Consider the following 72,089-nt stretch of genomic DNA (forward strand, 5'->3'; position numbering starts at 1 on the left):
CATTCCATTCGTTTTGATTGCATTCCATTCCATTCCATTACATTCGGGTTGATTCCATTCCATTCAATGGCATTCCACTCCATTCCATTCCATTCGATTCCATTCTCGTTGATTCCATTCCATTCCACTCCATTCCATTCGGGTTATTTCCATTCCATTCCATTCAATTTCACTTGGGTTGATTCCATTATATTCCATTCGTGTTGATTCCAATCCATTCCATTCCATTCCATTGGGGTTGATTCAATTCCATTCCATTCCATTCCATTCCATTCCATTCCATTCCATTCGGATTGATTCCATTCCATACCATTCCATTCCATTCCATTCCATTCCATTCCATTCCGTTCCATTCCTTTCGGGTTGACTGCATTCAATTCCATTCGATTCCATTCCATTCCATTCCATTCGGGTTGACTCCATTCCATTCCATTCCATTCCATTCCATTCCATTCGTGTTGATTCCATTCCATTCTATTCCATTCCATTCCATTTGGGTTGATTCCATTCCATTCCATTCCATTTCATTCCATTCCATTTCATTCCATGCCATTCCATTTCATTCTATTGCATTTGGTTTGATTCCATTCCATTCCATTCCATTCCATTCCATTCCATTCCATTACATATGACTTGAATCCATTCCATTCCATTCCATTCAATTACATTCCATTCCATTCGCGTTGACTCCATTCCATTTCATTCCATTCCATTCGGGTTGTTTCCATTCCATTCCATTCCATTCCATTCCTTTCTGGTTGATTCTGTTCCATTCCATTTCATTTCATTGCATTCCATTCCATTACATTCGCTTTGATTCCATTACATTCCATTCCATTCCATTCAATTCCTTTTCATTCCGGTTGATTCCACTCCATTCAAATCCATTCCATTGCATTGCATCCCATTCCATTCGTGTTGATTCCATTCCATTCCAATCCTTTCCATTCCATTCCATTCAATTCGATTCCATTCGTGTTGATTCCATTCCATTCCTTTCCATTTCATGCCACTGCATTCCATTCGGGTTGATTTCATTCCATTCCATTCCATTCCATTCCTTTCCATTCCATTGCATTCCTTTCCATTCGGGTTGATTCCATTCCATTCCATTACATTCTATTCGGGTTGATTCCATTCAAATCCTTTCCGTTGAATTCCACTCCATTCCATTCCATTCTGTTCGGGTTGATTCCATTCCAATCCATTCCATTCCATTCCATTCCATTGCATTCCATACCATTCCATTCCATTCGGGTTGATTCCATTCCATTCCATTCCATTGAATTCCATTCCATTTAATTCCGGTTGATTTCATTGCATTCCACTCAGTTCCATTCCATTCCATTGCATCCCATTCCATTCGTGCTGATTCCACTCCGTTCCATTCCATTCCAATCCATTCCATTCCATTCCATTCCATTCCATTCCATTCGGGTTCATTAGATTACGTTCCTTTCCATTTGATGCCATTCCATTCCATTCGGGTTGATTCCATTCCATTCCATTTCATTCCTTTCCATTCGGGTTGATTCCATTCCATTTCATTGCATTCCATTCGGGGTGAATCCATTCCATTCCATTCCATTACATTCCATTCGGGTTCATTAGATTCCATTCTTTCCATTTCATGCCATTCCATTCCATTCGGGTTTATTCCACTCCATTCCATTCCATTCCTTTCCATTCGGGTTGATTCCATTCCATTTCATGACATTACATTCGGGATGATTCCATTCCATTCCATTCCATTCCATTCCATTCCATTCCATACTATTCCATTCGGGTTGAATCCACTCCATTCAATTCCATTCCATTCCATTCAATTGCAATTGGGTTCATTCCATTCCATTCCATTCCATTCCGTTCAATTCCAATCCATTCGGGTTGATTCCATTCCATTCCATTACATTCATTTCGGGTTTATCCTATTCTATTCCATTCCATTCCATTCCATTGCATTCCGTTCCATTCGGGTTGATTCCATTCCATTCCATTCCATTCTATTCCATTCCATTTCATTCCATGCCATTCCATTTCATTCTATTGCATTTGGGTTGATTCCATTCCATTCCATTCCATTCCATTCCACTGGAGTTGATTCAATTTCATTCCATTCCATTCCATTCCATTCCATTCCATTCGGATTGATTCCATTCCACACCATTCCATTCCATTCCATTCCATTCCATTCCATTCCGTTCCATTCCTTTCGGGTTGACTGCATTCCATTCCATTCCATTCCATTCCATGCCATTCCATTCCATTTCATTCCATGCCATTCCATTTCATTCTATTGAATTTGGGTTGATTCCATTCCATTCCATTCCATTCCATTCCATTCCATTCCATTCCATTACATATGACTTGAATCCATTCCATTCCATTCCATTCAATTACATTCCATTCCATTCGCGTTGACTCCATTCCATTCCATTCCATTCCATTCGTGTCGTTTCCATTCCATTCCATTCCATTCCATTCCTTTCTGGTTGATTCTTTTCCATTCCATTCCATTCCATTGCATTCCATTCCATTACATTCGCTTTGATTCCATTCCATTCCATTCCATTCCATTCAATTCCTTTTCATTCCGGTTGATTCCACTCCATTCAAATCCATTCCATTGCATTGCATCCCATTCCATTCGTGTTGATTCCATTCCATTCCATTCCTTTCCATTCCATTCCATTCAATTCGATTCCATTCGTGTTGATTTCATTCCATTCCTTTCCATTTCATGCCACTGCATTCCATTCGGGTTGATTCCATTCCATTCCATTCCATTCCATTCCATTACATTACATATGACTTGAATCCATTCCATTCCATTCCATTCAATTACATTCCATTCCATTCGCGTTGACTCCATTCCATTCCATTCCATTCCATTCGGGTTGTTTCCATTCCATTCCATTACATTCCATTCCTTTCTGGTTGATTCTGTTCCATTCCATTCCATTCCATTGCATTCCATTCCATTACATTCGCTTTGATTCCATTCCATTCCATTCCATTCCATTCAATTCCTTTTCATTCCGGTTGATTCCACTCCATTCAAATCCACTCCATTGCATTGCATCCCATTCCATTCGTGTTGATTCCATTCCATTCCATTCCTTTCCATTCCATTCCATTCAATTCGATTCCATTCGTGTTGATTCCATTCCATTCCTTTCCATTTCATGCCACTGCATTCCATTCGGGTTGATTCCATTCCATTCCATTCCATTCCATTCCTTTCCATTCCATTGCATTCCTTTCCATTCGGGTTGATTCCATTCCATTCCATTCCATTCTATTCGGGTTGATTCCATTCAAATCCTTTCCGTTGAATTCCACTCCATTCCATTCCATTCTGTTCGGGTTGATTCCATTCCAATCCATTCCATTCCATTCCATTCCATTGCATTCCATACCATTCCATTCCATTCGGGTTGATTCCATTCCATTCCATTCCATTGAATTCCATTCCATTTAATTCCGGTTGATTCCATTGCATTCCACTCAGTTCCATTCCATTCCATTGCATCCCATTACATTCGTGCTGATTCCACTCCGTTCCATTCCATTCCATTCCATTCCATTCCATTCCATTCCATTCGGGTTCATTAGATTACGTTCCTTTCCATTTGATGCCATTCCATTCCATTCGGGTTGATTCCATTCCATTCCATTTCATTCCTTTCCATTCGGGTTGATTCCATTCCATTTCATTCCATTCCATTCGGGATGAATACATTCCATTCCATTCCATTCGGGTTCATTAGATTCCATTCTTTCCATTTCATGCCATTCCATTCCATTCGGGTTTATTCCACTCCATTCCATTCCATTCCTTTCCATTCGGGTTGATTCCATTCCATTTCATGACATTACATTCGGGATGATTCCATTCCATTCCATTCCATTCCATTCCATTCCATTCCATACTATTCCATTCGGGTTGAATCCACTCCATTCAATTCCATTCCATTCCATTCAATTGCAATTGGGTTCATTCCATTCCATTCCATTCCATTCCGTTCAATTCCAATCCATTCGGGTTGATTCCATTACATTCCATTACATTCATTTCGGGTTTATCCTATTCTATTCCATTCCATTCCATTCCATTGCATTCCGTTCCATTCGGGTTGATTCCATTCCATTCCATTCCATTCTATTCGGGTTGATTCCATTCAAATCCTTTCCGTTGAATTCCACTCCATTCCATTCCATTCTGTTCGGGTTGATTCCATTCCAATCCATTCCATTCCATTCCATTCCATTGCATTCCATTCCATTCCATTTCATTCGGGTTGATTCCATTCCATTCAATGCCATTCCACTCCATTCCATTCCATTCGATTCCATTCTCGTTGATTCCATTCCATTCCACTCCATTCCATTCGGGTTATTTCCATTCCATTCCATTCAATTTCACTTGGGTTGATTCCATTATATTCCATTCGTGTTGATTCCAATCCATTCCATTCCATTCCATTGGGGTTGATTCAGTTCCATTCCATTCCATTCCATTCCATTCCATTCCATTCGGAGTGATTCCATTCCATTCCATTCCATTCCATTCCATTCCATTCCATTCCATTCCATTCCGTTCCATTCCTTTCGGGTTGACTGCATTCAATTCCATTCCATTCCATTCCATTCCATTCCATTCGGGTTGACTCCATTCCATTCCATTCCATTCCATTCCATTCCATTCCATTCCATTCGTGTTGATTCCATTCCATTCCATTCCATTTGTGTTGATTCCATTCCATTCCATTCCATTCCGTTTCATTCCATGCCATTCCATTTCATTCTATTGCATTTGGGTTGATTCCATTCCATTCCATTCCATTCCATTACATTACATTACATATGACTTGAATCCATTCCATTCCATTCCATTCAATTACATTCCATTCCATTCGCGTTGACTCCATTCCATTCCATTCCATTCTGTTCGGGTTGATTCCATTCCAATCCATTCCATTCCATTCCATTCCATTGCATTCCATTCCATTCCATTCCATTCGGGTTGATTCCATTCCATTCCATTCCATTGAATTCCATTCCATTTAATTCCGGTTGATTCCATTGCATTCCACTCAGTTCCATTCCATTCCATTGGATCCCATTCCATTCGTGCTGATTACACTGCGTTCCATTCCATTCCATTCCATTCCATTCCATTCCATTCCATTCCATTCCATTCCATTCGGGTTCATTAGATTACGTTCCTTTCCATTTGATGCCATTCCATTCCATTCGGGTTGATTCCATTCCATTCCATTTCATTCCTTTCCATTCGGGTTGATTCCATTCCATTTCATTCCATTCCATTCGGGATGAATCCATTCCATTCCATTCCATTCCACTCCATTCGGGTTCATTAGATTCCATTCTTTCCATTTCATGCCATTCCATTCCATTCGGGTTTATTCCACTCCATTCCATTCCATTCCTTTCCATTCGGGTTGATTCCATTCCATTCCATTCCATTACATTCGGGATGATTCCATTCCATTCCATTCCATTCCATACTATTCCATTCGGGTTGAATCCACTCCATTCAATTCCATTCCATTCCATTCAATTGCAATTGGGTTCATTCCATTCCATTCCATTCCATTCCGTTCAATTCCAATCCATTCGGGTTGATTCCATTCCATTCCATTACATTCATTTCGGGTTTATCCTATTCTATTCCATTCCATTCCATTCCATTGCATTCCGTTCCATTTGGGTTGATTCCATTCCATTCCATTCCATTCTATTCGGGTTGATTCCATTCAAATCCTTTCCGTTGAATTCCACTCCATTCCATTCCATTCTGTTCGGGTTGATTCCATTCCAATCCATTCCATTCCATTCCATTCCATTGCATTCCATTCCATTCCATTCCATTCGGGTTGATTCCATTCCATTCCATTCCATTGAATTCCATTCCATTTAATTCCGGTTGATTCCATTGCATTCCACTCAGTTCCATTCCATTCCATTGGATCCCATTCCATTCGTGCTGATTCCACTGCGTTCCATTCCATTCCATTCCATTCCATTCCATTCCATTCCATTCCATTCCATTCCATTCGATTCCATTCCATTCCATTCGGGTTCATTAGATTACGTTCCTTTCCATTTGATGCCATTCCATTCCATTCGGGTTGATTCCATTCCATTCCATTTCATTGCTTTCCATTCGGGTTGATTCCATTCCATTTCATTCCATTCCATTCGGGATGAATCCATTCCATTCCATTCCATTCCACTCCATTCGGGTTCATTAGATTACATTCTTTCCATTTCATGCCATTCCATTCCATTCGGGTTTATTCCACTCCATTCCATTCCATTCCTTTCCATTCGGGTTGATTCCATTCCATTCCATTACATTACATTCGGGATGATTCCATTCCATTCCATTCCATTCCATACTATTCCATTCGGGTTGAATCCACTCCATTCAATTCCATTTCATTCCATTCAATTGTAATTGGGATCATTCCACTCCATTCCATTCCATTCCGTTCAATTCCAATCCATTCGGGTTGATTCCATTCCATTCCATTACATTCCTTTCTGGTTTATCCCATTCAATTCCATTCCATTCCATTCCATTGCATTCCGTTCCATTCCATTCGGGTTGATTCCATTCCATTCAATTCCATTCCATTCCATTCGCGTTCACTCCATTCCATTCCATTCCATTCCATTCGGGTTGATTCCATTCCATTCCATTCCATTCCATTCCTTTCCATTCCATTCCTTTCGGGGTGATTCTGTTCCATTCCATTCCATTCCATTGCATTCCATTCCATTATATTCGGTTTGATTCGATTCCATTCCATTCCATTCCATTCCATTCCGGTTGATTCCATTCCATTCCATTCCACTCCATGCCATTCCATTCCATTCTATTCCATTCGGTTTTATTCCAGTCCACTCCATTCAATTCCATTACTTTCCATTCCATTCGGGTTGATTCGATTCCATTCCATTCCATTCCATTCCATTCCACTCCATTCCATGCCATTCCATTCCATTCTATTCCATTCAGGTTGATTCCATTCCATTCCATTCCATTCCATTCCATTCCATTCCATTCCATTCGGGTTGACTCCATTCCATTCCATTCCATTCCATTCCATTCGTGTTGATTCCATTCCATTCCATTCCATTCCATTCCATTCCATTTGGGTTGATTCCATTCCATTCCATTCCATTCCATTCCATTCCAATTCATTCCATGCCATTCCATTTCATTCTATTGCATTTGGGTGGATTCCATTCCATTCCATTCCATTCCATTTCATTACATTCCATTACATATGCCTTGAATCCATTCCATTCCATTCCATTCAATTACATTCCATTCCATTCGCGTTGACTCCATTCCATTCCATTCCATTCCATTCGGGTTGTTTCCATTCCATTCCATTCCATTCCATTCCTTTCTGGTTGATTCTGTTCCATTCCATTCCATTCCATTGCATTCCATTCCATTACATTCGCTTTGATTCCATTCCATTCCATTCCATTCCATTCAATTCCTTTTCATTCCGGTTGACTCCACTCCATTCAAATCCATTCCATTGCATTGCATCCCATTCCATTCGTGTTGATTCCATTCCATTCCATTCCTTTCCATTCCATTCCATTCAATTCGATTCCATTCGTGTTGATTCCATTCCATTCCTTTCCATTTCATGCCACTGCATTCCATTCGGGTTGATTCCATTCCATTCCATTCCATTCCATTCCTTTCCATTCCATTGCTTTCCTTTCCATTCGGGTTGATTCCATTCCATTCCATTCCATTCTATTCGGGTTGATTCCATTCAAATCCTTTCCGTTGAATTCCACTCCATTCCATTCCATTCTGTTCGGGTTGATTCCATTCCAATCCATTCCATTCCATTCCATTCCATTGCATTCCATACCATTCCATTCCATTCGGGTTGATTCCATTCCATTCCATTCCATTGAATTCCATTCCATTTAATTCCGGTTGATTCCATTGCATTCCACTCAGTTCCATTCCATTCCATTGCATCCCATTACATTCGTGCTGATTCCACTCCGTTTCATTCCATTCCATTCCATTCCATTCCATTCCATTCCATTCGGGTTCGTTAGATTACGTTCCTTTCCATTTGATGCCATTCCATTCCATTCGGGTTGATTCCATTCCATTCCATTTCATTCCTTTCCATTCGGGTTGATTCCATTCCATTTCATTCCATTCCATTCGGGATGAATACATTCCATTCCATTCCATTCGGGTTCATTAGATTCCATTCTTTCCATTTCATGCCATTCCATTCCATTCGGGTTTATTCCACTCCATTCCATTCCATTCCTTTCCATTCGGGTTGATTCCATTCCATTTCATGACATTACATTCGGGATGATTCCATTCCATTCCATTCCATTCCATTCCATTCCATTCCATACTATTCCATTCGGGTTGAATCCACTCCATTCAATTCCATTCCATTCCATTCAATTGCAATTGGGTTCATTCCATTCCATTCCATTCCATTCCGTTCAATTCCAATCCATTCGGGTTGATTCCATTACATTCCATTACATTCATTTCGGGTTTATCCTATTCTATTCCATTCCATTCCATTCCATTGCATTCCGTTCCATTCGGGTTGATTCCATTCCATTCCATTCCATTCTATTCGGGTTGATTCCATTCAAATCCTTTCCGTTGAATTCCACTCCATTCCATTCCATTCTGTTCGGGTTGATTCCATTCCAATCCATTCCATTCCATTCCATTCCATTGCATTCCATTCCATTCCATTCCATTCGGGTTGATTCCATTCCATTCAATGCCATTCCACTCCATTCCATTCCATTCGATTCCATTCTCGTTGATTCCATTCCATTCCACTCCATTCCATTCGGGTTATTTCCATTCCATTCCATTCAATTTCACTTGGGTTGATTCCATTATATTCCATTCGTGTTGATTCCAATTCATTCCATTCCATTCCATTGGGGTTGATTCAATTCCATTCCATTCCATTCCATTCCATTCCATTCCATTCCATTCGGAGTGATTCCATTCCATTCCATTCCATTCCATTCCATTCCATTCCGTTCCATTCCTTTCGGGTTGACTGCATTCAATTCCATTCCATTCCATTCCATTCCATTCCATTCGGGTTCACTCCATTCCATTCCATTCCATTCCATTCCATTCCATTCCATTCCATTCGTGTTGATTCCATTCCATTCCATTCCATTTGGGTTGATTCCATTCCATTCCATTCCATTCCATTTCATTCCATGCCATTCCATTTCATTCTATTGCATTTGGGTTGATTCCATTCCATTCCATTCCATTCCATTCCATTACATTACATATGACTTGAATCCATTCCATTCCATTCCATTCAATTACATTCCATTCCATTCGCGTTGACTCCATTCCATTCCATTCCATTCCATTCGGGTTGTTTCCATTCCATTCCATTACATTCCATTCCTTTCTGGTTGATTCTGTTCCATTCCATTCCATTCCATTGCATTCCATTCCATTACATTCGCTTTGATTCCATTCCATTCCATTCCATTCCATTAAATTCCTTTTCATTCCGGTTGATTCCACTCCATTCAAATCCACTCCATTGCATTGCATCCCATTCCATTCGTGTTGATTCCATTCCATTCCATTCCTTTCCATTCCATTCCATTCAATTCGATTCCATTCGTGTTGATTCCATTCCATTCCTTTCCATTTCATGCCACTGCATTCCATTCGGGTTGATTCCATTCCATTCCATTCCATTCCATTCCTTTCCATTCCATTGCAATCCTTTCCATTCGGGTTGATTCCATTCCATTCCATTCCATTCTATTCGGGTTGATTCCACTCAAATCCTTTCCGTTGAATTCCACTCCATTCCATTCCATTCTGTTCGGGTTGATTCCATTCCAATCCATTCCATTCCATTCCATTCCATTGCATTCCATACCATTCCATTCCATTCGGGTTGATTCCATTCCATTCCATTCCATTGAATTCCATTCCATTTAATTCCGGTTGATTCCATTGATTCCACTCAGTTCCATTCCATTCCATTGCATCCCATTACATTCGTGCTGATTCCACTCCGTTCCATTCCATTCCATTCCATTCCATTCCATTCCATTCCATTCCATTCCATTCGGGTTCATTAGATTACGTTCCTTTCCATTTGATGCCATTCCATTCCATTCGGGTTGATTCCATTCCATTCCATTTCATTCCTTTCCATTCGGGTTGATTCCATTCCATTTCATTCCATTCCATTCGGGATGAATACATTCCATTCCATTCCATTCCATTCCATTCGGGTTCATTAGATTCCATTCTTTCCATTTCATGCCATTCCATTCCATTCGGGTTTATTCCACTCCATTCCATTCCATTCCTTTCCATTCGGGTTGATTCCATTCCATTTCATGACATTACATTCGGGATGATTCCATTCCATTCCATTCCATTCCATTCCATTCCATACTATTCCATTCGGGTTGAATCCACTCCATTCAATTCCATTCCATTCCATTCAATTGCAATTGGGTTCATTCCATTCCATTCCATTCCATTCCGTTCAATTCCAATCCATTCGGGTTGATTCCATTCCATTACATTACATTCATTTCGGGTTTATCCTATTCTATTCCATTCCATTCCATTCCATTGCATTCCGTTCCATTCGGGTTGATTCCATTCCATTCCATTCCATTCTATTCGGGTTGATTCCATTCAAATCCTTTCCGTTGAATTCCACTCCATTCCATTCCATTCTGTTCGGGTTGATTCCATTCCAATCCATTCCATTCCATTCCATTCCATTGCATTCCATTCCATTCCATTCCATTCGGGTTGATTCCATTCCATTCCATTCCATTGAATTCCATTCCATTTAATTCCGGTTGATTCCATTGCATTCCACTCAGTTCCATTCCATTCCATTGGATCCCATTCCATTCGTGCTGATTCCACTGCGTTCCATTCCATTCCATTCCATTCCATTCCATTCCATTCCATTCGGGTTCATTAGATTACGTTCCTTTCCATTTGATGCCATTCCATTCCATTCGGGTTGATTCCATTCCATTCCATTTCATTCCTTTCCATTCGGGTTGATTCCATTCCATTTCATTCCATTCCATTCGGGATGAATCCATTCCATTCCATTCCATTCCACTCCATTCGGGTTCATTAGATTCCATTCTTTCCATTTCATGCCATTCCATTCCATTCGGGTTTATTCCACTCCATTCCATTCCATTCCTTTCCATTCGGGTTGATTCCATTCCATTCCATTACATTACATTCGGGATGATTCCATTCCATTCCATTCCATTCCATACTATTCCATTCGGGTTGAATCCACTCCATTCAATTCCATTTCATTCCATTCAATTGTAATTGGGATCATTCCACTCCATTCCATTCCATTCCGTTCAATTCCAATCCATTCGGGTTGATTCCATTCCATTCCATTACATTCCTTTCTGGTTTATCCCATTCAATTCCATTCCATTCCATTCCATTGCATTCCGTTCCATTCCATTCGGGTTGATTCCATTCCATTCAATTCCATTCCATTCCATTCGCGTTCACTCCATTCCATTCCATTCCATTCCATTCGGGTTGATTCCATTCCATTCCATTCCATTCCATTCCATTCCATTCCATTCCATTCCATTCCATTCCTTTCGGGGTGATTCTGTTCCATTCCATTCCATTCCATTGCATTCCATTCCATTATATTCGGTTTGATTCGATTCCATTCCATTCCATTCCATTCCATTCCGGTTGATTCCAATCCATTCCATTCCACTCCATGCCATTCCATTCCATTCTATTCCATTCGGTTTTATTCCAGTCCACTCCATTCAATTCCATTACTTTCCATTCCATTCGGGTTGATTCGATTCCATTCCATTCCATTCCATTCCATTCCACTCCATTCCATGCCATTCCATTCCATTCTATTCCATTCAGGTTGATTCCATTCCATTCCATTCCATTCCATTCCATTCCATTCCATTCTGGTTGACTCCATTCCATTCCATTCCATTCCATTCCATTCGTGTTGATTCCATTCCATTCCATTCCATTCCATTCCATTCCATTTGGGTTGATTCCATTCCATTCCATTCCATTCCATTCCATTCCATTTCATTCCATGCCATTCCATTTCATTCTATTGCATTTGGGTGGATTCCATTCCATTCCTTTCCATTCCATTTCATTACATTCCATTACATATGACTTGAATCCATTCCATTCCATTCCATTCAATTACATTCCATTCCATTCGCGTTGACTCCATTCCATTCCATTCCATTCCATTCGGGTTGTTTCCATTCCATTCCATTACATTCCATTCCTTTCTGGTTGATTCTGTTCCATTCCATTCCATTCCATTGCATTCCATTCCATTACATTCGCTTTGATTCCATTCCATTCCATTCCATTCCATTCAATTCCTTTTCATTCCGGTTGATTCCACTCCATTCAAATCCATTCCATTGCATTGCATCCCATTCCATTCGTGTTGATTCCATTCCATTCCATTCCTTTCCATTCCATTCCATTCAATTCGATTCCATTCGTGTTGATTCCATTCCATTCCTTTCCATTTCATGCCACTGCATTCCATTCGGGTTGATTCCATTCCATTCCATTCCATTCCATTCCTTTCCATTCCATTGCTTTCCTTTCCATTCGGGTTGATTCCATTCCATTCCATTCCATTCTATTCGGGTTGATTCCATTCAAATCCTTTCCGTTGAATTCCACTCCATTCCATTCCATTCTGTTCAGGTTGATTCCATTCGAATCCATTCCATTCCATTCCATTCCATTGCATTCCATACCATTCCATTCCATTCGGGTTGATTCCATTCCATTCCATTCCATTGAATTCCATTCCATTTAATTCCGGTTGATTCCATTGCATTCCACTCAGTTCCATTCCATTCCATTGCATCCCATTACATTCGTGCTGATTCCACTCCGTTCCATTCCACTCCATTCCATTCCATTCCATTCCATTCCATTCGGGTTCATTAGATTACGTTCCTTCCCATTTGATGCCATTCCATTCCATTCGGGTTGATTCCATTCCATTCCATTTCATTCCTTTCCATTCGGGTTGATTCCATTCCATTTCATTCCATTCCATTCGGGATGAATACATTCCATTCCATTCCATTCGGGTTCATTAGATTCCATTCTTTCCATTTCATGCCATTCCATTCCATTCGGGTTTATTCCACTCCATTCCATTCCATTCCTTTCCATTCGGGTTGATTCCATTCCATTTCATGACATTACATTCGGGATGATTCCATTCCATTCCATTCCATTCCATTCCATTCCATTCCATACTATTCCATTCGGGTTGAATCCACTCCATTCAATTCCATTCCATTCCATTCAATTGCAATTGGGTTCATTCCATTCAATTCCATTCCATTCCGTTCAATTCCAATCCATTCGGGTTGATTCCATTACATTCCATTACATTCATTTCGGGTTTATCCTATTCTATTCCATTCCATTCCATTCCATTGCATTCCGTTCCATTCGGGTTGATTCCATTCCATTCCATTCCATTCTATTCGGGTTGATTCCATTCAAATCCTTTCCGTTGAATTCCACTCCATTCCATTCCATTCTGTTCGGGTTGATTCCATTCCAATCCATTCCATTCCATTCCATTCCATTGCATTCCATTCCATTCCATTCCATTCGGGTTGATTCCATTCCATTCCATTCCATTGAATTCCATTCCATTTAATTCCGGTTGATTCCATTGCATTCCACTCAGTTCCATTCCATTCCATTGGATCCCATTCCATTCGTGCTGATTCCACTGCGTTCCATTCCATTCCATTCCATTCCATTCAATTCCATTCCATTCCATTCCATTCCATTCCATTCGGGTTCATTAGATTACGTTCCTTTCCATTTGATGCCATTCCATTCCATTCGGGTTGATTCCATTCCATTCCATTTCATCCCTTTCCATTCGGGTTGATTCCATTCCATTTCATTCCATTCCATTCGGGATGAATCCATTCCATTCCATTCCATTCCACTCCATTCGGGTTCATTAGATTCCATTCTTTCCATTTCATGCCATTCCATTCCATTCGGGTTTATTCCACTCCATTCCATTCCATTCCTTTCCATTCGGGTTGATTCCATTCCATTTCATGACATTACATTCGGGATGATTCCATTCCATTCCATTCCATTCCATACTATTCCATTCGGGTTGAATCCACTCCATTCAATTCCGTTTCATTCCATTCAATTGTAATTGGGATCATTCCACTCCATTCCATTCCATTCCGTTCAATTCCAATCCATTCGTGTTGATTCCATTCCATTCCATTACATTCCTTTCTGGTTTATCCTATTCCATTCCATTCCATTCCATTCCATTGCATTCCGTTCCATTCCATTCGGGTTGATTCCATTCCATTCAATTCCATTCCATTCCATTCGCGTTCACTCCATTCCATTCCATTCCATTCCATTCGGGTTGATTCCATTCCATTCCATTCCATTCCATTCCATTCCATTCCATTCCATTCCATTCCATTCCTTTCCTTTCGGGGTGATTTTGTTCCATTCCATTCCATTCCATTGCATTCCATTCCATTATATTCGGTTTGATTCGATTCCATTCCATTCCATTCCATTCCATTCCGGTTGATTCCATTCCATTCCTTTCCACTCCATGCCATTCCATTCCATTCTATTCCATTCGGTTTTATTCCAGTCCACTCCATTCAATTCCATTACTTTCCATTCCATTCGGGTTGATTCGATTCCATTCCATTCCATTCCATTCCATTCCATTCCACTCCATTCCATGCCATTCCATTCCATTCTATTCCATTCAAGTTGAATCCATTCCATTCCATTCCATTACATTCCATTCCATTCCATTCGGGTTGATTCCAAGTCATCCCATTCCATTCCATTCCTATCCATTCTACTCCACTCTGTTCCTTTCGGGGTGATTAGATTCCATGCCATTTCATTCCATTCCATTCCATTCCATTCCATTCGGGTAGATTCCATTGCATTATGTTCCATTCCATTCCGTTCCATTCCATTTGGGTTAACTCCATTCCATTCCATTCCTTTCCATTCCATTCCATTCCATTCCAATCGGGTTGATTCCATTCTTTTCCATTCCATTCCATTCCATTCCATTCCATTCGATTTGATTCCATTCCATTCCATTGCATTCCATTCCATTCGTGTTGTTTCCATTCCTTTCCATTCCATTCCATTCAATTCGATTCCATTCGTGTTGATTCCATTCCATTCCTTTCCATTTCATGCCACTGCATTCCATTCGGGTTGATTCCATTCCATTCCATTCCATTCCATTCCATTCCTTTCCATTCCATTGCAATCCTTTCCATTCGGGTTGATTCCATTCCATTCCATTCCATTCTATTCGGGTTGATTCCATTCAAATCCTTTCCGTTGAATTCCACTCCATTCCATTCCATTCTGTTCGGGTTGATTCCATTCCAATCCATTCCATTCCATTCCATTCCATTCCATTGCATTCCATACCATTCCATTCCATTCGGGTTGATTCCATTCCATTCCATTCCATTGAATTCCATTCCATTTAATTCCGGTTGATTCCATTGCGTTCCACTCAGTTCCATTCCATTCCATTGCATCCCATTCCATTCGTGCTGATTCCACTCCGTTCCATTCCATTCCATTCCATTCCATTCCATTCCATTCGGGTTCATTAGATTACGTTCCTTTCCATTTGATGCCATTCCATTCCATTCGGGTTGATTCCATTCCATTCCATTTCATTCCTTTCCATTCGGGTTGATTCCATTCCATTTCATTCCATTCCATTCGGGATGAATCCATTCCATTCCATTCCATTCCATTCCATTCGGTTTCATTAGATTCCATTCTTTCCATTTCATGCCATTCCATTCCATTCGGGTTTATTCCACTCCATTCCATTCCATTCCTTTCCATTCGGGTTGATTCCATTCCATTTCATGACATTACATTCGGGATGATTCCATTCCATTCCATTCCATTCCATTCCATTCCATTCCATACTATTCCATTCGGGTTGAATCCACTCCATTCAATTCCATTCCATTCCATTCAATTGCAATTGGGTTCATTCCATTCCATTCCATTCCATTCCGTTCAATTCCAATCCATTCGGGTTGATTCCATTCCATTCCATTACATTCATTTCGCGTTTATCCTATTCTATTCCATTCCATTCCATTCCATTGCATTCTGTTCCATTCGGGTTGATTCCATTCCATTCCATTCCATTCTATTCCATTCCATTTCATTCCATGCCATTCCATTTCATTCTATTGCATCTGGGTTGATTCCATTCCATTCCATTCCATTCCATTCCATTCCTTTGGGGTTGATTCAATTCCATTCCATTCCATTCCATTCCATTCCATTCGGATTGATTCCATTCCATTCCATTCCATTCCATTCCATTCCGTTCCATTCCTTTCGGGTTGACTGCATTCCATTCCATTCCATTCCATTCCATTCCATTCCATTCGGGTTGACTCCATTCCATTCCATTCCATTCCATTCCATTCCATTCCATTCCATTCCATTCCATTCCATTCGTGTTGATTCCATTCCATTCCATTCCATTCCATTCCATTTGGGTTGATTCCATTCCATTCCATTCCATTCCATTCCATTCCATTTCACTCCATGCCATTCCATTTCATTCTATTGCATTTGGGTTGATTCCATTCCATTCCATTCCATTCCATTCCATTCCATTCCATTACATATGACTTGAATCCATTCCATTCCATTCCATTCAATTACATTCCATTCCATTCGCGTTGACTCCATTCCATTCCATTCCATTCCATTCGGGTTGTTTCCATTCCATTCCATTCCATTCCATTCCATTCCTTTCTGGTTGATTCTGTTCCATTCCATTCCATTCCATTGCATTCCATTCCATTACATTCGCTTTGATTCCATTGCATTCCATTCCATTCCATTCAATTCCTTTTCATTCCGGTTGATTCCACTCCATTCAAATCCATTCCATTGCATTGCATCCCATTCCATTCTTGTTGATTCTATTCCATTCCATTCCTTTCCATTCCATTCCATTCAATTCGATTCCATTCGTGTTGATTCCATTCCGTTCCCTTCCATTTCATGCCACTGCATTCCATTCGGGTTGATTCCATTCCATTCCATTCCATTCCATTCCTTTCCATTCCATTGCAATCCTTTCCATTCTGGTTGATTCCATTCCATTCCATTCCATTCTATTCGGGTTGATTCCATTCAAATCCTTTCCGTTGAATTCCACTCCATTCCATTCCATTCTGTTCGGGTTGATTCCATTCCAATCCATTCCATTCCATTCCATTCCATTGCATTCCATACCATTCCATTCCATTCGGGTTGATTCCATTCCATTCCCTTCCATTGAATTCCATTCCATTTAATTCCGGTTGATTCCATTGCATTCCACTCAGTTCCATTCCATTCCATTGCATCCCATTCCATTCGTGCTGATTCCACTCCGTTCCGTTCCATTCCATTCCATTCCATTCCATTCCATTCCATTCCATTCCATTCAATTCCATTCCATTCGGGTTCATTAGATTACGTTCCTTTCCATTTGATGCCATTCCATTCCATTCGGGTTGATTCCATTCCATTCCATTTCATTCCTTTCCATTCGGGTTGATTCCATTCCATTTCATTCCATTCCATTCGGGATGAATACATTCCATTCCATTCCATTCGGGTTCATTAGATTCCATTCTTTCCATTTCATGCCATTCCATTCCATTCGGGTTTATTCCACTCCATTCCATTCCATTCCTTTCCATTCGGGTTGATTCCATTCCATTTCATGACATTACATTCGGGATGATTCCATTCCATTCCATTCCATTCCATTCCATTCCATTCCATACTATTCCATTCGGGTTGAATCCACTCCATTCAATTCCATTCCATTCCATTCAATTGCAATTGGGTTCATTCCATTCCATTCCATTCCATTCCGTTCAATTCCAATCCATTCGGGTTGATTCCATTCCATTCCATTACATTCATTTCGGGTTTATCCTATTCTATTCCATTCCATTCCATTCCATTGAATTCCGTTCCATTCGGGTTGATTCCATTCCATTCCATTCCATTCTATTCGGGTTGATTCCATTCAAATCCTTTCCGTTGAATTCCACTCCATTCCATTCCATTCCGTTCGGGTTGATTCCATTCCAATCCATTCCATTCCATTCCATTCCATTGCATTCCATTCCATTCCATTCCATTCGGGTTGATTCCATTCCATTCCATTCCATTGAATTCCATTCCATTTAATTCCGGTTGATTCCATTGCATTCCACTCAGTTCCATTCCATTCCATTGGATCCCATTCCATTCGTGCTGATTCCACTGCGTTCCATTCCATTCCATTGCATTCCATTCCATTCCATTCCATTCCATTCGATTCCATTCCATTCCATTCGGGTTCATTAGATTACGTTCCTTTCCATTTGATGCCATTCCATTCCATTCGGGTTGATTCCATTCCATTCCATTTCATTCCTTTCCATTCGGGTTGATTCCATTCCATTTCATTCCATTCCATTCGGGATGAATCCATTCCATTCCATTCCATTCCACTCCATTCGGGTTCATTAGATTCCATTCTTTCCATTTCATGCCATTCCATTCCATTCGGGTTTATTCCACTCCATTCCATTCCATTCCCTTCCATTCGGGTTGATTCCATTCCATTCTATTACATTACATTCGGGATGATTCCATTCCATTCCATTCCATTCCATACTATTCCATTCGGGTTGAATCCACTCCATTCAATTCCATTTCATTCCATTAAATTGTAATTGGGATCATTCCACTCCATTCCATTCCATTCCGTTCAATTCCAATCCATTCGGGTTGATTCCATTCCATTCCATTACATTCCTTTCTGGTTTATCCCATTCCATTCCATTCCATTCCATTCCATTGCATTCCGTTCCATTCCATTCGGGTTGATTCCATTCCATTCAATTCCATTCCATTCCATTCGCGTTCACTCCATTCCATTCCATTCCATTCCATTCGGGTTGATTCCATTCCATTCCATTCCATTCCATTCCATTCCATTCCATTCCTTTCGGGGTGATTCTGTTCCATTCCATTCCATTCCATTGCATTCCATTCCATTATATTCGGTTTGATTGGATTCCATTCCATTCCATTCCATTCCATTCCGGTTGATTCCATTCCATTCCATTCCACTCCATGCCATTCCATTCCATTCTATTCCATTCGGTTTTATTCCAGTCCACTCCATTCAATTCCATTACTTTCCATTCAATTCGGGTTGATTCGATTCCATTCCATTCCATTCCATTCCATTCCACTCCATTCCATGCCATTCCATTCCATTCTATTCCATTCAGGTTGATTCCATTCCATTCCATTCCATTCCATTCCATTCCATTCGGGTTGACTCCATTCCATTCCATTCCATTCCATTCCATTCGTGTTGATTCCATTCCATTCCATTCCATTCCATTCCATTTGGGTTGATTCCATTCCATTCCATTCCATTCCATTCCATTCCATTCCATTCCATTCCATTTCATTCCATGCCATTCCATTTCATTCTATTGCATTTGGGTTGATTCCATTCCATTCCATTCCATTCCATTTCATTCCATTCCATTACATATGACTTGAATCCATTCCATTCCATTCCATTCAATTACATTCCATTCCATTCGCGTTGACTCCATTCCATTCCATTCCATTCCATTCGGGTTGTTTCCATTCCATTCCATTCCATTCCATTCCTTTCTGGTTGATTCTGTTCCATTCCATTCCATTCCATTGCATTCCATTCCATTACATTCGCTTTGATTCCATTCCATTCCATTCCATTCCATTCAATTCCTTTTCATTCCGGTTGATTCCACTCCATTCAAATCCATTCCATTGCATTGCATCCCATTCCATTCGTGTTGATTCCATTTCATTCCATTCCTTTCCATTCCATTCCATTCAATTCGATTCCATTCGTGTTGATTCCATTCCATTCCTTTCCATTTCATGCCACTGCATTCCATTCGGGTTGATTCCATTCCATTCCATTCCATTCCATTCCATTCCATTGCATTCCTTTCCATTCGGGTTGATTCCATTCCATTCCATTCCATTCTATTCGGGTTGATTCCATTCAAATCCTTTCCGTTGAATTCCACTCCATTCCATTCCATTCTGTTCAGGTTGATTCCATTCCAATCCATTCCATTCCATTCCATTCCATTGCATTCCATACCATTCCATTCCATTCGGGTTGATTCCATTCCATTCCATTCCATTGAATTCCATTCCATTTAATTCCGGTTGATTCCATTGCATTCCACTCAGTTCCATTCCATTCCATTGCATCCCATTCCATTCGTGCTGATTCCACTCCATTCCATTCCATTCCATTCCATTCCATTCCATTCCATTCGGGTTCATTAGATTACGTTCCTTTCCATTTGATGCCATTCCATTCCATTCGGGTTGATTCCATTCCATTCCATTTCATTCCTTTCCATTCGGGTTGATTCCATTCCATTTCATTCCATTCCATTCGGGATGAATACATTCCATTCCATTCCATTCCATTCCATTCGGGTTCATTAGATTCCATTCTTTCCATTTCATGCCATTCCATTCCATTCGGGTTTATTCCACTCCATTCCATTCCATTCCTTTCCATTCGGGTTGATTCCATTCCATTTCATGACATTACATTCGGGATGATTCCATTCCATTCCATTCCATTCCATTCCATACTATTCCATTCGTGTTGAATCCACTCCATTCAATTCCATTCCATTCCATTCAATTGCAATTGGGTTCATTCCATTCCATTCCATTCCATTCCGTTCAATTCCAATCCATTCGGGTTGATTCCATTCCATTCCATTACATTCATTTCGGGTTTATCCTATTCTATTCCATTCCATTCCATTCCATTGCATTCCGTTCCATTCGGGTTGATTCCATTCCATTCCATTCCATTCTATTCGGGTTGATTCCATTCAAATCCTTTCCGTTGAATTCCACTCCATTCCATTCCATTCTGTTCGGGTTGATTCCATTGCAATCCATTCCATTCCATTCCATTCCATTGCATTCCATTCCATTCCATTCCATTCGGGTTGATTCCATTCCATTCCATTCCATTGAATTCCATTCCATTTAATTCCGGTTGATTCCATTGCATTCCACTCAGTTCCATTCCATTCCATTGGATCCCATTCCATTCGTGCTGATTCCACTGCGTTCCATTCCATTCCATTCCATTCCATTCCATTCCATTCCATTCAATTCCATTCCATTCCATTCGGGTTCATTAGATTACGTTCCTTTCCATTTGATGCCATTCCATTCCATTCGGGTTGATTCCATTCCATTCCATTTCATTCCTTTCCATTCGGGTTGATTCCATTCCATTTCATTCCATTCCATTCGGGATGAATCCATTCCATTCCATTCCATTCCACTCCATTCGGGTTCATTAGATTCCATTCTTTCCATTTCATGCCATTCCATTCCATTCGGGTTTATTCCACTCCATTCCATTCCATTCCTTTCCATTCGGGTTGATTCCATTCCATTCCATTACATTACATTCGGGATGATTCCATTCCATTCCATTCCATTCCATACTATTCCATTCGGGTTGAATCCACTCCATTCAATTCCATTTCATTCCATTCAATTGTAATTGGGATCATTCCACTCCATTCCATTCCATTCCGTTCAATTCCAATCCATTCGGGTTGATTCCATTCCATTCCATTACATTCCTTTCTGGTTTATCCTATTCAATTCCATTCCATTCCATTCCATTGCATTCCGTTCCATTCCATTCGGGTTGATTCCATTCCATTCAATTCCATTCCATTCCATTCGCGTTCACTCCATTCCATTCCATTCCATTCCATTCGGGTTCATTCCATTCCATTCCATTCCATTCCATTCCTTTCGGGGTGATTCTGTTCCATTCCATTCCATTCCATTGCATTCCATTCCATTATATTCGGTTTGATTCGATTCCATTCCATTCCATTCCATTCCATTCCGGTTGATTCCATTCCATTCCATTCCACTCCATGCCATTCCATTCCATTCTATTCCATTCGGTTTTATTCCAGTCCACTCCATTCAATTCCATTACTTTCCATTCCATTCGGGTTGATTCGATTCCATTCCATTCCATTCCATTCCATTCCATTCCACTCCATTCCATGCCATTCCATTCCATTCTATTCCATTCAGGTTGAATCCATTCCATTCCATTCCATTCCATTCCATTCCATTCCATTCCTTTCCATTCGTGTTGATTCCAATTCATCCCATTCCATTCCATTCGGATCCATTCTACTCCACTCTGTTCCTTTCGGGGTGATTCTATTCCATGCCATTTCATTCCATTCCATTCCATTCCATTCCATTCGGGTACATTCCATTCCATTATGTTCCATTCCATTCCGTTCCATTCCATTTGGGTTAACTCCATTGCATTCCATTCCTTTCCATTCCATTCCATTCCATTCCAATCGGGTTGATTCCATTCTTTTCCATTCCATTCCATTCGATTCCATTCCATTCGATTTGATTCCATTCCATTGAATTGCATTCCATTCCATTCGTGTTGTTTCCATTCCATTCCATTCCATTCCATTCCATTCCATTCCATTCCATTTGGGTTGATTCCATTCCATTCCATTCCATTCCATTCCATTCCATGCCATTCCATTCCATGCGGGTTGTTTCCATTCCATTCCATTCCATTCCATTCCATTCCATTCCATTCCATTCCATTCCTTTCGGGGTGATTCTATTCCATTCTATTCCATTTCATTCTATTTCATTCCATTCCATTCGGGTTGATTCCATTCCTTTCCATTCCATTCCATTCCATTACATATGACTTGATTCCATTCCATTCCATTCCATTCCATTCCATTCCATTCCATTCCATTCCATTCCATTCCCGTTGACTCCATTCCATTCCATTCCATTCCATTCTAGTTGTTTCCATTCCATTCCATTCCATTCCATTGTTTTCTGGTTGATTCTGTTCCATTCCATTCCATTCCATTCCATTCAATTTGATTCCATTCCATTCCATTCGGGATGATTCCATTCCGTTGTATTTCATTCGGCTTGATTCCATTCCATTCCTTTCCATTCCATTCCATTCCATTCGTTTTGATTGCATTCCATTCCATTCCATTACATTCGGGTTGATTCCATTCCATTCAATGCCATTCCACTCCATTCCATTCCATTCGATTCCATTCTCGTTGATTCCATTCCATTCCATTCCATTCCATTCGGGTTATTTCCATTCCATTCCATTCAATTTCACTTGGGTTGATTCCATTATATTCCATTCGGGTTGATTCAAATCCATTCCATTCCATTCCATTGGGGTTGACTCAATTCCATTCCATTCCATTCCATTCCATTCCATTCGGATTGATTCCATTCCATTCCATTCCATTCCATTCCGTTCCATTCCTTTCGGGTTGACTGCATTCCATTCCATTCCATTCCATTTCATTCCATTCCATTCGGGTTGACTCCATTCCATTCCATTCCATTCCATTCCATTCCATTCCATTCGTTTTGATTCCATTCCATTCCATTCCATTCCATTCCATTTGGGTTGATTCCATTCCATTCCATTCCATTCCATTCCATTCCATTCCATTCCATTCCATTCCATTCCATTCCATTCCATTTCATTCCATGCCATTCCATTCCATTCTATTGCATTTGGGTTGATTCCATTCCATTCCATTCCATTCCATTCCATTCCATTCCATTACATATGACTTGATTCAATTCCATTCCATTCCATTCAATTACATTCCATTCCATTCGCGTTGAGTCCATTCCATTCCATTCCATTCCATTCGGGTTGTTTCCATTCCATTCCATTCCATTCCATTCCTTTCTGGTTGATTCTGTTCCATTCCATTCCATTCCATTGCATTCCATTCCATTCCATTCGCTTTGATTCCATTCCATTCCATTCCATTCAATTCCATTTCATTCCGGTGTATTCCACTCCATTCAAATCCATTCCATTGCATTGCATCCCATTCCATTCGTGTTGATTCCATTCCATTCCATTCCTTTCCATTCCATTCCATTCAATTCGATTCCATTCGTGTTGCTTCCATTCCATTCCTTTCCATTTCATGCCACTGCATTCCATTCGGGTTGATTCCATTCCATTCCATTCCATTCAATTCCTTTCCATTCCATTTCATTCCTTTCCATTCGGGTTAATTCCATTCCATTTCATTCCATTCCATTCGGGATGAATCCATTCCATTCCATTCCATTCCATTCCATTCGGGTTCATTAGATTCCATTCTTTCCATTTCATGCCATTCCATTCCATTCGGGTTTATTCCACTCCATTCCATTCCATTCCTTTCCATTCGGGTTGATTCCATTCCATTTCATGACATTACATTCGGGATGATTCCATTCCATTCCATTCCATTCCATTCCATTCCATACTATTCCATTCGGGTTGAATCCACTCCATTCAATTCCATTTCATTCCATTCAATTGTAATTGGGTTCATTCCACTCCATTCCATTCCATTCCGTTCAATTCCAGTCCATTCGGGTTGATTCCATTCCATTCCATTACATTCCTTTCTGGTTTATCCTATTCTATTCCATTCCATTCCATTCCATTGCATTCCGTTCCATTCCATTCGGGTAGATTCCATTCCATTCCATTCCATTCCATTCCATTCGCGTTCACTCCATTCCATTCCATTCCATTCCATTCGGGTTGATTCCATTCCATTCCATTCCATTCCATTCCATTCCATTCCATTCCATTCCATTCAATTCGTTTCGGGGTGATTCTGTTCCATTCCATTCCATTCCATTGCATTCCATTCCATTATATTCGGTTTGATTCGATTCGATTCCATTCCATTCCATTCCATTCCATTCCGGTTGATTCCATTCCATTCCATTCCACTCCATGCCATTCCATTCCATTCTATTCCATTCGGTTTTATTCCAGTCCACTCCATTCAATTCCATTACTTTCCATTCCATTCGGGTTGATTCGATTCCATTCCATTCCATTCCATTCCATTCCACTCCATTCCATGCCATTCCATTCCATTCTATTCCATTCAGGTTGAATTCATTCCATTCCATTCCATTCCATTCCATTCGGGTTGATTCCAAGTCATCCCATTCCATTCCATTCCGATCCATTCTACTCCACTCTGTTCCTTTCGGGGTGATTCTATTCCATGCCATTTCATTCCATTCCATTCCATTCCATTCCATTCGGGTTGATTCCATTCCATTATGTTCCATTCCATTCCGTTCCATTCCATTTGTGTTAACTCCATTCCATTGCATTCCTTTCCATTCCATTCCGTTCCATTCCAATCGGGTTGATTCCATTCTTTTCCATTCCATTCCATTCCATTCCATTCCATTCGATTTTATTCCATTCCATTCCATTGCATTCCATTCCATTCGTGTTGTTTCCATTCCATTCCATTCCATTCCATTCCATTCCATTCCATTCCATTTGGGTTGATTCCATTCCATTCCATTCCATTCCATTCCATTCCATGCCATTCCATTCCATGCGGGTTGTTTCCATTCCATTCCATTCCATTCCATTCCATTCCATTCCATTCCATTCCTTTCGGGGTGATTCTATTCCATTCTATTCCATTTCATTCTATTTCATTCCATTCCATTCGGGTTGATTCCATTCCTTTCCATTCCATTCCATTCCATTACATATGACTTGATTCCATTCCATTCCATTCCATTCCATTCCATTCCATTCCATTCGCGTTGACTCCGTTCCATTCCATTCCATTCCATTCTAGTTGTTTCCATTCCATTCCATTGCTTTCTGGTTGATTCTGTTCCATTCCATTCCATTCCATTCCATTCAATTTGATTCCATTCCATTCCATTCGGGATGATTCCATTCCATTGTATTCCATTCGGCTTGATTCCATTCCATTCCTTTCCATTCCATTCCATTCCATTCGTTTTGATTGCATTCCATTCCATTCCATTACATTCGGGTTGATTCCATTCCATTCAATGCCATTCCACTCCATTCCATTCCATTCGATTCCATTCTCGTTGATTCCATTCCATTCCACTCCATTCCATTCGGGTTATTTCCATTCCATTCCATTCAATTTCACTTGGGTTGATTCCATTATATTCCATTCGTGTTGATTCCAATCCATTCCATTCCATTCCATTGGGGTTGATTCAATTCCATTCCATTCCATTCCATTCCATTCCATTCGGATTGATTCCATTCCATTCCATTCCATTCCATTCCATTCCATTCCATTCCGTTCCATTCCTTTCGGGTTGACTGCATTCCATTCCATTCCATTCCATTCCATTCCATTCCTTTCCATTCGGGTTGACTCCATTCCATTCCATTCCATTCCATTCCATTCCATTCCATTCGTGTTGATTCCATTCCATTCCATTCCATTCCATTCCATTTGGGTTGATTCCATTCCATTCCATTCCATTCCATTCCATTCCATTCCATTCCATTTCATTCCATGACATTCCATTCCATTCTATTGCATTTGTGTTGATTCCATTCCATTCCATTCCATTCCATTCCATTCCATTCCATTCCATTCCATTACATATGACTTGATTCCATTCCATTCCATTCCATTCAATTACATTCCATTCCATTGGCGTTGACTCCATTCCATTCCATTCCATTCCATTCGGGTTTTTTCCATTCCATTCCATTCCATTCCATTCCTTTCTGGTTGATTCTGTTCCATTCCATTCCATTCCATTGCATTCAATTCCATTACATTCGCTTTGATTCCATTCCATTCCTTTCCATTCCATTCAATTCCTTTTCATTCCGGTTGATTCCACTCCATTCAAATCCATTCCATTGCATTGCATCCCATTCCATTCGTGTTGATTCCATTCCATTCCATTCGTTTGCATTCCATTCCATTCAATTCGATTCCATTCGTGTTGATTCCATTCCATTCCTTTCCATTTCATGCCACTGCATTCCATTCGGGTTGATTCCATTCCATTCCTTTCCATTCCATTCCATTCCTTTCCATTCCATTGCATTCCTTTCCATTCGGGTTGATTCCATTCCATTCCATTCCATTCTATTCGGGTTGATTCCATTCAAATCCTTTCCGTTGAATTCCACTCCATTCCATTCCATTCTGTTCGGGTTGATTCCATTCCAATCCATTCCATTCCATTCCATTCCATTGCATTCCATACCATTCCATTCCATTCGGGTTGATTCCATTCCATTCCATTCCATTGAATTCCATTCCATTTAATTCCGGTTGATTCCATTGCATTCCACTCAGTTCCATTCCATTCCATTGCATCCCATTCCATTCGTGCTGATTCCACTCCGTTCCATCCCATTCCATTCCATTCCATTCCATTCCATTCGGGTTCATTAGATTACGTTCCTTTCCATTTTATGCCATTCCATTCCATTCGGGTTGATTCCATTCCATTCCATTTCATTCCTTTCCATTCGGGTTGATTCCATTCCATTTCATTCCATTCCATTCGGGATGAATCCATTCCATTCCATTCCATTCCATTCCATTCGGGTTCATTAGATTCCATTCTTTCCATTTCATGCCATTCCATTCCATTCGGGTTTATTCCACTCCATTCCATTCCATTCCTTTCCATTCGGGTTTATTCCATTCAATTTCATGACATTACATTCGGGATGATTCCATTCCATTCCATTCCATTCCATTCCATTCCATTCCATACTATTCCATTCAGGTTGAATCCACTCCATTCAATTCCATTCCATTCCATTCAATTGCAATTGGGTTCATTCCATTCCATTCCATTCCATTCCGTTCAATTCCAATCCATTCGGGTTGATTCCATTCCATTCCATTACATTCATTTCGGGTTTATCCTATTCTATTCCATTCCATTCCATTCCATTGCATTCCGTTCCATTCGGGTTGATTCCATTCCATTCCATTCCATTCTATTCGGGTTGATTCCATTCAAATCCTTTCCGTTGAATTCCACTCCATTCCATTCCATTCTGTTCGGGTTGATTCCATTCCAATCCATTCCATTCCATTCCATTCCATTGCATTCCATTCCATTCCATTCCATTCGGGTTGATTCCATTCCATTCCATTCCATTGAATTCCATTCCATTTAATTCCGGTTGATTCCATTGCATTCCACTCAGTTCCATTCCATTCCATTGGATCCCATTCCATTCGTGCTGATTCCACTGCGTTCCATTCCATTCCATTCCATTCCATTCCATTCCATTCCATTCGATTCCATTCCATTCCATTCGGGTTCATTAGATTACGTTCCTTTCCATTTGATGCCATTCCATTCCATTCGGGTTGATTCCATTCCATTCCATTTCATTCCTTTCCATTCGGGTTGATTCCATTCCATTTCATTCCATTCCATTCGGGATGAATCCATTCCATTCCATTCCATTCCACTCCATTCGGGTTCATTAGATTCCATTCTTTCCATTTCATGCCATTCCATTCCATTCGGGTTTATTTCACTCCAATTCATTCCATTCCATTGTAATTGGGTTCATTCCACTCCATTCCATTCCATTCCGTTCAATTCCAATCCATTCGGGTTGATTCCATTCCATTCCATTACATTCCTTTCTGGTTTATCCTATTCTATTCCATTCCATTCCATTCCATTGCATTCCGTTCCATTCCATTCGGGTTGATTCCATTCCATTCAATTCCATTCCATTCCATTCGCGTTCACTCCACTCCATTCCATTCCATTCCATTCGGGTTGATTCCATTCCATTCCATTCCATTCCATTCCATTCCATTCCATTCCATTCCATTCCTTTCGGGGTGATTCTGTTCCATTCCATTCCATTCCATTGCATTCCATTCCATTATATTCGGTTTGATTTGATTCCATTCCATTCCATTCCATTCCATTCCGGTTGATTCCATTCCATTCCATTCCACTCCATGCCATTCCATTCCATTCTATTCCATTCGGTTTTATTCCAGTCCACTCCATTCAATTCCATTACTTTCCATTCCATTCGGGTTGATTCGATTCCATTCCATTCCATTGCACTCCATTCCATGCCATTCCATTCCATTCTATTCCATTCAGGTTGAATCCATTCCATTCCATTCCATTCCATTCCATTCCATTCGGGTTGATTCCAAGTCATCCCATTCCATTCCATTCCGATCCATTCTACTCCACTCTGTTCCTTTCGGGGTGATTCTATTCCATGCAATTTCATTCCATTCCATTCCATTCCATTCCATTCGGGTTGATTCCATTCCATTATGTTCCATTCCATTCCGTTCCATTCCATTTGAGTTAACTCCATTCCATTACATTCCTTTCAATTCCATTCCATTCCATTCCATTCGATTTGATTCCATTCCATTCCATTGCATTCCATTCCATTCGTGTTGTTTCCATTCCATTCCATTCCATTCCATTCCATTCCATTCCATTCCATTCCATTTGGATTGATTCCATTCCATTCCATTCCATTCCATGCCATTCCCTTCCATGCGGGTTGTTTCCATTCCATTCCATTCCATTCCATTCCATTCCATTCCATTCCTTTCGGGGTGATTCTATTCCATTCTATTCCATTTCATTCTATTTCATTCCATTCCATTCGGGTTGATTCCATTCCTTTCCATTCCATTCCATTCCATTACATATGACTTGATTCCATTCCATTCCATTCCATTCCATTCCATTCCATTCCATTCCATTCCATTCGCGTTGACTCCATTCCATTCCATTCCATTCCATTCTAGTTGTTTCCATTCCATTCCATTCCATTCCATTGCTTTCTGGTTGATTCTGTTCCATTCCATTCCATTCCATTCCATTCAATTTTATTCCATTCCATTCCATTCGGGATGATTCCATTCCATTGTATTCCATTCGGCTTGATTCCATTCCATTCCTTTCCATTCCATTCCATTCCATTCGTTTTGATTGCATTCCATTCCATTCCATTACATTCGGGTTGATTCCATTCCATTCAATGCCATTCCACTCCATTCCATTCCATTCGATTCCATTCTCGTTGATTCCATTCCATTCCATTCCATTCCATTCGGGTTATTTCCATTCCATTCCATTCAATTTCACTTGGGTTGATTCCATTATATTCCATTCGGTTTGATTACAATCCATTCCATTCCATTCCATTGGGGTTGATTCAATTCCATTCCATTCCATTCCATTCCATTGCATTCCATTCGGATTGATTCCATTCCATTCCATTCCATTCCATTCCGTTCCATTCCTTTCGGGTTGACTGCATTCCATTCCATTCCATTCCATTCCATTCGGGTTGACTCCATTCCATTCCATTCCATTCGTGTTGATTCCATTCCATTCCATTCCATTCCATTTGGGTTGATTCCATTCCAATCCATTCCTTTCCATTCCATTCCATTCCATTTCATTCCATGCCATTCCATTCCATTCTATTGCATTTGGGTTGATTCCATTCCATTCCATTCCATTCCATTCCATATGACTTGATTCCATTCCATTCCATTCCATTCAATTACATTCCATTCCATTCGCGTTGACTCCATTCCATTCCATTCCATTCCATTCGGGTTGTTTCCATTCCATTCCATTCCATTCCATTCCTTTCTGGTTGATTCTGTTCCATTCCATTCCATTCCATTGCATTCCATTCCATTACATTCGCTTTGATTCCATTCCATTCCATTCCATTCCATTCAATTCCATTGCATTCCGGTTGATTCCACTCCATTCAAATCCAATCCATTGCATTGCATCCCATTCCATTCGTGTTGATTCGATTCCATTCCATTCCTTTCCATTGCATTCCATTCAATTCGATTCCATTCGTGTTGATTCCATTCCATTCCTTTCCATTTCATGCCACTGCATTCCATTCGGGTTGATTCCATTCCATTCCATTCCATTCCATTCCATTCCTTTCCATTCCATTGCATTCCTTTCCATTCGGGTTGATTCCATTCCATTCCATTCCATTCTATTCGGGTTCATTCCATTCAAATCCTTTCCGTTGAATTCCACTCCATTCCATTCCATTCTGTTCGGGTTGATTCCATTCCAATCCATTCCATTCTATTCCATTCCATTGCATTCCATACCATTCCATTCCATTCGGGTTGATTCCATTCCATTCCATTCCATTGAATTCCATTCCATTTAATTCCGGTTATTTCCATTGCATTCCACTCAGTTCCATTCCATTCCATTGCATCCCATTTCATTCGTGCTGATTCCACTCCGGTCCATTCCATTCCATTCCATTCCATTCCATTCCATTCCATTCCATTCCACTCGGGTTCATTAGATTACGTTCCTTTCCATTTGATGCCATTCCATTCCATTCGGGTTGATTCCATTCCAAACCATTTCATTCCTTTCCATTCGGGTTGATTCCATTCCATTTCATTCCATTCCATTCGGGATGAATCCATTCCATTCCATTCCATTCCATTCCATTCGGGTTCATTAGATTCCATTCTTTCCATTTTATGCCATTCCATTCCATTCGGGTTTATTCCACTCCATTCCATTCCATTCCTTTCCATTCGGGTTGATTCCATTCCATTTCATGACATTACATTCGGGATGATTCCATTCCATTGCATTCCATTCCATTCCATTCCATACTATTCCATTCAGGTTGAATCCACTCCATTCAATTCCATTCCATTCCATTCAATTGCAATTGGGTTCATTCCATTCCATTCCATTCCATTCCGTTCAATTCCAATCCATTCGGGTTGATTCCATTCCATTCCATTACATTCATTTCGGGTTTATCCTATTCTATTCCATTCCATTCCATTCCATTGCATTCCGTTCCATTCGGGTTGATTCCATTCCATTCCATTCCATTCTATTCGGGTTGATTCCATTCAAATCCTTTCCGTTGAATTCCACTCCATTCCATTCCATTCTGTTCGGGTTGATTCCATTCCAATCCATTCCATTCCATTCCATTCCATTGCATTCCATTCCATTCCATTCCATTCGGGTTGATTCCATTCCATTCCATTCCATTGAATTCCATTCCATTTAATTCCGGTTGATTCCATTGCATTCCACTCAGTTCCATTCCATTCCATTGGATCCCATTCCATTCGTGCTGATTCCACTGCGTTCCATTCCATTCCATTCCATTCCATTCCATTCCATTCCATTCGGGTTCATTAGATTACGTTCCTTTCCATTTGATGCCATTCCATTCCATTCGGGTTGATTCCATTCCATTCCATTTCATTCCTTTCCATTCGGGTTGATTCCATTCCATTTCATTCCATTCCATTCGGGATGAATCCATTCCATTCCATTCAATTCCACTCCATTCGAGTTCATTAGATTCCATTCTTTCCATTTCATGCCATTCCATTCCATTCGGGTTTATTCCACTCCATTCCATTCCATTCCTTTCCATTCGGGTTGATTCCATTCCATTCCATTACATTACATTCGGGATGATTCCATTCCATTCCATTCCATTCCATACTATTCCATTCGGGTTGAATCCACTCCATTCAATTCCATTTCATTCCATTCAATTGTAATTGGGTTCATTCCACTCCATTCCATTCCATTCCGTTCAATTCCAATCCATTCGGGTTGATTCCATTCCATTCCACTACATTCCCTTCTGGTTTATCCTATTCTATTCCATTCCATTCCATTCCATTGCATTCCGTTCCATTCCATTCGGGTTGATTCCATTCCATTCAATTCCATTCCATTCCATTCGCGTTCACTCCACTCCATTCCATTCCATTCCATTCGGGTTGATTCCATTCCATTCCATTCCATTCCATTCCATTCCATTCCATTCCATTCCTTTCGGGGTGATTCTGTTCCATTCCATTCCATTCCATTGCACTCCATTCCATTATATTCGGTTTGAATTGATTCCATTCCATTCCATTCCATTCCATTCCGGTTGATTCCATTCCATTCCATTCCACTCCATGCCATTCCATTCCATTCTATTCCATTCGGTTTTATTCCAGTCCACTCCATTCAATTCCATTACTTTCCATTCCATTCGGGTTGATTCGATTCCATTCCATTCCATTCCACTCCATTCCATGCCATTCCATTCCATTCTATTCCATTCAGGTTGAATCCATTCCATTCCATTCCATTCCATTCCATTCCATTCCATTCCATTCGGGTTGATTCCAAGTCATCCCATTCCATTCCATTCCGATCCATTCTACTCCACTCTGTTCCTTTCGGGGTGATTCTATTCCATGCCATTTCATTCCATTCCATTCCATTCCATTCCATTCGGGTTGATTCCATTCCATTATGTTCCATTCCATTCCGTTCCATTCCATTTGGCTTAACTCCATTCCATTACATTCCTTTCCATTCCATACCATTCCATTCCAATCGGGTTGATTCCATTCTTTTCCATTCCATTCCATTCCATTCGATTTGATTCCATTCCATTCCATTGCATTCCATTCCATTCGTGTTGTTTCCATTCCATTCCATTCCATTCCATTCCATTCCATTCCATTCCATTCCATTTGGGTTGATTCCATTCCATTCCATTCCATTCCATTCCATTCCATGCCATTCCATTCCATGCGGGTTGTTTCCATTCCATTCCATTCCATTCCATTCCATTCCATTCCATTCCATTCCTTTCGGGGTGATTCTATTCCATTCTATTCCATTTCATTCTATTTCATTCCATTCCATTCGGGTTGATTCCATTCCTTTCCATTCCATTCCATTCCATTACATATGACTTGATTCCATTCCATTCCATTCCATTCCATTCCATTCCATTCCATTCGCGTTGACTCCATTCCATTCCATTCCATTCCATTCTAGTTGTTTCCATTCCATTCCATTCCATTCCATTGCTTTCTGGTTGATTCTGTTCCATTCCATTCCATTCCATTCCATTAAATTTGATTCCATTCCATTCCATTCGGGATGATTCCATTCCATTGTATTCCATTCGGCTTGATTCCATTCCATTCCTTTCCATTCCATTCCATTCCATTCGTTTTGATTGCATTCCATTCCATTCCATTACACTCGGGTTGATTCCATTCCATTCAATGCCATTCCACTCCATTCCATTCCATTCGACTCCATTCTCGTTGATTCCATTCCATTCCATTCCATTCCATTCGGGTTATTTCCATTCCATTCCATTCAATTTCACTTGGGTTGGTTCCATTATATTCCATTCGGGTTGATTACAATCCATTCCATTCCATTCCATTGGGGTTGATTCAATTCCATTCCATTCCATTCCATTCCATTCCATTCGGATTGATTCCATTCCATTCCATTCCATTCCATTCCGTTCCATTCCTTTCGGGTTGACTGCATTCCATTCCATTCCATTCCATTCCATTCGGGTTGACTCCATTCCATTCCATTCCATTCGTGTTGATTCCATTCCATTCCATTCCATTCCATTTGGGTTGATTCCATTCCAATCCATTCCTTTCCATTCCATTCCATTTCATTCCATGCCATTCCATTCCATTCTATTGCATTTGGGTTGATTCCATTCCATTCCATTCCATTCCATTCCATTACATATGACTTGATTCCATTCCATTCCATTCCATTCAATTACATTCCATTCCATTCGCGTTGACTCCATTCCATTCCATTCCATTCCATTCGGGTTGTTTCCATTCCATTCCATTCCATTCCATTCCTTTCTGGTTGATTCTGTTCCATTCCATTCCATTCCATTGCATTCCATTCCATTACATTCGCTTTGATTCCATTCCATTCCATTCCATTCCATTCAATTCCATTTCATTCCGGTTGATTCCACTCCATTCAAATCCAATCCATTGCATTGCATCCCATTCCATTCGTGTTGATTCCATTCCATTCCATTCCTTTCCATTGCATTCCATTCAATTCGATTCCATTCGTGTTGATTCCATTCCATTCCTTTCCATTTCATGCCACTGCATTCCATTCGGGTTGATTCCATTCCATTCCATTCCATTCCATTCCATTCCTTTCCATTCCATTGCATTCCTTTCCATTCGGGTTGATTCCATTCCATTCCATTACATTCTATTCGGGTTGATTCCATTCAAATCCTTTCCGTTGAATTCCACTCCATTCCATTCCATTCTGTTCGGGTTGATTCCATTCCAATCCATTCCATTCTATTCCATTCCATTGCATTCCATACCATTCCATTCCATTCGGGTAGATTCCATTCCATTCCATTCCATTGAATTCCATTCCATTGAATTCCGGTTGATTCCATTGCATTCCACTCAGTTCCATTCCATTCCATTGCATCCCATTCCATTCGTGCTGATTCCACTCCATTTCATTCCATTCCATTCCATTCCATTCCATTCCATTCCATTCCATTCCATTCGTGTTCATTAGATTACGTTCCTTTCCATTTGATGCCATTCCATTCCATTCGGGTTGATTCCATTCCAATCCATTTCATTCCTTTCCATTCGGGTTGATTCCATTCCATTTCATTTCATTCCATTCGGGATGAATCCATTCCATTCCATTCCATTCCATTCCATTCGGGTTCATTAGATTCCATTCTTTCCATTTCATGCCATTCCATTCCATTCGGGTTTATTCCACTCCATTCCATTCCATTCCTTTCCATTCGGGTTGATTCCATTCCATTTCATGACATTACATTCGGGATGATTCCATTCCATTGCATTCCATTCCATTCCATTCCATACTATTCCATTCGGGTTGAATCCACTCCATTCAATTCCATTCCATTCCATTCAATTGCAATTGGGTTCATTCCATTCCATTCCATTCCATTCCGTTCAATTCCAATCCATTCGGGTTGATTCCATTCCATTCCATTACATTCATTTCGGGTTTATCCTATTCTATTCCATTCCATTCCATTCCATTGCATTCCGTTCCATTCGGGTTGATTCCATTCCATTCCATTCCATTCTATTCGGGTTGATTCCATTCAAATCCTTTCCGTTGAATTCCACTCCATTCCATTCCATTCTGTTCGGGTTGATTCCATTCCAATCCATTCCATTCCATTCCATTCCATTGCATTCCATACCATTCCATTCCATTCGGGTTGATTCCATTCCATTCCATTCCATTGAATTCCATTCCATTTAATTCCGGTTGATTCCATTGCATTCCACTCAGTTCCATTCCATTCCATTGGATCCCATTCCATTCGTGCTGATTCCACTGCGTTCCATTCCATTCCATTCCATTCCATTCCATTCCATTCCATTCGATTCCATTCCACTCCATTCGGGTTCATTAGATTCCATTCTTTCCATTTCATGCCATTCCATTCCATTCGGGTTTATTCCACTCCATTCCATTCCATTCCTTTCCATTCGGGTTGATTCCATTCCATTCCATTACATTACATTCGGGATGATTCCATTCCATTCCATTCCATTCCATTCCATTCCATACTATTCCATTCGGGTTGAATCCACTCCATTCAATTCCATTTCATTCCATTCAATTGTAATTGGGTTCATTCCACTCCATTCCATTCCATTCCGTTCAATTCCAATCCATTCGGGTTGATTCCATTCCATTCCATTACATTCCTTTCTGGTTTATCCTATTCTATTCCATTCCATTCCATTCCATTGCATTCCGTTCCATTCCATTCGGGTTGATTCCATTCCATTCAATTCCATTCCATTCCATTCGCGTTCACTCCATTCCATTCCATTCCATTCCATTCGGGTTGATTCCATTCCATTCCATTCCATTCCATTCCTTTCCATTCCATTCCATTCCATTCCTTTCGGGGTGATTCTGTTCCATTCCATTCCATTCCATTGCATTCCATTCCATTATATTCGGTTTGATTCGATTCCATTCCATTCCATTCCGGTTGATTCCATTCCATTCCATTCCACTCCATGCCATTCCATTCCATTCTATTCCATTGGGTTTTATTCCAGTCCACTCCATTCAATTCCATTACTTTCCATTCCATTCGGGTTGATTCGATTCCATTCCATTCCATTCCATTCCATTCCATTCCATTCCACTCCATTCCATGCCATTCCATTCCATTCTATTCCATTCAGGTTGAATCCATTTCATTCCATTCCATTCCATTCCATTCCAATAGGGTTGATTCAAAGTCATCCCATTCCATTCCATTCCGATCCATTCTACTCCACTCTGTTCCTTTCGGGGTGATTCTATTCCATGCCATTTCATTCCATTCCATTCCATTCCATTCCATTCGGGTTGATTCCATTCCATTATGTTCCATTCCATTTTGTTCCATTCCTTTTGGGTTAACTCCATTCCATTCCATTCCTTTCCATTCCATTCCATTCCATTCCAGTCGGGTTGAATCCATTCTTTTCCATTCCATTCCATTCCATTCCATTCCATTCGATTTGATTCCTTTCCATTCCATTGCATTCCATTCCATTCGTGTTGTTTCCATTCCATTCCATTCCATTCCATTCCATTCCATTCCATTCCATTTGGGTTGATTCCATTCCATTCCATTCCATTCCATTCCATTCCATTCCATGCCATTCCATTCCATGCGGGTTGTTTCCATTCCATTCCATTCCATTCCATTCCATTCCATTCCATTCCTTTCGGGGTGATTCTATTCCATTCTATTCCATTTCATTCTATTTCATTCCATTCCATTCGGGTTGATTCCATTCCTTTCCATTCCATTCCATTCCATTACATATGACTTGATTCCATTCCATTCCATTCCATTCCATTCCATTCGCGTTGACTCCATTCCATTCCATTCCATTCCATTCCATTCCATTCTAGTTGTTTCCATTCCATTCCATTCCATTCCATTGCTTTCTGGTTGATTCTGTTCCATTCCATTCCATTCCATTCCATTCAATTTGATTCCATTCCATTCCATTCGAGATGATTCCATTCCATTGTATTCCATTCGGCTTGATTCCATTCCATTCCTTTCCATTCCATTCCATTCCATTCGTTTTGATTGCATTCCATTCCATTCCATTACATTTGGGTTGATTCCATTCCATTCAATGCCATTCCACTCCATTCCATTCCATTCGATTCCATTCTCGTTGATTCCATTCCATTCCATTCCATTCCATTCGGGTTATTTCCATTCCATTCCATTCAATTTCACTTGGGTTGATTCCATTATATTCCATTCGGGTTGATTCCAATCCATTCCATTCCATTCCATTGGGGTTGATTCAATTCCATTCCATTCCATTCCATTCTATTCCTTTCGGATTGATTCCATTCCATTCCATTCCATTCCATTCCATTCCATTCCATTCCATTCCATTCCATTCCATTCCGTTCCATTCCTTTCGGTTTGACTGCATTCCATTCCATTCCATTCCATTCCATTCCATTCCATTTGGGTTGACTCCATTCCATTCCATTCCATTCCATTCCATTCGTGTTGATTCCATTCCATTCCATTCCATTCCATTCCATTTGGGTTGATTCCATTCCATTCCATTCCATTTCATTCCATGCCATTCCATTCCATTCTATTGCATTTGGGTTGATTCCATTCCATTCCATTCCATTCCATTAGATTACATATGACTTGATTCCATTCCATTCCATTCCATTCAATTACATTCCATTCCATTCGCGTTGACTCCATTCCATTCCATTCCATTCCATTCGGGTTGTTTCCATTCCATTCCATTCCATTCCATTCCTTTCTGGTTGATTCTGTTCCATTCCATTCCATTCCATTGCATTCCATTCCATTACATTCGCTTTGATTCCATTCCATTCCATTCCATTCCATTCCATTCCATTTCATTCCGGTTGATTCCACTCCATTCAAATCCATTCCATTGCATTGCATCCCATTCCATTCGTGTTGATTCCATTCCATTCCATTCCTTTCCATTCCATTCCATTCAATTCGATTCCATTCGTGTTGATTCCATTCCATTCCTTTCCATTTCATGCCACTGCATTCCATTCGGGTTGATTCCATTCCATTCCATTCCATTCCATTCCATTCCTTTCCATTCCATTGCATTCCTTTCCATTCGGGTTGATTCCATTCCATTCCATTCCATTCTATTCGGGTTGATTCCATTCAAATCCTTTCCGTTGAATTCCACTCCATTCCATTCCATTCTGTTCGGGTTGATTCCATTCCAATCCATTCCATTCCATTCCATTCCATTGCATTCCATACCATTCCATTCCATTCGGGTTGATTCCATTCCATTCCATTCCATTGAATTCCATTCCATTTAATTCCGATTGATTCCATTGCATTCCACTCAGTTCCATTCCATTCCATTGCATCCCATTCCATTCGTGCTGATTCCACTGCGTTCCATTCCATTCCATTCCATTCCATTCCATTCCATTCCATTCCATTCCATTCGGGTTCATTAGATTACGTTCCTTTCCATTTGATGCCATTCCATTCCATTCGGGTTGATTCCATTCCATTCCATTTCATTCCTTTCCATTCGGGTTGATTCCATTCCATTTCATTCCATTCCATTCGGGATGAATCCATTCCATTCCATTCCATTCGGGTTCATTAGATTCCATTCTTTCCATTTCATGCCATTCCATTCCATTCGGGTTTATTCCACTCCATTCCATTCCATTCCTTTCCATTCGGGTTGATTCCATTCCATTTCATGACGTTACATTCGGGATGATTCCATTCCATTCCATTCCATTCCATTCCATTCCATTCCATACTATTCCATTCGGGTTGAATCCACTCCATTCAATTCCATTCCATTCCATTCAATTGCAATTGGGTTCATTCCATTCCATTCCATTCCATTCCGTTCAATTCCAATCCATTCGGGTTGATTCCATTCCATTCCATTACATTCATTTCGGGTTTATCCTATTCTATTCCATTCCATTCCATTCCATTGCATTCCGTTCCATTCGGGTTGATTCCATTCCATTCCATTCCATTCTATTCGGGTTGATTCCATTCAAATCCTTTCCGTTGAATTCCACTCCATTCCATTCCATTCCATTCGGGTTGATTCCATTCCATTCCATTCCATTGAATTCCATTCCATTTAATTCCGGTTGATTCCATTGCATTCCACTCAGTTCCATTCCATTCCATTGGATCCCATTCCATTCGTGCTGATTCCACTGCGTTCCATTCCATTCCATTCCATTCCATTCCATTCCATTCGGGTTCATTAGATTACGTTCCTTTCCATTTGATGCCATTCCATTCCATTCGGGTTGATTCCATTCCATTCCATTTCATTCCTTTCCATTCGGGTTGATTCCATTCCACTTCATTCCATTCCATTCGGGATGAATCCATTCCATTCCATTCCATTCCACTCCATTCGGGTTCATTAGATTCCATTCTTTCCATTTCATGCCATTCCATTCCATTCGGGTTTATTCCACTCCATTCCATTCCATTCCTTTCCATTCGGGTTGATTCCATTCCATTCCATTACATTACATTCGGGATGATTCCATTCCATTCCATTCCATTCCATACTATTCCATTCGGGTTGAATCCACTCCATTCAATTCCATTTCATTCTATTCAATTGTAATTGGGTTCATTCCACTCCATTCCATTCCATTCCGTTCAATTCCAATCCATTCGGGTTGATTCCATTCCATTCCATTACATTCCTTTCTGGTTTATCCTATTCTATTCCATTCCATTCCATTCCATTGCATTCCGTTCCATTCCATTCGGGTTGATTCCATTCCATTCCATTCCATTCCTTTCCGTTCGCGTTCACTCCATTCCATTCCATTCCATTCCATTCCATTCGGGTTGATTCCATTCCATTCCATTCCATTCCATTCCATTCCATTCCATTCCATTCCTTTCGGGGTGATTCTGTTCCATTCCATTCCATTCCATTGCATTCCATTCCATTATATTCGGTTTGATTCGATTCCATTCCATTCCATTCCATTCCATTCCGGTTGATTCCATTCCATTCCATTCCACTCCATGCCATTCCATTCCATTCTATTCCATTCGGTTTTATTCCAGTCCACTCCATTCAATTCCATTACTTTCCATTCCATTCGGGTTGATTTGATTCCATTCCATTCCATTCCACTCCATTCCATGCCATTCCATTCCATTCTATTCCATTCAGGTTGAATCCATTCCATTCCATTCCATTCCATTCCATTCCATTCCATTCGGGTTGATTCCAAGTCATCCCATTCCATTCCATTCCGATCCATTCTACTCCACTCTGTTCCTTTCGGGGTGATTCTATTCCATGCCATTTCATTCCATTCCATTCCATTCCATTCCATTCGGGTTGATTCCATTCCATTATGTTCCATTCCATTCCGTTCCATTCCATTTGGGTTAACTCCATTCCATTCCATTCCTTTGCATTCCATTCCATTCCATTCCAATCGGGTTGATTCCATTCTTTTCCATTCCATTCCATTCCATTCAATTCCATTCGATTTGATTCCATTCCATTCCATTGCATTCCATTCCATTCGTGTTGTTTCCATTCCATTCCATTCCATTCCATTCCATTCCATTTGGGTTGATTCCATTCCATTCCATTCCATTCCATTCCATTCCATGCCATTCCATTCCATGCGGTTGGTTTCCATTCCATTGCATTCCATTGCATTCCATTCCATTCCTTTAGGGGTGATTCTATTCCATTCTATTCCATTTCATTGTATTTCATTCCATTCCATTTGGGTTGATTCCATTCCTTTCCATTCCATTCCATTCTAGTTGTTTCCATTCCATTCCATTCCGTTCCATTGCTTTCTGGTTGATTCTGTTCCATTCCATTCCATTCCATTCCATTCAATTTGATTCCATTCCATTCCATTCGGGATGATTCCATTCCATTGTATTCCATTCGGCTTGATTCCATTCCATTCCTTTCCATTCCATTCCATTCCATTCGTTTTGATTGCATTCCATTCCATTCCATTACATTCGGGTTGATTCCATTCCATTCAATGCCATTCCACTCCATTCCATTCCATTCGATTCCATTCTCGTTGATTCCATTCCATTCCATTCCATTCCATTCCGGTTATTTCCATTCCATTCCATTCAATTTCACTTGGGTTGATTCCATTATATTCCATTCGGGTTGATTCCAATCCATTCCATTCCATTCCATTGGGGTTGATTCAATTCCATTCCATTCCATTCCATTCGGATTGATTCCATTCCATTCCATTCCATTCCATTCCATTCCATTCCATTCCGTTCCATTCCTTTCGGGTTGACTGCATTCCATTCCATTCCATTCCATTCCATTCCATTCCATTCCATTCCATTCCATTCCATTCGGGTTGACTCCATTCCATTCCATTCCATTCCATTCCATTCGTGTTGATTCCATTCCATTCCATTCCGTTCCATTCCATTTGGGTTGACTCCATTCCATTCCATTCCTTTCCATTCCATTCCATTTCATTCCATGCCATTCCATTCCATTCTATTGCATTTGGGTTGATTCCATTCCATTCCATTCCATTCCATTCCATTCTATTACATATGACTTGATTCCATTCCATTCCATTCCATTCAATTACATTCCATTCCATTCGCGTTGACTCCATTCCATTCCATTCCATTCCATTCGGGTTGTTTCCATTCCATTCCATTCCATTCCATTCCTTTCTGGTTGATTCTGTTCCATTCCATTCCATTCCATTGCATTCCATTCCATTACATTCGCTTTGATTCCATTCCATTCCATTCCATTCCATTCAATTCAATTTCATTCCGGTTGATTCCACTCCATTCAAATCCATTCCATTGCATTGCATCCCATTCCATTCGTGTTGATTCCATTCCATTCCATTCCTTTCCATTCCATTCCATTCAATTCGATTCCATTCGTGTTGATTCCATTCCATTCCTTTCCATTTCATGCCACTGCATTCCATTCGGGTTGATTTCATTCCATTCCATTCCATTCCATTCCATTCCTTTCCATTCCATTGCATTCCTTTCCATTCGGGTTGATTCCATTCCATTCCATTCCATTCTATTCGGGTTGATTCCATTCAAATCCTTTCCGTTGAATTCCACTCCATTCCATTCCATTCTGTTCGGGTTGATTCCATTCCAATCCATTCCATTCCATTCCATTCCATTGCATTCCATACCATTCCATTCCATTCGGGTTGATTCCATTCCATTCCATTCCATTGAATTCCATTCCATTTAATTCCGGTTGATTCCATTGCATTCCACTCAGTTCCATTCCATTCCATTGCATCCCATTCCATTCGTGCTGATTCCACTCCGTTCCATTCCATTCCATTCCATTCCATTCCATTCCATTCCATTCCATTCCATTCCATTCGGGTTCATTAGATTACCTTCCTTTCCATTTGATGCCATTCCATTCCATTCGGGTTGATTCCATTCCATTCCATTTCATTCCTTTCCATTCGGGTTGATTCCATTCCATTTCATTCCATTCCATTCCGGATGAATCCATTCCATTCCATTCCATTCCATTCCATTCGGGTTCATTAGATTCCATTCTTTCCATTTCATGCCATTCCATTCCATTCGGGTTTATTCCACTCCATTCCATTCCATTCCTTTCCATTCGGGTTGATTCCATTCCATTTCATGACATTACATTCGGGATGATTCCATTCCATTCCATTCCATTCCATTCCATTCCATACTATTCCATTCGGGTTGAATCCACTCCATTCAATTCCATTCCATTCCATTCAATTGCAATTGGGTTCATTCCATTCCATTCCATTCCATTCCGTTCAATTCCAATCCATTCGGGTTGATTCCATTCCATTCCATTACATTCATTTCGGGTTTATCCTATTCTATTCCATTCCATTCCATTCCATTGCATTCCGTTCCATTCGGGTTGATTCCATTCCATTCCATTCCATTCTATTCGGGTTGATTCCATTCAAATCCTTTCCGTTGAATTCCACTCCATTCCATTCCATTCTGTTCGGGTTGATTCCATTCCAATCCATTCCATTCCATTCCATTCCATTGCATTCCATACCATTCCATTCCATTCGGGTTGATTCCATTCCATTCCATTCCATTGAATTCCATTCCATTTAATTCCGGTTGATTCCATTGCATTCCACTCAGTTCCATTCCATTCCATTGGATCCCATTCCATTCGTGCTGATTCCACTGCGTTCCATTCCATTCCATTCCATTCCATTCCATTCCATTCGGGTTCATTAGATTACGTTCCTTTCCATTTGATGCCATTCCATTCCATTCGGGTTGATTCCATTCCATTCCATTTCATTCCTTTCCATTCGGGTTGATTCCATTCCATTTCATTCCATTCCATTCGGGATGAATCCATTCCATTCCATTCCATTCCACTCCATTCGGGTTCATTAGATTCCATTCTTTCCATTTCATGCCATTCCATTCCATTCGGGTTTATTCCACTCCATTCCATTCCATTCCTTTCCATTCGGTTTGATTCCATTCCATTCCATTACATTACATTCGGGATGATTCCATTCCATTCCATTCCATTCCATACTATTCCATTCGGGTTGAATCCACTCCATTCAATTCCATTTCATTCCATTCAATTGTAATTGGGTTCATTCCACTCCATTCCATTCCATTCCGTTCAATTCCAATCCATTCGGGTTGATTCCATTCCATTCCATTACTTTCCTTTCTGGTTTATCCTATTCTATTCCATTCCATTCCATTCAATTGCATTCCGTTCCATTCCATTCGGGTTGATTCCATTCCATTCAATTCCATTCCATTCCATTCGCGTTCACTCCATTCCATTCCATTCCATTCCATTCGGGTTGATTCCATTCCATTCCATTCCATTCCATTCCATTCCATTCCATTCCATTCCATTCCATTCCTTTCGGGGTGATTCTGTTCCATTCCATTCCATGCCATTGCATTCCATTCCATTATATTCGGTTTGATTGGATTCCATTGCATTCCATTCCATTCCATTCCGGTTCATTCCATTCCATTCCATTCCACTCCATGCCATTCCATTCCATTCTATTCCATTCGGTTTTACTCCAGTCCACTCCATTCAATTCCATTACTTTCCATTCCATTCGGGTTGATTCGAGTCCATTCCATTCCATTCCATTCCATTCCACTCCATTCCATGCGATTACATTCCAATCTATTCCATTCAGGTTGAATCCATTCCATTCCATTCCATTCCATTCCATTCCATTCCATTCCATTCCATTAGGGTTGATTCCAAGTCATCCCATTCCATTCCATTCCGATCCATTCTACTCCACTCTGTTCCTTTCGGGGTGATTCTATTCCATGCCATTTCATTCCATTCCATTCCATTCCATTCCATTCGTGTTGATTCCATTCCATTATGTTCCATTCCATTCCGTTCCATTCCATTTGGGTTAACTCCATTCCATTCCATTCCTTTCCATTCCATTCCATTCCATTGCAATCGGGTTGATTCCATTCTTTTCCATTCCATTCCATTCCATTCCATTCCATTCGACTTGATTCCATTCCATTCCATTGCATTCCATTCCATTCGTGTTGTTTCCATTCCATTCCATTCCATTCCATTCCATTCCATTCCATTCCATTCCATTTGGGTTGATTCCATTCCATTCCATTCCATTCCATTCCATTCCATGCCATTCCATTCCATGCGGGTTGTTTCCATTCCATTCCATTCCATTCCATTCCTTTCCATTCCATTCCTTTCGGGGTGATTCTATTCCATTCTATTCCATTTCATTCTATTTCATTCCATTCCATTCGGGTTGATTCCATTCCTTTCCATCGCATTCCATTCCATTACATATGACTTGATTCCATTCCATTCCATTCCATTCCATTCCATTCCATTCCATTCCATTCGCGTTGACTCCATTCCATTCCATTCCATTCCATTCTAGTTGTTTCCATTCCATTCCATTCCATTCCATTGCTTTCTGGTTGATTCTGTTCCATTCCATTCCATTCCATTCCATTCAATTTGATTCCATTCCATTCCATTCGGGATGATTCCATTCCATTGTATTCCATTCGGCTTGATTCCATTCCACTCCTTTCCATTCCATTCCATTCCATTCGTTTTGATTGCATTCCATTCCATTCCATTACATTCGGGTTGATTCCATTCCATTCAATGCCATTCCACTCCATTCCATTCCATTCGATTCCATTCTCGTTGATTCCATTCCATTCCATTCCATTCCATTCGGGTTATTTCCATTCCATTCCATTCAATTTCACTTGGGTTGATTCCATTATATTCCATTCGGGTTGATTCCAATCCATTCCATTCCGTTCCATTGGGGTTGATTCAATTCCATTCCATTCCATTCCATTCCATTCCATTCGGATTGATTCCATTCCATTCCATTCCATTCCATTCCATTCCATTCCATTCCATTCCGCTCCATTCCTTTCGGGTTGAGTGCATTCCATTCCATTCCATTCCATTCCATTCCATTCCATTCGGGTTGACTCCATTCCATTCCATTCCATTCCATTCCATTCGTGTTGATTCCATTCCATTCCATTCCATTCCATTCCATTCCATTTGGGTTGATTCCATTTCATTCCATTCCTTTCCATTCCATTCCATTCCATTCTATTACATATGACTTGATTCCATTCCATTCCATTCCATTCAATTACATTCCATTCCATTCGCGTTGACACCATTCCATTCCATTCCATTCCATTCGGGTTGTTTCCATTCCATTCCATTCCATTCCATTCCTTTCTGGTTGATTCTGTTCCATTCCATTCCATTCCATTGCATTCCATTCCATTACATTCGCTTTGATTCCATTCCATTCCATTCCATTCCATTCAATTCCATTTCATTCCGGTTGATTCCACTCCATTCAAATCCATTCCATTGCATTGCATCCCATTCCATTCGTGTTGATTCCATTCCATTCCATTCCTTTCCATTCCATTCCATTCAATTCGATTCCATTCGTGTTGATTCCATTCCATTCCTTTCCATTTCATGCCACTGCATTCCATTCGGATTGATTCCATTCCATTCCATTCCATTCCATTCCATTCCATTCCATTCGGGTTCATTAGATTACGTTCCTTTCCATTTGATGCCATTCCATTCCATTCGGGTTGATTCCATTCCATTCCATTTCATTCCTTTCCATTCGGGTTGATTCCATTCCATTCATTCCATTCCATTCGGGATGAATCCATTCCATTCCATTCCATTCCATTCCATTCGGGTTCATTAGATTCCATTCTTTCCCTTTCATGCCATTCCATTCCATTCGGGTTTATTCCACTCCATTCCATTCCATTCCTTTCCATTCGGGTTGATTCCATTCCATTTCATGACATTGCATTCGGGATGATTCCATTCCATTCCATTCCATTCCATTCCATTCCATACTATTCCATTCGTGTTGAATCCACTCCATTCAATTCCATTCCATTCCATTCAATTGCAATTGGGTTCCTTCCATTCCATTCCATTCCATTCCGTTCAATTCCAATCCATTCGGGTTGATTCCATTCCATTCCATTACCTTCATTTCGGGTTTATCCTATTCTATTCCATTCCATTCCATTCCATTGCATTCCGTTCCATTCGGGTTGATTCCATTCCATTCCATTCCATTCTATTCGGGTTGATTCCATTCAAATCCTTTACGTTGAATTCCACTCCATTCCATTCCATTCTGTTCGGGTTGATTCCATTCCAATCCATTCCATTCCATTCCATTCCATTGCATTCCATTCCATTCCATTCCATTCGGGTTGATTCCATTCCATTCCATTCCATTGAATTCCATTCCATTTAATTCCGGTTGATTCCATTGCATTCCACTCAGTTCCATTCCATTCCATTGGATCCCATTCCTTTCGTGCTGATTCCACTGCGTTCCATTCCATTCCATTCCATTCCATTCCATTCCATTCGATTCCATTCCATTCCATTCGGGTTCATTAGATTACGTTCCTTTCCATTTGATGCCATTCCATTCCATTCGGGTTGATTCCATTCCATTCCATTTCATTCCTTTCCATTCGGGTTGATTCCATTCCACTTCATTCCATTCCATTCGGGATGAATCCATTCCATTCCATTCCATTCCACTCCTTTCGGGTTCATTAGATTCCATTCTTTCCATTTCATGCCATTCCATTACATTCGGGTTTATTCCACTCCATTCCATTCCATTCCTTTCCATTCGGGTTGATTCCATTCCATTCCATTACATTACATTCGGGATGATTCCATTCCATTCCATTCCATTCCATACTATTCCATTCGGGTTGAATCCACTCCATTCAATTCCATTTCATTCCATTCAATTGTAATTGGGTTCATTCCACTCCATTCCATTCCATTCCGTTCAATTCCAATCCATTCGGGTTGATTCCATTCCATTCCATTACATTCCTTTCTGGTTTATCCTATTCTATTCCATTCCATTCCATTCAATTGCATTCCGTTCCATTCCATTCGGGTTGATTCCACTCCATTCCATTCCATTCCATTCCATTCGCGTTCACTCCATTCCATTCCATTCCATTCCATTCGGGTTGATTCCATTCCATTCCATTCCATTCCATTCCATTCCATTCCTTTCGGGGTGATTCTGTTCCATTCCATTCCATTCCATTGCATTCCATTCCATTATATTCGGTTTGATTCGATTCCATTCCATTCCATTCCATTCCATTCCGGTTGATTCCATTCCATTCCATTCCACTCCATGCCATTCCATTCCATTCTATTCCATTCGGTTTTATTCCAGTCCACTCCATTCAATTCCATTACTTTCCATTCCATTCGGGTTGATTCGATTCCATTCCATTCCATTCCATTCCATTCCACTCCATTCCATGCCATTCCATTCCATTCTATTCCATTCAGGTTGAATCCATTCCATTCAATTCCATTCCATTCCATTCCATTCCATTCGGGTTGATTCCAAGTCATCCCATTCCATTCCATTCCGATCCATTCTACTCCACTCTGTTCCTTTCGGGGTGATTCTATTCCATGCCATTTCATTCCATTCCATTCCATTCCATTCCATTCGGGTTGATTCCATTCCATTATGTTCCATTCCATTCCGTTCCATTCCATTTGGGTTAACTCCATTCCATTCCATTCCTTTCCATTCCATTCCATTCCATTCCAATCGGGTTGATTCCATTCTTTTCCATTCCATTCCATTCCATTCCATTCCATTCCATTCGATTTGATTCCATTCCATTCCATTGCATTCCATTCCATTCGTGTTGTTTCCATTCCATTCCATTCCATTCCATTCCATTCCATTCCATTTCATTTGGGTTGATTCCATTCCATTCCATTCCATTCCATTCCATTCCATTCCATTCCATGCCATTCCATTCCATGCGGGTTGTTTCCATTCCATTCCATTCCATTCCATTCCATTCCATTCCATTCCATTCCTTTCGGGTTGATTCTATTCCATTCTATTCCATTTCATTCTATTTCATTCCATTCCATTCGGGTTGATTCCATTCCTTTCCATTCCATTCCATTCCATTACATATGACTTGATTCCATTCCATTCCATTCCATTCCATTCCATTCCATTCGCGTTGACTCCATTCCATTCCATTCCATTCCATTCTAGTTGTTTCCATTCCATTCCATTCCATTCCATTGCTTTCTGGTTGATTCTGTTCCATTCCATTCCATTCCATTCCATTCAATTTGATTCCATTCCATTCCATTCGGGATGATTCCATTCCATTGTATTCCATTCGGCTTGATTCCATTCCATTCCTTTCCATTCCATTCCATTCCATTCGTTTTGATTGCATTCCATTCCATTCCATTACATTCGGGTTGATTCCATTCCATTCAATGCCATTCCACTCCATTCCATTCCATTCGATTCCATTCTCGTTGATTCCATTCCATTCCATTCCATTCCATTCGGGTTATTTCCATTCCATTCCATTCAATTTCACTTGGGTTGATTCCATTATATTCCATTCGGGTTGATTCCAATCCATTCCATTCCATTCCATTGGGGTTGATTCAATTCCATTCCATTCCATTCCATTCCATTCCATTCGGATTGATTCCATTCCATTCCATTCCATTCCATTCCATTCCATTCCGTTCCATTCCTTTCGGGTTGACTGCATTCCATTCCATTCCATTCCATTCCATTCCATTCCATTCGGGTTGACTCCATTCCATTCCATTCCATTCCATTCCATTCGTGTTGATTCCATTCCATTCCATTCCATTCCATTCCATTTGGGTTGATTCCATTCCATTCCATTCCATTCCATTCCATTCCATTTCATTCCATTCCATTTCATTCCAAGCCATTACATTCCATTCTATTGCATTTGGGTTGATTCCATTCCATTCCATTCCATTCCATTCCATTCCATTCCATTCCATATGACTTGATTCAATTCCATTCCATTCCATTCAATTACATTCCATTCCATTCGCGTTGACTCCATTCCATTCCATTCCATTCCATTCGGGTTGTTTCCATTCCATTCCATTCCATTCCATTCCTTTCTGGTTGATTCTGTTCCATTCCATTCCATTCCATTGCATTCCATTCCATTACATTCGCTTTGATTCCATTCCATTCCATTCCATTCCACTCCATTCCATTCCATTCGCGTTGACTCCATTCCATTCCATTCCATTCCATTCGGGTTGATTCCATTCCATTCCATTCCATTCCATTCCATTCCTTTCGGGGTGATTCTGTTCCATTCCATTCCATTCCATTGCATTCCATTCCATTATATTCGGATTGATTCGATTCCATTCCATTCCATTCCATTCCATTCCGTTTGATTCTATTCCATTCCATTCCACTGCATGCCATTCCATTCCATTCTATTCCATTCGGTTTTATTCCAGTCCACTCCATTCAATTCCATTACTTTCCATTCCATTCGGGTTGATTCGATTCGATTCCATTCCATTCCATTCCATTCCATTCCATTCAATTCGCTTTGATTCCATTCCATTCCATTCCATTCCCTTCAATTCGCTTTGATTCCATTCCATTCCATTCCATTCCATTCAATTCCATTTCATTTCGGTTGATTCCACTCCATTCCAATCCATTCCATTGCATTGCATCCCATTCCATTCGTGTTGATTCCATTCCATTCCATTCCATTCCATTCCATTCCATTCCATTCCATTCAATTCGATTCCATTCGTGTTGATTCCATTCCATTCCTTTCCATTTCATGACACTGCATTCCATTCGGGTTGATTCCATTCCATTCCATTCCTTTCCATTCCATTCCTTTCCATTCCATTGCATTCCTTTCCCTTCGAGTTGATTCCATTCCATTCCATTCCATTCTATTCGGGTTGATTCCATTCAAATCCTTTCCGTTCAATTCCACTCCATTCCATTCCATTCTGTTCGGGTTGATTCCATTCCAATCCATTCCATTCCATTCCATTCCATTGCATTCCATTCCATGCCATTCCATTCGGGTTGATTCCATTCCATTCCATTCCATTGAATTCCATTCCATTTAATTCCGGTTGATTCCATTGCATTCTACTCAATTACATTCCATTCCATTGCATCCCATTCCATTCGTGCTGATTCCACTCCGTTCCATTCCATTCCATTCCATTCCATTCGGTTTCATTAGATTACGTTCCTTTCCATTTGATGCCATTCAATTCCATTCGGTTTGATTCCATTCCATTCCATTTCATTCCTTTCCATTCGGGTTGATTCAATTCCATTTCATTCCATTCCACTCGGGATGAATCCATTCCATTCCATTCCATTCCATTCCATTCGGGTTCATTAGATTCCATTGTTTCCATTTCATGCCATTCCATTCCATTCGGGTTTATTCCACTCCATTCCATTCCATTCCTTTCCATTCGGGTTGATTCCATTCCATTCCATTACATTACATTCGGGATGATTCCATTCCATTCCATTCCATTCCATTCCATTCCATACTATTCCATTCGGGTTGAATCCACTCCATTCAATTCCATTCCATTCCATTCAATTGTAATTGGGTTCATTCCACTCCATTCCATTCCATTCCGTTCAATTCCAATCCATTCGGGTTGATTCCATTCCATTCCATTACATTCCTTTCGGGTTTATCCTATTCTATTTCATTCCATTCCATTCCATTGGATTCCGTTCCATTCCATTCGGGTTGATTCCATTCCATTCAATTCCATTCCATTCCATTCGCGTTGACTCCTTTCCATTCCATTCCAATCCATTCGGGTTGATTCCATTCCATTCCATTCCATTCCATTCCATAACATTCCTTTCGGGGTGATTCTGTTCCATTCCATTCCATTCCATTGCATTCCATTCCATTATATTCGGATTGATTCGATTCCATTCCATTCCATTCCGGTTGATTCTATTCCATTCCATTCCACTGCATGCCATTCCATTCCATTCTATTCCATTCGGTTTTATTCCAGTCCACTCCATTCAATTCCATTACTTTCCATTCCATTCGGGTTGATTCGATTCGATTCCATTCCATTCCATTCCATTCCACTCCATTCCATGCCATTCCATTCCATTCTAGTTGTTTCCATTCCATTCCATTCCATTCCATTGCTTTCTGGTTGATTCTGTTCCATTCCATTCCATTCCATTCCATTCAATTTGATTCCATTCCATTCCATTCGGGATGATTCCATTCCATTGTATTCCATTCGGCTTGATTCCATTCCATTCCTTTCCATTCCATTCCATTCCATTCGTTTTGATTGCATTCCATTCCATTCCATTACATTCGGGTTGATTCCATTCCATTCAATGCCATTCCACTCCATTCCATTCAATTCGATTCCATTCTCGTTGATTCCATTCCATTCCATTCCATTCCATTCGGGTTATTTCCATTCCATTCCATTCAATTTCACTTGGGTTGATTCCATTATATTCCATTCGGGTTGATTCCAATCCATTCCATTCCATTCCATTGGGGTTGATTCAATTCCATTCCATTCCATTCCATTCCATTCCATTCGGATTGATTCCATTCCATTCCATTCCATTCCATTCCATTCCATTCCATTCCATTGCGTTCCATTCCTTTCGGGTTGACTGCATTCCATTCCATTCCATTCCATTCCATTCCATTCCATTCGGGTTGACTCCATTCCATTCCATTCCATTCCATTCCATTCCATTCCATTCCATTCCATTCCATTCGTGTTGATTCCATTCCATTCCATTCCATTCCATTCCATTTCATTCCATGCCATTCCATTCCATTCTACTGCATTTGGTTTGATTCCATTCCTTTCCATTCCATTCCATTACATATGACTTGATTCCATTCCATTGCATTCCATTCAATTCCATTCCACACCATTCGCGTTGACTCCATTCCATTCCATTCCATTCCATTCTGGTTGTTTCCATTCCATTCCATTCGATTCCATTCCATTCGGGTTGTTTCCATTCCATTCCATTCCATTCCATTCCATTCCATTTGATTCCATTCCATTCTATTCGGGATGATTCAATTCCATTGTATTCCATTCGTCTTGATTCCATTCCATTCCTTTCCATTCCATTCCATTCCATTCGTTTTGATTGCATTCCATTCCATTCCATTACATTCGGGTTGATTCCATTCCATTCAATGCCATTCCTCTCCATTCCATTCCATTCGATTCCATTCTCGTTGATTCCACTCCAGTCCATTCCATTCCATTCGGGTTATTTCCATTCCATTACATTCAATTTCACTTGGGTTGATTCCATTATATTCCATTCGGTTTGATTCCAATCCATTCCATTCCATTCCATTGGGGTTGATTCCATTCCATTCCATTCTATTCCATTCCATTCCATTCCATTCGGATTGATTCCATTCCATTCCATTCCATTCCATTCCATTCCATTCCATTCCATTCCATTCCGTTCAATTCCTTTCGGGTTGACTGCATTCCATTCCATTCAATTCCATTCCGTTCCGTTCCATTCCATTCGGGTTGACTCCATTCCATTCCATTGCATTCCATTCCATTCCATTCGTGTTGATTCCATTCCATTCCATTCCATTCCATTCCATTTGGGTTGATTCCATTCCATTCCATTCCATTCCATTCCATTCGATTCCATTCCATTTCATTCCATGCCATTCCATTCCATTCTATTTCATTTAGGTGGATTCCATTCAATTCCATTCCATTCCATTCCATTACATATTACTTGATTCCACTCCATTCCATTCCATTCAATTCCATTCCATTCCATTCGCGTTGACTCCATTCCATTCCATTCCATTCCATTCGGGTTGTTTCCTTTCCATTCCATTCCATTCCATTCCATTCCTTTCTGGTTGATTCTGTTCCATTCCATTCTATTCCATTGCATTCCATTCCAATAAATTCGCTTTGATTCCATTCCATTCCATTCCATTCCCTTCAATTCGCTTTGGTTCCATTCCATTCCATTCCATTCCATTCCATTCCATTCCATTTCATTTAGGTTGATTCCACTCCATTCCAATCCATTCCATTGCATTGCATCCCGTTCCATTCGTGTTGATTCCATTCCATTCCATTCCATTCCATTCCATTCCATTCAATTCGATTCCATTCGTGTTGATTCCATTCCATTCCTTTCCATTTCATGACACTGCATTCCATTCGGGTTGATTCCATTCCATTCCATTCCTTTCCATTCCATTCCTTTCCATTCCATTGCATTCCTTTCCATTCGAGTTGATTCCATTCCATTCCATTCCATTCTATTCGGGTTGATTCCATTCAAATCCTTTCCTTACAATTCCACTCCATTCCATTCCATTCTGTTCGGGTTGATTCCATTCCAATCCATTCCATTCCATTCCATTCCATTGCATTTCATTCCATGCCATTCCATTCGGGTTGATTCCATTCCATTCCATTCCATTGAATTCCATTCCATTTAATTCCGGTTGATTCCATTGCATTCTACTCAATTACATTCCATTCCATTGCATCCCATTCCATTCGTGCTGATTCCACTCCGTTCCATTCCATTCCATTCCATTCCATTCCATTCCATTCCATTCCATTCCATTCCATTCTGTTTCATTAGATTACGTTCCTTTCCATTTGATTCCATTCCATTCCATTCGGTTTGATTCCATTCCATTCCATTTCATTCCTTTCCATTCGGGTTGATTCAATTCCATTTCATTCCATTCCACTCGGGATGAATCCATTCCATTCCATTCCATTCGATTCCATTCCATTCCATTCGGGTTCATTAGATTCCATTGTTTCCATTTCATGCCATTCCATTCCATTCGGGTTTATTCCACTCCATTCCATTCCATTCCTTTCCATTCGGGTTGATTCCATTCCATTCCATTACATTACATTCGGGATGATTCCATTCCATTCCATTCCATTCCATTCCATTCCATTACATACTATTCCATTCGGGTTGAATCCACTCCATTCAATTCCATTCCATTCCATTCAATTGTAATTGGGTTCATTCCACTCCATTCCATTCCATTCCGTTCAATTCCAATCCATTCGGGTTGATTCCATTCCATTCCATTACATTCCTTTCGGGTTTATGCTATTCTATTTCATTCCATTCCATTCCATTGGATTCCGTTCCATTCCATTCGGGTTGATTCCATTCCATTCAATTCCATTCCATTCCATTCTCGTTGACTCCATTCCATTTCATTCCAATCCATTCGGGTTGATTCCATTCCATTCCATTCCATTCCATTCCATAAGATTCCTTTCGGGGTGATTCTGTTCCATTCCATTCCATTCCATTGCATTCCATTCCATTATATTCGGATTGATTCGATTCCATTCCCTTCCATTCCGGTTGATTCTATTCCATTCCATTCCACTGCATGCCATTCCATTCCATTCTATTCCATTCGGTTTTATTCCAGTCCACTCCATTCAATTCCATTACTTTCCATTCCATTCGGGTTGATTCGATTCGATTCCATTCCATTCCATTCCATTCCACTCCATTCCATGCCATTCCATTCCATTCTAGTTGTTTCCATTCCATTCCATTCCATTCCATTGCTTTCTGGTTGATTCTGTTCCATTCCATTCCATTCCATTCCATTCAATTTGATTCCATTCCATTCCATTCGGGATGATTCCATTCCATTGTATTCCATTCGGCTTGATTCCATTCCATTCCTTTCCATTCCATTCCATTCCATTCGTTTTGATTGCATTCCATTCCATTCCATTACATTCGGGTTGATTCCATTCCATTCAATGCCATTCCACTCCATTCCATTCCATTCGATTCCATTCTCGTTGATTCCATTCCATTCCATTCCATTCCATTCGGGTTATTTCCATTCCATTCCATTCAATTTCACTTGGGTTGATTCCATTATATTCCATTCGGGTTGATTCCAATCCATTCCATTCCATTCCATTGGGGTTGATTCAATTCCATTCCATTCCATTCCATTCCATTCCATTCGGATTGATTCCATTCCATTCCATTCCATTCCATTCCATTCCATTCCATTCCGTTCCATTCCTTTCGGGTTGACTGCATTCCATTCCATTCCATTCCATTCCATTCCATTCCATTCGGGTTGACTCCATTCCATTCCATTCCATTCCATTCCATTCGTGTTGATTCCATTCCATTCCATTCCATTCCATTCCATTTGGGTTGATTCCATTCCATTCCATTCCATTCCATTCCATTCCATTCCATTCCATTTCATTCCATTCCATTTCATTCCATGCCATTGCATTCCATTCTATTGCATTTGGTTTGATTCCATTCCATTCCATTCCATTCCATTCCATACCATTCCATTCCATTCCATTACATATGACTTGATTCCATTCCATTAAATTACATTCCAATCCATTCGCGTTGACTCCATTCCATTCCATTCCATTCCATTCGGGTTGTTTCCATTCCATTCCATTCCATTCCATTCCTTTCTGGTTGATTCTGTTCCATTCCATTCCATTCCATTGCATTCCATTCCATTACATTAGCTTTGATTCCATTCCATTCCATTCCATTCCATTCCATTCGCGTTGAATCCATTCCATTCCATTCCATTCCATTCCATTCGGGTTGATTCCATTCCATTCCATTCCATTCCATTCCATTCCATTCCATTCCATTCCTTTCGGGGTGATTCTGTTCCATTCCATTCCATTCCATTGCATTCCATTCCATTATATTCGGATTGATTCTATTCCATTCCATTCCATTCCATTCCATTCCGGTTAATTCTATTCCATTCCATTCCACTGCATGCCATTCCATTCCATTCTATTCCATTCGGTTTTATTCCAGTCCACTCCATTCAATTCCATTACTTTCCATTCCATTCGGGTTGATTCGATTCGATTCCATTCCATTCCATTCCATTCCACTCCATTCCATGCCATTCCATTCCATTCTATTCCATTCAGGTTGAATCCATTCCATTCCATTCCATTCCATTCCATTCGGGTTGATTCTATGTCATTCCATTCCATTCCATTCCGATCCATTCCATTCCGCTCTGTTCCTTTCGGGGTGATTCTATTCCATGCCATTTCATTCCATTCCATTCCATTCCATTCCATTCCATTCCATTCCATTCCATTCGGGTTGATTCCATTCCATTATGTTCCATTCCCTTCCGTTTCATTCCATTTGGGTTAACTCCATTCCATTCCATTCCATTCCATTCCATTCGTGTTGATTCCATTCCATTCCATTCCTTTCCATTCTATTTGGGTTGATTCCATTCCATTCCATTCCATTCCATTCCATTTCATTCCATGCCATTCCATTCCATTCTACTGCATTTGGTTTGATTCCATTCCTTTCCATTCCATTCCATTCCATTCCATTACATATGACTTGGTTCCATTCCATTGCATTCCACTCAATTCCATTCCATACCATTCGCGTTGACTCCATTCCATTCCATTCCATTCCATTCTGGTTGTTTCCATTCCATTCCATTCGATTCCATTCCTTTCTGGTTGATTCTGTTCCATTCCATTCCATTCCATTCCATTCAATTTGATTCCATTCCATTCCATTCGGGATGATTCAATTCCATTGTATTCCATTCGGCTTGATTCCATTCCATTCCTTTCCATTCCATTCCATTCCATTCGTTTTGATTGCATTCCATTCCATTCCATTACATTCGGGTTGATTCCATTCCATTCAATGCCATTCCTCTCCATTCCATTCCATTCGATTCCATTCTCGTTGATTCCATTCCAGTCCATTCCATTCCATTCGGGTTATTTCCATTCCATTACATTCAATTTCACTTGGGTTGATTCCATTATATTCCATTCGGTTTGATTCCAATCCATTCCATTCCATTCCATTGGGGTTGATTCCATTCCATTCCATTCCATTCCATTCCATTCCATTCCATTCCATTCGGATTGATTCCATTCCATTCCATTCCATTCCATTCCATTCCATTCAATTCCTTTCGGGTTGACTGCATTCCATTCCATTCAATTCCATTCCGTTCCGTTCCATTCCATTCGGGTTGACTCCATTCCATTCCATTCCATTCCATTCCATTCCATTCCATTCGTGTTGATTCCATTCCATTCCATTCCATTCCATTCCATTTGGGTTGATTCCATTCCATTCCATTCCATTCCATTCCATTCCATTCCATTCCATTCCATTCCATTCCATGCCATTCCATTCCATTCTATTTCATTTAGGTGGATTCCATTCTATTCCATTCCATTCCATTCCATTCCATTCCATTCCATTCCATTCCATTCGTGTTGATTCCATTCCATTCCATTCCTTTCCATTCTATTTGGGTTGATTCCATTCCATTCCATTCCATTCCATTCCATTTCATTCCATGCCATTCCATTCCATTCTACTGCATTTGGTTTGATTCCATTCCTTTCCATTCCATTCCATTCCATTCCATTACATATGACTTGGTTCCATTCCATTGCATTCCATTCAATTCCATTCCATACCATTCGCGTTGACTCCATTCCATTCCATTCCATTCCATTCTGGTTGTTTCCATTCCATTCCATTCGATTCCATTCCTTTCTGGTTGATTCTGTTCCATTCCATTCCATTCCATTCCATTCAATTTGATTCCATTCCATTCCATTCGGGATGATTCAATTCCATTGTATTCCATTCGGCTTGATTCCATTCCATTCCTTTCCATTCCATTCCATTCCATTCGTTTTGATTGCATTCCATTCCATTCCATTACATTCGGGTTGATTCCATTCCATTCAATGCCATTCCTCTCCATTCCATTCCATTCGATTCCATTCTCGTTGATTCCATTCCAGTCCATTCCATTCCATTCGGGTTATTTCCATTCCATTACATTCAATTTCACTTGGGTTGATTCCATTATATTCCATTCGGTTTGATTCCAATCCATTCCATTCCATTCCATTGGGGTTGATTCCATTCCATTCCATTCCATTCCATTCCATTCCATTCCATTCCATTCGGATTGATTCCATTCCATTCCATTCCATTCCATTCCATTCCATTCAATTCCTTTCGGGTTGACTGCATTCCATTCCATTCAATTCCATTCCGTTCCGTTCCATTCCATTCGGGTTGACTCCATTCCATTCCATTCCATTCCATTCCATTCCATTCGTGTTGATTCCATTCCATTCCATTCCATTTGGGTTGATTCCATTCCATTCCATTCCATTCCATTCCATTCCATTCCATTCCATGCCATTCCATTCCATTCTATTTCATTTAGGTGGATTCCATTCTATTCCATTCCATTCCATTCCATTACATATTACTTGATTCCATTCCATTCCATTCCATTCAATTCCATTCCATTCCATTCGCGTTGACTCCATTCCATTCCATTCCATTCCATTCGGGTTGTTTCCTTTCCATTCCATTCCATTCCATTCCATTCCTTTCTGGTTGATTCTGTTCCATTCCATTCCATTCCATTGCATTCCATTCCAATAAATTCTCTTTGATTCCATTCCATTCCATTCCATTCCCTTCAATTCGCTTTGATTCCATTCCATTCCATTCCATTCCATTCAATTCCATTTCATTTCGGTTGATTCCACTCCATTCCAATCCATTCCATTGCATTGCATCCCATTCCATTCGTGTTGATTCCATTCCATTCCATTCCATTCCATTCCATTCCATTCCATTCCATTCAATTCGATTCCATTCGTGTTGATTCCATTCCATTCCTTTCCATTTCATGACACTGCATTCCATTCGGGTTGATTCCATTCCATTCCATTCCTTTCCATTCCATTCCTTTCCATTCCATTGCATTCCTTTCCATTCGAGTTGATTCCATTCCATTCCATTCCATTCTATTCGGGTTGATTCCATTCAAATCCTTTCCGTTCAATTCCACTCCATTCCATTCAATTCTGTTCGGGTTGATTCCATTCCAATCCATTCCATTCCATTCCATTCCATTGCATTCCATTCCATGCCATTCCATTCGGGTTGATTCCATTCCATTCCATTCCATTGAATTCCATTCCATTTAATTCCGGTTGATTCCATTGCCTTCTACTCAATTACATTCCATTCCATTGCATCCCATTCCATTCGTGCTGATTCCACTCCGTTCCATTCCATTCCATTCCATTCCATTCCATTCGGTTTCATTAGATTACGTTCCTTTCCATTTGATGCCATTCCATTCCATTCGGTTTGATTCCATTCCATTCCATTTCATTCCTTTCCATTCGGGTTGATTCAACTCCATTTCATTCCATTCCACTCGGGATGAATCCATTCCATTCCATTCCATTCCATTCCATTCCATTCGGGTTCATTAGATTCCATTGTTTCCATTTCATGCCATTCCATTCCATTCGGGTTTATTCCACTCCATTCCATTCCATTCCTTTCCATTCGGGTTGATTCCATTCCATTCCATTACATTATATTCGGGATGATTTCATTCCATTCCATTCCATTCCATACTATTCCATTCGGGTTGAATCCACTCCATTCAATTCCATTCCATTCCATTCAATTGTAATTGGGTTCATTCCACTCCATTCCATTCCATTCCGTTCAATTCCAATCCATTCGGGTTGATTCCATTCCATTCCATTACATTCCTTTCGGGTTTATCCTATTCTATTTCATTCCATTCCATTCCATTGGATTCCGTTCCATTCCATTCGGGTTGATTCCATTCCATTCAATTCCATTCCATTCCATTCTCGTTGACTCCATTCCATTCCATTCCAATCCATTCGGGTTGATTCCATTCCATTCCATTCCATTCCATTCCATTCCATAACATTCCTTTCGGGGTGATTCTGTTACATTCCATTCCATTCCATTGCATTCCATTCCATTATATTCGGATTGATTCGATTCCATTCCATTCCATTCCGGTTGATTCTATTCCATTCCATTCCACTGCATGCCATTCCATTCCATTCTATTCCATTCGGTTTTATTCCAGTCCACTCCATTCAATTCCATTACTTTCCATTCCATTCGGGTTGGTTCGATTCGATTCCATTCCATTCCATTCCATTCCACTCCGTTCCATGCCATTCCATTCCATTCTATTCCATTCAGGTTGAATCCATTCCATTCCATTCCATTCCATTCCATTCGGGTTGATTCCAAGTCATTCCATTCCATTCCATTCCGATCCATTCCATTCCGCTCTGTTCCTTTCGGGGTGATTCTATTCCATGCCATTTCATTCCATTCCATTCCATTCCATTCCATTCCATTCCATTCCATTCGGGTTGATTCCATTCCATTATGTTCCATTCCCTTCCGTTCCATTCCATTTGGGTTAACTCCATTCCATTCCATTCCATTCGTGTTGATTCCATTCCATTCTATTCCTTTCCATTCCATTTGGGTTGATTCCATTCCATTCCATTCCATTCCATTCCATTCCATTTCATTCCATGCCATTCCATTCCATTCTACTGCATTTGGGTTGATTCCATTCCTTTCCATTCCATTCCATTCCATTACATATGACTTGATTCCATTCCATTGCATTCCATTCAATTCCATTCCATACCATTCACGATGACTCCATTCCATTCCATTCCATTCCATTCTGGTTGTTTCCATTCCATTCCATTCGATTCCATTCCTTTCTGGTTGATTCTGTTCCATTCCATTCCATTCCATTCCATTCCATTTGATTCCATTCCATTCCATTCGGGATGATTCAATTCAACTGTATTCCATTCGGCTTGATTCCATTCCATTCCTTTCCATTCCATTCCTTTCCATTCGTTTTGATTGCATTCCATTCCATTCCATTACATTCGGGTTGATTCCATTCCATTCAATGCCATTCCTCTCCATTCCATTCCATTCGATTCCATCCTCGTTGATTCCATTCCATTCCATTCCATTCCATTCCAATCGGGTTATTTCCATTCCATTACATTCAATTTCACTTGGGTTGATTCCATTATATTCCATTCGGGTTGATTCCAATCCATTCCATTCCATTCCATTGGGGTTGATTCCATTCCATTCCATTCCATTCCATTCCATTCCATTCCATTCCATTCCATTCCATTCGGATTGATTCCATTCCATTCCATTCCATTCCATTCCATTCCATTCCGTTCAATTCCTTTCGGGTTGACTGCATTCCATTCCATTCAATTCCATTCCGTTCCGTTCCATTCCATTCGGGTTGACTCCATTCCATTCCATTCCATTCCATTCGTGTTGATTCCGTTCCATTCAATTCCATTCCATTCCTTTCCACTCCATTCGGATTTATTCCATTCCATTCCATTCCTTTCCATTCCTTTCCATTCCATTCCATTAGGGTTGATTCCATTCCATTCCATTCCATTCATTTTGATTCCATTCCATTCCATTCCATTCCACTCCATTCCATTCCATTCTTTTCGGGATGATTCCATTCCAATCCATTGCATTCCATTCCATTCCATTGCATTCCATTCCATTCCATTCCATTCGGGTTGATTCCATTCCATTCCATTCCATTTAATTCCATTGCATTTAATTCCGGTTTATTCCATTGCATTCCACTCAATTCCATTCCATTCCATTGCATCCCATTCCATTCGTGCTGATTCCACTCCGTTCCATTCCATTCCATTCCATTCCATTCCATTCCATTCCATTCCATTCCATTCGTGTTCATTAGATTACATTCCTTTCCATTTGATGGCATTCCATTCCATTCGGGTTGATTCCATTCCATTCCATTTCATTCCTTTCCATTCGGGTTGATTCCATTCCATTTCATTCCATTCCATTCGGGATGAATCCATTCCATTCCATTCCATTCCATTCCATTCGGGTTCATTAGATTCCATTCTTTCCATTTCATGCCATTCCATTCCATTCGGGTTTATTCTACTCCATTCCATTCCATTCCTTTCCATTCGGGTTGATTCCATTCCATTCCATTACATTACATTCGGGATGATTCCATTCCATTCCATTCCATTCCATACTATTCCATTCGGGTTGAATCCACTCCATTCAATTCCTTTCCATTCCATTCAATTGCAATTGTGTTCATTCCATTCCATTCCATTCCATTCCGTTCAATTCCAATCCATTCAGGTTGATTCCATTCCATTGCATTCCATTCCATTCCATTCCATTCCATTCCATTTGGGTTTAGTCCATTCCGTTCCGTTCCATTCCATTCCATTCCCTTCATTTCCATTCCATTCCATTCGTGTTGATTCCATTCCATTGCATTCCATTCCATTCCATTCCACTACGTTTGGATTGATTCCATTCCATTCCATTCCATTCATTTCCATTCGGGTTGATTCCATTCCGTTCCATTCCATTAGATAAGTGTTGCTTCCATTCTATTCCATTCCATTCCATTCCCTTCCTTGCCATTCCATTCGGGTTGATTCCATTCCATTCCCTTCCATTCCATTCCATTCCATGCCATATCATTCCATTCGGGTTGATTCCATTCCATTCCATTCCATTCCATGCCATTCCATTGCATTCCATTCCATTGCATTTCATTGCATTCCATTGCATTCCATTGCATTGCATTCCAATCGGGGTTATTCCCTTCCATTCCATTCCATTCCATTCCATTCGGGTTTATTCCATTCCTTTCTATTTGGGTTGAATACATTCCATACCATTCCATTCCATGCCATTCCATTCGCGTTGATTCCATTCCATTGGATTCCATTTCATTCCAATCCATTCCATTTCATTCCATTCCATTCCATTCCACTCCATTCGGGTTGATTCCATTCAAATCCATTAAACTCCATTCCATTCCATTCCATTTCATTCCGTTTGATTCCATTCCATTCCATTGCATTCCATTCCATTGCATCCCATTCCATTCCTGTTGATTCCATTCCATTCCATTCCATTCCTTTCCATTCGGGTTGATTCCATTCCGTTCCATTCCATTAGATAAGTGTTGCTTCCATTCTATTCCGTTCCATTCCATTCCCATCCATGCCATTCCATTCGGGTTGATTCCATTCCATTCCCTTCCATTCCTTTCCATTCCATGCCATATCATTCCATTCGGGTTGATTCCATTCCATTCCATTCCATTCCATTCCATTCCATTCCATGCCATTCCATTCCATTCCATTCCCTTGCATTGCATTGCATTCCATTCCATTCCATTGCATTGCATTCCACTCGGGGTTATTCCCTTCCATTCCATTCCATTCCATTCCATTCCATTCGGGTTTATTCCATTCCTTTCCATTCGGGTTGAATACATTCCATACCATTCCATTCCATTCCATTCCATGCCATTCCATTCGCGTTGATTCCATTCCATTGGATTCCATTCCATTCCAATCCATTCCATTCCATTCCATTTCATTCCATTCCATTCCATTCCACTCCATTCGGGTTGATTCCATTCAAATCCATTAAACTCCAATCCATTCCATTCCATTTCATTCCGTTTGATTCCATTCCATTCCATTGCATTCCATTGCATTGCATCCCATTCCATTCCTGTTGATTCCATTCCATTCCATTCCATTCCATTCTTGTTGATTCCATTCCATTCCTTTCCATTTCATGCCACTCCATTCCATTCGGGTTGATTCCATTCCATTCCATTCCATTCCATTCCATTCCATTCCATTCTATTTCATTTGCTTTGATTCCATTCCATTCCATTCCATTCCCTTCCATTCCATTCCATTCTATTCTGGTTGATTCCATTCCATTCCATTCCATTCCATTCCATTCCATTCCATTCCATTCCATTCCTTTCCATGCCATGCCATTCCATTCGCGTTGATTCCATTCCATGCGATTCCATTCCATTCCATTCCATTCCATTCCATTCCATTCCATTCCATTCATGTTGATTCCATTCCATTCCTTTCCATTCCACTCCATTCCATTCCATTCGGGTTGATTCCATTCCATTCCATTCCATTCCATTCCATCCCATTCCATTCCATTCGGGTTGATTCCATTCTATTGCATTCCAATTCATTTAATTCCATTAGATTACATTCCATTCCATTCCGGGTGATTCCATTCCATACCATTCGGTTCCATTCCATTCGGGTTGATTCAATTCCATTCCATTCCATTCCATTCCATGCCATTCCATTCCATTCCATTAGATTCGTGATGATTCCATTCCATTCAATTCCATTCATTCCTTTCCATTCCATTCCATTCCAATCCATTCGGTTTGATTCCATTCCATTCCATTCCATTCCATTCCATTCCATTCCATTCCATTCCATTCCATTCCCTTCCATTCGGGTTGATTCCATTCCCTTCCATTCCCCTCCATTCCGTTCCATTCGGGCTGATTCCATTCCTTTCCATTCCATTCTGGTTGATTCCTTTCCGTGGCATCACATCCCATTCGATTCCATTCGTGTTGATTCCATTCCATTCTATTCCATTCCAATCCATTCGGTTTGATTCCATTCCATTCCATTTCATTCCATTCCATTCCTTTCGGGTCGATTATATTCCATTACATTCCATTCCATTGCATTCCACTCCTTTCGTGTTGAATTCATTCCATTCCGTTCCATTCCATTCCATTCCATTCCATTGCATTCCACTCCATTCGGGTTGATTCCATTCCATTCAATTCCATTCCACTCCATTCAATTCCATTCGATTCCATTCTCGTTGATTCCACTCCATTCCATTCCGTTCCATTCGGGTTTTTTCTATTCCATTAAATTCAATTCCACTCGGGTTGATTCCATTATATTCCATTCGGTTTGATTCATTTCCATTCCATTCCATTCCATTCGGGTTGATTCCGCTCCAGTCCATTCCATTCCATTCCATGCCATTCCATACCATTCGGATTGATTCCAATCCATTCCATTCCATTCCGTTCCATTCCTTTTGGTTTGACTCCATTCAATTGCATTCCATTCCATTCCATTCCGTACCATTCGGGTTGATTCCGTTCCATTCCATTCCTTTCCATTCGGGTTGATTGCATTCCATTCCATTCCATTCCATTCCATTCCATTCCAATCCATTCCATTCCTTTCCATTCCATTCCATTCCATTCGGATTGATTCCATTCCATTCGATTCCATTCCATTCCATTCCTTTCCATTCCATTAGATTCGGGTTGATTCCATTCCATTCCATTCCACTCATGTTGATTCCATTTCACTCCATTCCATTCCACTCCATTCGGGTTGATTACATTCTATTCCATTCCATTCCATTCCATTCCTTTCGGGTTGATTCCATTCCAGTCCATTCCATTCCATTCCATTCCATTCCACTCCATTCCATTAAATTCCATTCGTGTTGATTCCATTCCATTCCATTCTATTCCATTTGTGTTGATTCCATTCCATTCCATTCCATTCCATTCCATTCCATTTCATTCCATGCCATTCCATTCCATTCTATTCCATTCGGTTTTATTTCATTCCATTCCTTTCCATTCCATTACATACGACTTGATTCCATTCCATTCCATTCCATTCAATTCCATTCGGCTTTATTCCATTCCTTTCAATTCCACTCCGTTCCATTCGGCTTGATACCATTCCATTCCATTCCATTCCATCCCATTCCATTCCATTCCATTCCAATCCATTCGTGTTGATTCCATTCCATTCCATTCCATTCCATGCCTTTCGTTTTGATTCCATTCCACTCCATTCCATTACATTCCATTCCATTTGGGTTGATTCCATTCCAATCCATTCCATTCCATTCCATGAGATTCCATTCCATTCGGGTTGATTCCATTCCCTTCCATTCCCCTCCATTCCATTCCATTCCGGTTGATTCCATTCCTTTCCATTCCATTCGGCTTGTTTCCATTCCATTGCATTCCATTCCATTCCATTCCATTCCGTTCCATTCCATTCCATTCGGGTTGATTCCATTCCATTCCATTCTATTTCATTCCATTCCATTAAATTCCATTCCATTCCATTCCATTCCTTTCCATTCCATTCCATTCCATTCCATTCGGGTTGATTCCATTCCTTTCCATTCCATTCCATTTCATTCCATTTCATTCCATTCGGGTTTGCTACATTCCATTCCATTCCATTCCCTTCCATTCCATGCCTTTCATTTCTATTCCATTCCATTCGGGTTCATTCCATTCCATTCCATTCCATTGCATTCCATTCCATTCCATTCGATTTGATGCCATTCCATTCCATTCCATTCCATTCCATTCCATTCCATTCGGGTGGATTCCATTCCATTCAATTGCATTCCATTCCATTCCATTCTGGATGATTCCCTTCCATTCCATTCCATTCGGCTTGATTCCATTCCATTCCATTCCATTCCATTCCAGTTGATTCCGTTCCATTCTATTCCATTCCATATCATTCCATTCCATTCCATTGCTTTCCATTCCATTCCATTCGGGTTGATTCCACTCCATTCCATTCCAGTCCATTCCTTTCCATTCCATTCGTGTTGATTCCATTCCTTTCCATTCCATTCCATTCCATTCCCTTCCATTCTGGTTGATTCCATTCCCTTCCTTTTCCCTCCTTTCCATTCCATTCGGGTTGATTCCCTTCCTTTCCATTCCATTCGGGTTGATTCCATTCCATTGCATTCCATTCCATTCCATTCCATGCCATTCCATTCCATTCCATTAGATTCGTGATGATTCCATTCCATTCAATTCCATTCATTACTTGCCATTCCATTCCATTCCAATCCATTCGGATTGATTCCATTCCATTCCATTCCATTCCATTCCAGTCCTTTCCATTCGGGTTGACTCCATTCCAATCCATTCCATTCCATTCCTTTCCATTCCATTGGGATTGAATCCACTCCATTCCATTCCATTCCATTCCTTTCCATTCCCTTCCATTTGGGTTGATTCCATTCCCTTCCATTCCCCTCCATTCCGTTCCATTCGGGCTGATTCCATTCCTTTCCATTCAATTCGGGTTGATTCCATTCCATTACATCCCATTCCATTCGATTCCATTCGTGTTGATTCCATTCCATTCCATTCCATTCCATTCGGGGTGATTCCATTCCATTCCATTCCATTCCATTCCTTTCGGGTCGATTATATTCCATTACATTCCATTCCATTGCATTCCATTCCTTTCGTGTTGATTCCAATACATTCCGTTCCATTCCATTCCATTCCATTCCATTGCTTTCCACTCCATTCGGGTTGATTCCATTCCATTCAATTCCATTCCACTCCATTCAATTCCATTCGATTTCATTCTCGTTGATTCCACTCCATTCCATTTCGTTCCATTCGGGTTTTTTCTATTCCATTAAATTCAATTTCACTCGGGTTGATTCCATTACATTCCATAAGGTTTGATTCATTTCCATTCCATTCCATTCCATTAGGGTTAATTCCTTTCCAGTCCATTCCATTCCCTTCCATTCCATTCCATTCCATTCGGGTTGATTCCATTCCTTTCCATTCCTTTCCATTCGGGTTGATTGCATAACATTCCATTCCATTCCATTCCATTCCATTCCATTCCTTTCCAATCCATTCCATTCCATTCGGATTGATTCTATTCCATTCGATTCCATTCCATTCCATTCCTTTCCATTACATTAGATTCGGGTTGATTCCATTCCATTCCATTTCATTCGTGTTGATTCCATTCCACTACATTCCATTGCACTCCATTCGGGTTGATTCCATTCCATTCCATTCCATTCCATTCCATTCGGGTTGATTCAATTCCCGTCCATTCCATTCCATTCCATTCCATTCTATTCCATTTGGGTTGATTCCATTCCATTCCATTCCATTCCAATCCATTAAATTCCATTCGTGTTGATTCCATTCGATTCCATTCCATTCCATTTGGGTTGATTCCATTCCATTCCAATCAATTCCATTCCATTTCATTCCATGCCATTCCATTCCATTCTATTCCATTCGGGTTGATTCCATTCCATTCCATTCCATTCCATTCCAATCCATATGACTTCATTCCATTCCATTCCATTCCATTCCATTCCATTCGGCTTTATTCCATTCCATTCAATTCCACTCCATTCCATTCGGCTTGATACCATTCCATTCCATTCCATCCCATCCCATTCCATTCCATTCCATTCCATTCGTGTTGATTCCATTCCATTCCATTCCATTCCATGCCATTCGTGTTGATTCCATTCCCCTCCATTCCATTACATTCCATTCCTTTTGGGTTGATTCCATTCCAATCCATTCCATTCCATTCCATGCCATTCCATTCCATTCGGGTTCATTCCATTTCATTCTATTCCATTCCATTCCATTCGGGTTGATTCCATTCCATTCCATTCCATTCCTTTCGGGTTGATTCCATTCCATTCAATTGCATTCCATTCCATTCCATTCGCGTTGATTCCATTCCATTCTATTCCATTCCATTCCATTCCATTCCATTCGGTTCCATTCCATTCCATTCTATTCCATTCCATTCCATTCCATTCCATTCCATTCCATTCCATTTGATTCCATTCCATTCCATTCGTTTTGATTCCCTTCCGTTACATTCGGGTTGATTCCATTCCATTCAATTCCATCCCACTCCATTCCATTCCATTCGATTCCAGTCTCGTTGATTCCATTCCATTCCATTCCATTCCATTCGGGTTATTTCCATTCCATTCCCTTCAATTCCACTCGGGTTGATTCCATTATATTCCATTTGGGATGATTCCATTCCATTCCATTCCATTCCATTGGGGTTGATTCCATTCCGTTCCATTCCATTCCATTCCATTCCGATTGATTCCATTCCATTCCATTCCGTTCCATTCCATTCCATTCCATTCCATTCCATTCCATTGCATTCCACTCCATTCGTGTTGATTCTATTCCATTCCATTGCATTCCATTCCATTACGTTCGGGATGATTCCATTCCATTCCATGCCATGTGATTCCATTCCATTCCGTTCCATGCCATTCGAGTTGATTCCATTCCATTCCATTCCATTCCATTACTTTCCGGTTGATTCCATTTCATTCCATTCCATTCCATTCCATTCCATTCCATTCCATTCGGGATGATTCCACTCGGTTCCATTGCATTCCATTCCGTTCCATTCCTTTCGTGTTGATTCCATTCCTTTCCATTCCAATCCATTCCATTCCCTTCCATTCGGATTGATTCCATTCCCTTCCATTCCCCTCCATTCCATTCCATTCCGGTTGATTCCATTCCTTTCCATTCCATTCCGGTTGATTCCATTCCATTGCATTCCATTCCATTCCATTCCGTTCCATTCCATTCCATTCGCGTTGATTCCATTCCATTCCATTCCATTCCATTCCATGCCATTCCATTCCGTTTGGATTGATTCCATTCCATTCCATTCCACTCCATTCCGTTCCATTCCATTCCATTCCATTCGGGTTGACTCCATTCCATTCCATTCCATTCCATTCCATTCGTGTTACATCCATTCCATTCCATTCCATTCCATTCCATTCCATTCCATTCGGGTTGATTGCATTCCATTCCATTCCATTCCATTCCATTCGGATTGATTCCATTCCAGTCCATTCCATTCCATTCCGTTCCTTTCCATTCCATTCCATTTGGGTTGATACCATTCCGTTCGATTCCATTCCATTCCTTTCCATTCCTTTAGATTCGGGTTGATTCCACTCCATTCCATTCCATTCGTGTTGACTCCATTCCACTCCATTCCATTCCATTCCATCCGGGTTGATTCCATTCCATTCCATTCCATTTCATTCGGGTTGATTCCATTCAGGTCCATTCCATTCCATTCCATTCCTTTCCATTCCATTCCAGTTGGGTTGATTCCATTCCATTCCATTCCATTCCATTCCATTCCATTCCATTCCATTCCGGGTGATTCCATTCCATTCCATTCCATTCCTTTCGGGTCGATTGTGTTCCATTCCATTCCCTTAAATTGCATTCCGTTCCTTTCGTGTTGATTCCATTACGTTCCATTCCATTCCATTCCAGTCCATTCCATTCCATTGCATTCCACTCCATTCGAGTTGATTCCATTCCATTCCATTGCAATCCATTCCATTCCGTTCGGGATGATTCCATTCCATTCCATGCCATGTGATTCCAATCCATTCCGTTCCATGCCATTCGAGTTGATTCCATTCCATTCCATTCCATTCCATTCCATTCCATTACTTTCCGGATGATTCCATTTCATTCCATTCCATTCCATTCCATTCCATTCCATTCCATTCCATTCGGGATGATTCCACTCGGTTCCATTGCATTCCATTCCGTTCCATTCCTTTCGTGTTGATTCCATTCCTTTCCATTCCAATCCATTCCATTCCCTTCCATTCGGATTGATTCCATTCCCTTCCATTCCCCTCCATTCCATTCCATTCCGGTTGATTCCATTCCTTTCCATTCCATTCGGGTTGATTCCATTCCATTGCATTCCATTACATTCCATTCCGTTCCATT

Source organism: Pan paniscus, chromosome Y (genome assembly GCF_029289425.2).
Source record: "Pan paniscus chromosome Y, NHGRI_mPanPan1-v2.0_pri, whole genome shotgun sequence".
Lineage (NCBI taxonomy): Eukaryota > Metazoa > Chordata > Mammalia > Primates > Hominidae > Pan > Pan paniscus.